The 71,476-nt window shown below is 42.2% G+C and overlaps 4 protein-coding genes and 1 long non-coding RNA gene across 7 annotated transcripts; 2 read left to right on the top strand and 3 right to left on the bottom strand.

Moving 5' to 3' along the window:
• Nucleotides 1–31,389: 31,389 nt before the first annotated feature.
• Nucleotides 31,390–43,200, bottom strand: LOC118395672 (hydroxysteroid 11-beta-dehydrogenase 1-like protein). The gene is made up of 6 exons (XM_035789544.2): nt 42,955–43,200; nt 33,991–34,121; nt 33,090–33,293; nt 32,802–32,895; nt 32,241–32,406; nt 31,390–32,077 (listed from the first exon to the last, which is right to left on the bottom strand). Exons 1-6 carry the CDS (start codon nt 43,040–43,042, stop codon nt 31,888–31,890), a joined length of 873 nt encoding a protein of 290 aa, XP_035645437.1. The 5' UTR covers nt 43,043–43,200; the 3' UTR covers nt 31,390–31,887.
• Nucleotides 43,201–43,973: 773 nt separating this feature from the next.
• On the top strand, nt 43,974–48,653 carry LOC118389505 (MICOS complex subunit MIC13-like). The gene is made up of 4 exons (XM_035779411.2): nt 43,974–44,141; nt 47,593–47,749; nt 47,865–47,916; nt 48,005–48,653. Exons 1-4 carry the CDS (start codon nt 44,113–44,115, stop codon nt 48,100–48,102), a joined length of 336 nt encoding a protein of 111 aa, XP_035635304.1. The 5' UTR covers nt 43,974–44,112; the 3' UTR covers nt 48,103–48,653.
• Nucleotides 48,654–50,726: 2,073 nt separating this feature from the next.
• LOC118389479 (spindlin-Z-like) lies at nt 50,727–55,060 on the bottom strand. Of its 2 annotated transcripts, none has more exons than XM_035779388.2 (5): nt 54,916–55,060; nt 54,172–54,213; nt 53,774–54,027; nt 53,374–53,607; nt 50,727–53,082 (listed from the first exon to the last, which is right to left on the bottom strand). In XM_035779388.2, exons 2-5 carry the CDS (start codon nt 54,189–54,191, stop codon nt 52,877–52,879), a joined length of 714 nt encoding a protein of 237 aa, XP_035635281.1. In that variant the 5' UTR covers nt 54,192–54,213; nt 54,916–55,060; the 3' UTR covers nt 50,727–52,876. The 2 variants fall into 2 exon arrangements, with proteins under 2 accessions (XP_035635281.1, XP_035635289.1); XM_035779396.2 differs by having other exon boundaries at nt 54,172–54,210; nt 54,916–55,053.
• LOC118389496 (uncharacterized) lies at nt 53,089–53,720 on the top strand. Its single transcript, XR_004826743.2, has 2 exons — nt 53,089–53,382; nt 53,546–53,720. It is a non-coding gene; the product is annotated as an uncharacterized LOC118389496 (long non-coding RNA).
• Nucleotides 55,061–56,203: 1,143 nt separating the features above from the next.
• LOC118389462 (complement factor D-like) lies at nt 56,204–60,765 on the bottom strand. 2 transcript variants are annotated; one of them, XM_052529601.1, is made up of 5 exons: nt 60,707–60,765; nt 60,273–60,435; nt 57,931–58,063; nt 56,718–56,972; nt 56,204–56,533 (listed from the first exon to the last, which is right to left on the bottom strand). In XM_052529601.1, the coding sequence occupies exons 1-5, from the start codon at nt 60,756–60,758 to the stop codon at nt 56,378–56,380; spliced, it is 759 nt and encodes a 252-aa protein (XP_052385561.1). In that variant the 5' UTR covers nt 60,759–60,765; the 3' UTR covers nt 56,204–56,377. The 2 variants fall into 2 exon arrangements, with proteins under 2 accessions (XP_052385561.1, XP_052385563.1); XM_052529603.1 differs by having other exon boundaries at nt 56,760–56,972.
• Nucleotides 60,766–71,476: the final 10,711 nt, after the last annotated feature.

The following is a 71,476-nucleotide window of genomic DNA, read 5'->3' as shown; positions in this document are numbered from 1 at the left end:
AAGAATTGAGTTATTTGTTACATTTGACTGTGTAAAACCTAGCAGAACTATTTATTTCTCTAACAGTGAGGCGGATATATAGCATTTTGCTAAATAAAACCATTAAGTGGCAGATTTAAAACAAATGATACGTCTGTCATTAAACAACCCCATGCCATGATTAGATAGTGAAAAAACACACCCATCTCTTTCATAATTTATTTAAACAACAAAAGATAATTGACCAACATTTCAGAAAATGGATATATAGAGTTTTGGAATGAAACTCTTAACTTCATTGTCTACCATTAGGCAATACAGGACAAAAACCTTTATCCACTTGTGCAAAACTCCTATCCTTCAACTCCAATAGCACATATAAAGTCAATCTTAGTAGACTTTGCTAAAAGACAGTCAGTAAATAGTAAAGAGCAGAGAAGCAGACAGGTCATAATCAATCACTCGCCAGACCAGGGAAGACTAGGGGAGGATGGCTTTGTTTTGCATTTCCCCAGTTCCTTTCTTCCTGGGTTTTTTCTTCCCTGACAGGAGGTGCCGTGAGCACGCTAGCAGTAGAAAGAAGAGCCACACATTCTTTCAGCACAGTTTCCCCCTTCACTCCTTTGTTCCACGTTTATGTTTGTTAAAGGATCTTTCCTCACCTTGAATTCCTGTTAAAAGACAACAAAATGAATTCCCCATACAAACCTGTGACTTAAAAGGAAACTTCACCTCTAGACACTATTTGTTTTTCCCAGTCTCCCTACATCATTCTGATTGATGAGAGGGTGTTTCAGATATAATTATGCACTATGGCTGCATTTTGCAATTTTCGCGCCGGGAGAGTTCAACCGATGACACCATTGGTTGATTGGGCCTGCTGTCTGATTTTAAAATGAATGGAGTCATGTTTTGTAGCAATTATTGTGGCCTTTGTGTTTCGCAGATTGCAAGATCGCAATAGCACGGAGCCATATTGCACTGTCTATCTGAGACTGCTAAATAATTAGCTACAGTGGCTGCTTCGGATGATTCCTCTTTCCAAGAAGAGCTGGACAACGACAACATTTTATGATATTTTTTTAAAACGTAGAAACATACATCCCTATTTATTTGAGCTGGAATAGACTGAAGAGGACTTAAGACAGCAAGAAAAATAATTTGCGAGACCAGCAAGCAGCGGCGTCAGCTTATACTAGCTGTACCAGGACTCAGAAGGGCAAATGACAAGCGTGTAAGTTGTTTTGCTGTTGGTAGCTAGCTAGAAATATAACCTCTCTTTTTATGCAAGGCAGTGTTCTTCAGTACAGTACAATTTGGCCATCAATTCCACCATAACGAGGCCTGCTAGTACCATTACTATCCAAGTTTAGCTAGCTGTTTCATAGACCTAAAATGTACTGTAGTCTAATGTTATAGCTACTGTAGGTAGCTAAGTAACCTAGCTATACTCAGTGTCTCTCATGAGGAGCAATACTGGTTTGATGATGATGGTGGACAGTAAAGGAATTACGTTGGTTTCATGTCTCATATTGCTCTAGTAACTATACCTGTGTGTTGTAGCTTGCTAGCTAACATGTGTCTGCGTAATGTCTCATATTCTGCACCATTAAGTAAGAATACAGATAGTCCACAACAATTTTCCATCTGATAGCATTTTCGTCTTTCTCTCACAGACAATACCGCTTGGATACAAGGAAGTTGAAGACTGTCAAGAGGAGAGATGTGAAAGGTCCCATAACTACAATCCAAAGTCACTCCGAACACCTCACTGCACCACCCAAACACACCATATTCAAGTATTCCCTTTAAAAAAACTGTAGTATTTATCATAAGCATTATTAGTATATTTTAATTCTATTGTATATATAGTGCATTCGGTAAAGTATTCAGACCCTTTGAATTTGTCCAATTTTCGTTATGTTACAGCCTTATTCTAAAATGTATTAAAAAAGTGTGTTCCCTCATCAATCTACACACAATACCCCATAATGACTAAGCAAAAACAGGTTTTTAGAAATGTTTGCGAATGTATATTAAAAAAATTATAAAAAAAAAAAAAGTATTTACACAAGTATTGAGACCTTTATTATGAGACTCGAAACTGAGCTCAGGTGGATCCTGTTCCCATTGATCATCCTTGAGTTGTTTCTACAACTTGATTGGAGTCAACCTGTAGTAAATTCATTTGATTGGACATGATTTAGAAAGGCACACCTGTCTATATAAGTCGCATAGTAGACAATGCATGTCAGAGCAGAAACCAAGCCATGAGGTCGAAGGATTTGTCCATAGAGTTCCAAAACAGGATTGTGTTGAGGCACAGATCTGGGGAAGGGTACCAAAAAATGTTTGCAGCATTGAAGGTCCCCAAGAACAAAGTGGCCTCCAACATTCTTAAATGGAAGAAGTTTGGAACCACCAAGACTCTTCCTAGAGCTGGCCGCCCGGCCAAACTGAGCAATTGGGGGAAAAGGGCCTTGGTCAGGGAGGTGACCAAGACCCCAATGGTCACTCTGACAGAGCTCCAGAGTTCCTCTGTGGAGAAGGGAGAACCTTCCAGAAGGACAACCATCTCTGCAGCACTCCACCAATCAGGCCTTTATGGTAGGGTGGCCAGACGGAAGCCACTCCTCAGTAAAAGGCACATGACAGCCTGCCTGTAGAATGCCAAAAGGCACATAAAGGACTCTCAGACAATGAAAAACAAGATTCTCTGGTCTTGGCCTGAATGCCAAGAGGCACGTCTGGAGGAAAGCTGGCACCATTCGTATGGTGAATCATGGTGGTGGCAGCATCATGCTGTTGGGGATGTTTTTCAGTGATTGGGAGACTAGTCAGGATCGAGGGAAAGATGAACGGAGCAAAGTACAGAGAGTTCCTTGATGAAAACCTGCTCCAGAGCGCTCAGGACCTCAGACTAGGGCGAAGGTTCACCTTCCAACAGGACAACGACCCTAAGCACACAGCCAAGGCAACGCAGGAGTGGCTTTGGGACAAGTCTTTGAATGTCCTTGAGTGGCCCAGCCAGAGCCCGGCCTTGAACCCGATCTAACATCTCTGGAGAGACCTGAAAATAGCTGGGCAGCGATGCTCCCCATCCAACCTGACAGAGCCTGAAAAAGAATGTATAAAAACCTGTTTTTGCTTTGTCATTATGGGGTATTGAGTGGAGATTAATGAGGGGGAAAAAATAATGAAATACATTTTAGAATAAGGATTTAACATGCACTACTGTTCAAAAGTTTGGGGTCACTTAGAAATGTCCTTGTTTTTGAAAGAAAGGCACATTTTTGTTGATTAAAATAACATCACATTGATCAGAAATACAGTGTAGACATTATTAATGTTGTAAATGACTATTGTAGCTGGAAACGGCAGATTCTTTAATGGAATATATATATGGGCGTACAGAGGCCCATTATCAGCAACCATCACTCCTGTGTTCCAATGGCACGTTGTGTTAGCTAATCCAAGTTTATCATTTTAGAAGGCTAATTGATCATTAGAAAACCCTTTTACAATTATGTTAGCACAGCTGAAAACTGTTGTCCTGGTTAAAGAAGCAATAAAACTGGCCTTCTTTAGACTAGTTGAGTATCTGGAGCATCAGCATTTGTGGGTTCGATTACAGGCTCAAAATGGCCAGAAATAAACTTTCTTCTGAAACTCATCAGTCTACTGTTGTTCTGCAAAATGAAGGCTATTCCATGAGAGAAATTGCCAAGAAACTGAAGATCTGGTACAATGCTGTAGTGTGTGTATATAAGTCAAGGGGTCTGAATACTTTCCGTATGCACTGTATGTCATACATTGCCATAACCTCTACGGGATGTCCACCCCCCTCAACATTTGGGGGAAAATTCAGAGGTGGAAACTTTGTGGGAATTAACAGGAATATATGGGAATTAACAGAAATACACACAAATTAATATTAATACCATTTAAATGTAGATATTTTTTTGCATTGGATATATTTACCATATCATATGGAGATAGGAACATAACCCTTTTACCTTATCATAAGTAGTGTCACACCCTGATCTGTTACACCTGTCCTCGTTATTGTCTCCACCCCCTCCTGGTGTCGCTTGTTTTCCCCAGTGTATTTATCCCTGTCTTTCCTGTCTCCTGTTTCCTGCCAGTTTGTCTTGTATGTTTCCAAGTAAACCTGCGTTTTTCCCGCTTTTTGCATTCTCCTTCTTCTAGTCCTCCCGCTTTTGACCCTTGCCTGTTTCTGGACTTTGTACCCGCCTGCATGACCATTCTGCCTCCCTTAACCACGAGCCTGCCTGCCACTCTGTACCTCCTGGACTCTGATCTGTTTTTCACCCTTTTGCCTGTCCACAATCATTATTTTGCCTAGCCCTTTGGATTAATAAACCTTTTAAGACTCCAACCATCTGCCTCCTGTGTCTGCATCTGGGTCTCGCCTTGTGCCTTGATAAGTAGACATAATTGCAAATGATTAAATTCTTACAATAGAAATAAAAAACAATTTAGTTACGGATTGAACTTTAATCAAATTAATTGACTCTTCTGTTGAACTCTGCATCCAGCAAATTAGTTGATAAAGCATGTCTGGTTGGAGGGGTGTATGCTGGGCAAAGAACATTCAGAAATTTCTTCCAATACACATTGCCTGTGAGCATCAGAGGTGAACCAGTTGCATACACAGCTCGAGGAAGACATTCATCAGCATTTCTCTGACTACGTTCCTCCATTGAGTCAAAAAACTTCTGATTCCAGCTGTTGCTACCTATAAGGTGTCTGATTCATAATTTTCACATCGACTGAGGTTGCTTGTTGTGAACGCTGAAGGAACTTTATGCACTTGGCCAGATGATTCTGCATCTTTGTTGCATTCTTCACACATGATTTGGCATGTACACAGCTTTTCCTTCTACATTAGCTGCAGTGAAAAGTCTCCACACATCAGATAGTGCCCGTGGCATTTTCTTGTAAAGATTAGAAAATATGAGTAACAAAAAAGTAATTCCATGTACAGATAAATAGTTAAGCAGTTAGATTAAACAATTATTTTGTAAGATTTTTTTTTAAATGCAACATGTTGTCACACCCTGACCTTAGAGATCCTGTTTATGTCTCTATTTTGGTTTGGTCAGGGTGTGAGTTGGGGTGGGTATTCTATATTCTATTCAATCAGGGACAGCTGTCTATCGTTGTCTCTGATTGAGAACCATACTGAGGTAGCCCTTTTTTCCACCTATCTTTGTGGGAAGTTGACTTTTGTTTATGGCACATAGCCTGTAGCTTCACGGTTTGTTTGGTAGAGTTTATTGTTTTGTTCGGCGTCTTTTCTAAATAAAAGAAGATGTACGCTCACCACGCTGGACCTTGGTCCACTTCCTTCAACAGCCGTGACTCATGTATGGAAACAGGTGAATTAACACTCCTCAGTTAGCAGTCTCAAGCAAGCTAAAACCCACATGGTAGCAAAAACTAACTAGCATAAATGGTTAAATTACAAATTATTTAAACACACTTTGCTGTAGGCTACTATTTACTAGTTATCAACAAATCAAGTATGTCAAATAAAATATATTCACCCCTATAATAGTATACTAACAGCCCCTCTCCCAATGCCAAGGGTGCAAGACTGCAAGGTTGTGGAAGGTATGAGGAGCACTTGTCTTGTAGACAGTTTAGTGCATTGGTGATTTTGTTTTCTCAAGAGAGTACTGTGCTTTCATAAATACCTTTGGCTGTCATGGCTTGTATCAACGTCAGGTGATGTTGAGCTTGGGCTGAAAGCTTTCATTCAATGGGTCTACAGGCTCTGTACTACTAAAGCTGGTGCCAATGTCATTGTCATCAGTTAGTTAGCTAACTTTAGCTTGCAAAGTTACAAATCAAATCGCCAGATTGCAGCTGGCTAATTACATTGATATTCTTTGGAATGTGTAGCCAGCCTATTATGAAAGCTAAGCTAGATAGATTTTGGTTTAGTTAAACAAATGTAGCTCTCTAGTTAGCTAGGTAACATTAGCTACTTTACCTCAGCTTGACTTCTTTTCTGCTGTGCTGATGTTGGCTTCCTCTTTGAAGTGACAAAAAACATCTATGGAATAGTATTACTTGAGACTTCAGTTCCATTCCAAAATCCTCCAGCTCAGTGGTTCCCAAACTTTTCATAGTCCCGTACCCCTTTAAAAATTCAACCTCCAGCTGCACACCCCCTCTAGCACCAGGGTCAGCGTACTCTCAAACTATACATTTATTAAACATAAGAATGAGTTTTTGTCACAACCCGACTTGTGGGAAGTGACAAAGAGCTCTTGTAGGACCAGGGCACAAATAATAATATAATAATAATAATTTTTCTCTTTATTTAACCATCTTACACATCAAACCGTATTTCTTAATTGAAAATGGTGAATAACTCACCACAGGTTAATGAGAAGGGTGTGCTTGAAAGGATGCACATAACTCTGCGATGTTGGGTTGTATTGGAGAGTCTGTCTTAAATCATTTTCCACACATAGTCTGTGCCTGTATTTAGTTTTCATGCTAGTGAGGGCCGAGAATCCACTCTCACATAGGTACGTGGTTGCAAAGGGCATCTGTCACGTTCTGACCTTAGTTCCTTTATTTTGTCTTTGTTTTAGTATGGTCAGGGCGTGAGTTGCGGTGGGCAGTCTATGTTTGTTTTTCTATGTTTGTTTTTGAGTTCGGCCTGGTATGGTTCTCAATCAGAGGCAGGTGTCGTTAGTTGTCTCTGATTGAGAATCATACTTAGGTAGCCTTTTCCACCTGTGTTGCGTGGGTGTTTATTTTCTGTTTTGTGTGTCATCACTAGACAGGACTGTTTCGTTTGTTCGTTCTTCCTAGTTGTTATTTTGTTTAGTGTTCAGTTTTGATTCTATTATTATTCAAAATCATGAACACTTACCACGCTGCACCTTGGTCCTCACCTTCTTCCACTGACAACGGCCGTTACAGCGTCTGTGTCTTAATAGTGCAGCCCAATCTGAGTGCAGCCCAATCCAGAAATCTGACAGTGGCTTCTGATTAAATGACATTTTCACAGAATATCTGAGGCTCGCTTGTTCAGATATCAGTAAGTGGACTGAAGGCAGGGCATGAAAGGGATAACGAATCCAGTTGTTTGTGTCATCCGTTTCAGGAAAGTACCTGCGTAATTGCGCACCCAACTCACTCAGGTGCTTCGCTATATCACATATGACATTGTCCGTAAGCTTGAGTTCATTTACACAAAAAATCATAAAATGATGGAAAGACCTGTGTGTTGTCCTTGTTAATGCAGACAGAGAAGAACTCCAACTTCTTAATTATAGCTTCAATTTTGTCCTGAACATTGAATATAGTTGTGGAGAGCCCCTGTAGATTCAGATCATTCAGGTAGGCCAGTCATGTGAGAAACTCGTCATCATGCAGGTGGTCAGACAAGTGAAAATTATGGTCAGTAAAAACTTTAAGCTCGTCTCTCAATTCCAAAAAACGTGTCAATACTTTGCCCCTTGATAACCAGTGTTGTAAAAGCGTTACATGGTCGCTGCCCATATCATTGCATAGTGCAGAAAATACACGAGAGTTCAGGGGCCTTGTTTTAACTTCTTGGATATAGGGGGCGCTCTTTTAATTTATGGATAAAAAAATGTTCCCGTTTTAAACAAGATATTTTGTCACGAAAAGATGCTCGACTATGCATATAATTGACAGCTTTGGAAGGAAAACACCCTGACGTTTCCAAAACTGCAAAGATATTGTCTGTGAGTGCCACAGAACTAATGCTACAGGCGAAATCAAGATGAAACTTCAAACAGGAAGTGAGCCAGATTTTTGAGGCGCTGTGTTCCAATGTCTCCTTATATGGCTGTGAATGCGCCAGAAACGAGCCTACACTTTCTGTTGTTTCCCCAAGGTGTCTGCAGCATTGTGACGTATTTGTAGGCATATCATTGGAAGATTGACCATAAGAGACTACATTTACCAGGTGTCCGCCTGGTGTCCTCCGTCGAAATTGGTGCATAATCTCCAGCTGCATGTATTTTTCCATGTGATTGAGAGGAGAAACCAAACTGCCACGAATGACTTATCATCGAATAGATATGTGAAAAACACCTTGAGGATTGATTCTAAACAATGTTTGCCATGTTTCTGTCAATATTATGGAGTTAATTTGATTTTCGTTTTTTTTTCTCAGCCAAACATGATGAACAAAACGGAGCGATTTCTCCTATACAAATAATATTTTTGGAAAAACTGAACATTTGCTAACATTTTAGTCTCCTCATTGAAAACATCCGAAGTTCTTCAAAGGTAAATGATTTTATTTGAATGCTTTTCTTGTTTTTGTGAAAATGTTGCCTGCTGAATGCTAGGCTTAATGCTATGCTAGCTATCAATACTCTTACACAAATGCTTGTTTTGCTATGGTTGAAAAGCATATTTTGAAAATCTGAGATGACAGTGTTGTTAACAAAAGGCTACGCTTGAGAGCCAATATATTTATTTAATTTCATTTGCGATTTTCATGAATAGTTAACTTTGCGTTATGGTAATGAGCTTGAGGCTATAATTACGATCCCGGATATGGGATTGCTCGTCGCAACAGGTTAACAGTTTCACTGTAGTGTCCAAAACGTCTTTCAAGCTGTCAGGCATTCCCTTGGCAGCAAGAGCCTCTCGGTGGATGCTGCAGTTTTCCCAAGTGGCCTCGGGAGCAACTGCTTGCACATGTGTTACCACTCCACTTGGTCTCCCTGTCATGGCTTTTGCGCCATCAGTACAGATACCAACATGAGCAGCAGGTACGTTTGGTTACAGACGGACCGTTAGTGGAATTCCTGTGAGAGAGTAATGGTTAATGTGATTGGATGTTAATTATTTGACTAGGCTACCTGTATTTGACATTGTGTTGTTATCTTCGCTGAACACTAGATGGTTTAATTTTATTTTTGGCTGTGAAACGAGGCTACTCAGGTGAGAGAAAAAACTCACCCAAATGTATAGCCCTGTTGGAAAATATAAATGGACTGTTTGAAAATGTGAATCACATTTTTATTTGGCGTACCCCCGACGGCATTGCACGTACCCCAGTTTGGGAATACCTGCACATACATTGTTATATTTCTCACATCAATTGGATACACCTCCTTGGATACTATGTCCTTGAATCACTATGAATTCACAGATATTGTGGTTTACTTGCAACTAGGAAAGTAGCTGGCCCAACTGTTTTGATAATAATTTTGCCAATGTCTGACATGACCCTAGATTGAAGCATCAGGGGAACAACGTTCCCCTCCATGTTGCATTTAAACAGTTTCTCCGATTTCAGTCATCATTTCAGCATGTCGAAAGATAATTTCTTGTAAAGTGAGAGTTCACAACAATTCATTGCTGGTAAAAAGTCTGGAAACCTTATGGAAGCTTCTTTAGCTTCTCCTGAATAAAATGAAAAGCCTCCTTGTAAAAATCCAGTAATCCTTACAGTTCTGCTTGACTACCTCAAGACCCCCCTTGGTCTTTGAGGGATTGGAGTCAAGCATTCCTAGCCCGGCTATCCCCTTTGGCAATCTTTTCTGAATTAAAATACACATTTGGCCCCCTATCCTTTCCCTGTGAGTTCTATTTGTCTTGTAATGGGGTTAAGAAAAGTAACCTTCCATTCTACCTCAGCTGGAGTTGGGGTCGAGCACGGGGTGGGGGCGGGGGAGGAGAGGTGTAGTCCATAGTTGAATCTGCAAGTCATTGTTACTGTAAAACAGCATGAGGGGAACGTCACAATGGAGCTTGCAGGGTTGAAGCTCCTCTCTTTCTCCTTTCTGTCTTTCTCTCTGGGTTTGTTCTTCACAGGGAGAGTATTTCCTCAGACTGACTAGCTCTTACCTCCCTCTGGCCCTCCCAGTGGAGCGATGGGGAAAGGCTATGAGGCTACCTGTTGCATGAAACAGTTGTACCATTATGTATGCTGCCACCCCCAGGGAAAGAGAGAAGCCTGGCTGCCGGTGAGGACTTGGCCCTGGAGCCAAACGCACATCTGGTGTAAGTTGAGTCCACTTTTAAAAGTGCAGATGCTTTTGGATTGCCTTTCAAAAACTTCTCTCCATCTTACGAAAAATGGAACCGAGGGGAGATTTATTTTCCCTTCTCGCATTTATTCTGCTTGTTCAGTTCCTCAAAGAGTTTCTGACACAGAGGACATGTACTATGCTTAGCTTAAGCTATGCATGCAAATTCAGATTCAACTTCTCTTAAAGCTTTTCTATTTCAAAGAGTCTGGCTTTCAAGACTACTCTTACCCAGAGACCCATGAGAGTTAGTGTCCTGCCCAGTGTTTTCTCTGCCTCCCCACAGAAGCAGCATGCACCTTGCCTCTGCTGTATCCTCGATACAGACCCCACTGTGCAGAGTTCTCTCCCCATTTTGGCTGTATCTGTCTTGGGCTGAGGTGAGGGGAGCGTGGGCTAGGGCCCAGGGGCTTGAGGTTGTGGCCTGGGCCTGTTGACATTGGCTGTGCTCTCTCATGGGCCGTCTGCTGTGCTGGCCAGTGTCTGGATGTGTTCAGTTCCTCACCCACTCCCTAGGTCCACTGCCTGCCACACTATCACGCCACATGGACCTGCTGGCAGCCTGCGCCCACTAACCAATGACTCACCGGACTGGGCTGCACCTCTCTAGACAGACAGCCAGCCAACCAGCTGGCCAGAGCCTGGGCTGTGGAACATTTAGACACATATAGGAGCCCTATAGTTCTCCTCTGCCCAGGCATTAAAGGTATATTTCACTTTAAACTATATTTTGGTATTTTTTTCATTAGTCCACTGTTGGTACAGTCCAGAAATGTTTTGCATGTCAGCAGTGAAGTTTTCAAAATATTGGATTGTGTCACCGGCCACATAATCATGATGATGCGTTTTTGACGGAAATTTCCCTTTAACACCTTCCTCACTAAATGATACCTAGATCATGGTCCCCTAGAATGTTTTGTTTCTTCATTTTAATATCCTAGAAATAATGCATAGATGCATTTACTTGACTGTAAGTCTTTGTTTACCCATAACATTCCCACTTCAAATAAACTGCAATTACCAAACACCTGAAACAAAAACCCTTCTTTAGCTTTGTTGTAATGCTAACAAGCTGGTGATTTAGTGTTTGGTTACCTAATACCGCACACCAACAGCGATAAAAACAGAACTTTCAGCCCTTTCTCTGAACCAACTGGTCAGATAATTTGGTCGGATAAAGCTCAAAGCCACAGGTCAGAGGTCAAGCTGGGTCAGAGTTAGGTTGGCATCGTTCAAAGGAAAGCTATACTCTTTATGATAGTCCCTCCATTAAAGAAATAACAACAGTACTTAATACATCTTATCTCTGTTCTGTTATGTGGCATTATAGGACAAGTCATTGTCGGACGGAATTATTTCTGAAGTCTGGTTTATTATGTATTGTCTGCTGTCATGATGGTAGTCAGTTATACTCCAACCTCACATATACTCTTTCTTGATTATAATCTTAGGACACAATCCAAGTTTATGACACAATCCGTCTCTTTCATAAGGAAATAAACTACATATTTTTGCAATGCCTTGTTTCCATTTGAAAACAATCAGTGGTCATCAACAGTCTCCAGGTTTCCAGGCAACCCTTTGCAGCGAGACGTCCAGCAGAGCAGTGCTAGAGGTTGAGATACAGTAGGTACCGTATGATGGACACTGACCTGATCCCATCTCAGCACTGATGGATAAACAAGGTTTCTGGTGCCTGACACAGCCTCTGTCTGAGGATGATGGTGATGATGAGAGGTTTTTACGTCCAGAGCCCCGGAGAGCCATCGAGGCGAGACTACTCTCTCTGCTCCCCCACTGGCCAGTCCTAGAATGAAGGCCCTGTCTGGAATGCAATCTGTTGGCCATCTGTAGGCCTCCATCGGTCTGTTTGATATTCAAACAAACACCTGTCAAAAGTCAATGTCTCATCTCACATGGAACTCTTGGAAAATGGCAAATCTCGACTTCTTCCTCACACAGAAAAAAAAGATCCTCAAGCTGGATCTTATTCCAACCATCTGCGAGTTTGTTAAATATAGATTGTTATGGAAGGTTTGAAGAGCAAGTTCTTGTTTCCACTAAAATGTCAAAAGATAATAGTCTATTCAAGGTGGTACATTCTGGAAGAAAGATGTTTGTATAATAGAATCATTACTTATTTCATGAGCTTCACTTTTTCACCATTGGTTATAGTATTATGGACTGATCTGTGAATAAGCAGTCACAACTGCAAGAAGCTAAGAGCTTAGGAGGATGTTCTGGGATGAAGAAACAGGGAATCTTTAGTAACCCCTCTCTCAATGTATCTCTCTCCCTCTACCGTCTCTGATCCCTCTATCCCTCCCCTCCTTTCTCTTTCTCTTCCCTCTCTCTCTATCTCTCTCTCTATCTCTCTCTCTCTACCCTCTGATCCCTCTATCCCTCCCCTCCTTTCTCTTTCTCTTCCTCTCTCTCTATCTCTCTCTCTCTCTACCCTCTGATCCCTCTATCCCTCCCCTACTTTCTCTTTCTCTTCCCTCTCTCCCTCTCTCTCTCTCTCTCTCTCTCTACCCTCTGATCCCTATATCCCTCCTTTCTCTTTCTCTTTCTCTTCCTTCCTTCCTTCCTTCCTTCCTTCCTTCCTTCCTTCCTTCCTTCCTTCCTTCCTTCCTTCCTTCCTTCCTTCCTTCCTTCCTTCCTTCCTTCCTTCCTTCCTTCTCTTCTCTCTCTCTCTCTCTCTCTCTCTCTCTCTCTCTCTCTCTCTCTCTCTCTCTCTCTCTCTCTCTCTCTCTCTCTCTCTCTCTCTCTCTCTCTCTACCCTCTGATCCCTCTATCCCTCCCCTATTTTCTCTTCCTCTTCCCCCCTCTCTCTCTACCCCATCTAGCTGATCCCTCTTTCCATGTTGGTCTCTCCCCAGCTCTCTCCCTCTCTCCTTGTTTGGCTATTTGGAGATGAAGGGATGAATAGGACAGTATAGTGAGCTTGTATTGGCTACTGTCCAGCCTCCACATCTGCCCCACTGACTCCAATTTGTAAGTCGCTCTGGATAAGAGCGTCTGCTAAATGACTTAAATGTAAATGTTAAATGTTCTGATGCTCTCTCTGTCCCATACAGTATTTGTTCAGTGGCTGGTCCTTCTCTGGTTCTCATTTCTCAGAGCAGTGATGGTGATGGATCTTGCAGAGATCTGGTTTATGGGTGAGTAATATGAAGACATGAATCTATCACATTGAGCGATTAGATGAATCAAGCATCAGTCATTAAAGGTCTATCCGGGCCAATGTAAATGGAAGGTGTACCCATTCCCCTTGGGATGGGTTGAATTAAGTTGCTGCTCAAGATTATGGTGCATATCTGTGGTAGATCATCAGTCCTGGAATGGTTCTTAACACTTCAGTAATCGTTCTTCTTAGTAGTATCTTCTATCCCTAATAGCTTTTCAATCATTTAGATTTCTGACCGTTTCCCCTATTTTATAATCATTAATTGAATGATTATTTAATGATATATATACAAGCAACAATGTCATGGCCACATGCTTTCCAAATGTCAGTGACTTTGACCCAGTAGACTATTTGTGAGGGCCATAAACTTTTAGGGCTTTGTGGCCCTCCCCTTGTCCCTTTGGTCTTTGATAGAAGTACTACCTTTGAGGAGTGAACCCTGATGCATTTCCAGAGAGAATCTAAGTCAAAACTCTTCACCCACACAGACACTGGTATGTTTACAGTACAAAGACATTGTAAAGTTATCACACCTTATTATGATTACCCCTAAACTCAAAGCTGTCTGGCGTGTGAATCGGGCTGAAACTCACTCCATACATTCTTGTCAAAACAATTCCACTCTTTTGCCATGATGCAGAAACATGGAACGGCTGCATACCTGCATTTGACCACAAAGAAAATGCTTCATGACTGTGGCACATGGGATGAAGCATTGCCCGTGTTGAGAAAAGCATGTCTTTACACGCCTTAGTTACCTAACAGTGAGATGATGCCTATAGTACAGAACATGCACGTGTCTACCAGTGGAGGCTGGTGACTTGAAAATGGAGGAGGATGGGAGACCCACAGTATAGGCGCGGAACGCACGGAGACAACAAAGCATGTTTCAAAAATCATCATATTTTAATGGGAATGAGAGGGCTACTTACACCGTGTTGGGAAGGGATTACAGCAGGGATTGAATGAGGGTATGAGGCATGAGTTGAGGTGTTCAAAGGTTTGACTTCAGGACAGGGGTTGAGGTGTTGGAGAAGAGCTCAACTCTTCCACTGAGGGCAGGACAGCATATGACTGGGAAGACAACGACAAAATAACACAATACGCTACACAGTTAGACAAAAGAGCTAAGAGTGAGTTAGTCCGAGCAAGGAGTAAAATCACTGATGTGTAGTAATGTGATTGTAATTGTGTGTGTGATTGACTACATACAGTAATATGAGAGTTTATAGGGGTACTCACAGCGCTTGGAGAAGAAACAATTAATGTGCCAGTGGATGAGTGGGGCACATGAGACGTGGCTTCAGTTCATGTCAGGTGAGAGTTGACAATGGTACTAGAGTGGAGTGGTCATCACCTCTTAATTGGGGGACAGGAGGGGACTGTAAATACAAATAGCAGATACATTCCATTACAGCACAGCCATCATATTTTAGGGCAACGAGTTTCTCCATGTTGTTAAACTCAGACACCTTAGAATTCACAAAGTCAAACACAGACTGTGCATCTCACCCACTTGCCATAAAAAAAAAGTAGCCCAAGAAAAGTTCCTGAATAAAGCCCTGATCATCCACATAGCTGACGATAACTGATAACTGCTAGCAGGCTGGTGGCACCATAGGTCCCATTTTTTTGTTTTTCCCCTATCTGTTAATTGACCTAACCAGGAAAACTCTGGACCCTGTAAGGTATAACCGTGATTAATCAGTTGTAAAAAAATATTTAATATGGGCTATGATGGGACCAGTTTATAAGGTCACATTGTTTAAAAAGAACTCCTGGCCCTGGGGGGATGAAGACCCTGTCAAACTGCAGCAACCTTATACTTGTTCATATGAATTATATTTAGACTAGATTACGAGGGGAATTTCCTCCACCCAGACACAAAGGCAACAACTGATAGACAATAGCACTCACAGGGCTGAGCTTGCTTTATGCATGTTTGTATCATGCAGGCCCATGCAACTGTAGGCCTAACAAAACATGAACTCACATCTTCAGAACTATTATGTTGATTGATTAATTCCAGTTAATAATTTTGGATAGAGAAAATAAAGGCAGCCTAGCCAGCCCATGTTCAAATATTAACCCAATATGATCACATTCACATTTTCTCCTGACAAACAAATGAACTATAAATACAGATGAAGTCAGAAGTTTACAAGCACTTAGGTTGGAGTCATTAAAACTAGTTTTCCAACCACTCCACAAGTTTCTTGTTAACAAACTATAGTTTTGGCAAGTTGGTTAGGACATATAGTCCTTTTTTAAATAATTGTTTACAGACAGATTATTTCACTTATAATTCACTGTATCACAATTCCAGTGGGTCAGAAGTGTACATACACTAAGTTGACTGTGCCTTTAAACAGCTTGGAAAATTCCAGAAAATTATGGCTTGAGAAGCTTCTGATAGGCTAATTGACATCATTTGAGTCAATTGGAGGTGTACCTGTGGATGTATTTCAAGGTCTACCTTCAAACTCAGTGCCTCTTTGCTTGACATTATGGTAAAGTCAAAATAAATCAACCAAGACCTCAGAATTGTTTTTTTACACCTCCACAAGTCTGGTTCATCATTGGGAGAAATTTCCAAACACCTGAAGGTACCACGTTCATCTGTACAAACAATAGTATGCAGGTATAAACACCAATGGACCACGCAGCCATCATACTGCTCAGGAAGGAGACACGTTTGTCTCCTAGAGATGAACGTACTTTGGTGCAAAAAGTGCAAATCAATCCCAGAACAACAGCAAAGGACCGTGTGAAGATGCTGGAGGAAACAGGTACAAAAGTATCTATATCCACAGTAAAACGAGCCCTATATCGACATAACCTGAAAGACCACTCAGCAAGGAAGAAGCCACTGCTCCAAAACCGCCATAAAAAAGCCAGACTACAGTTTGCAACTGCACATGGGACAAAGATCGTACTTTTTGGAAAAATGTCTTCTGGTCTGATGAAACAAAAATAGAACTGTTTGGCCATAATGACCATCATGTTTGGAGGAAAAAGGGGGAGGCTTGCAAGCTGAAGAACAAAGTCAAGGTATTGGAGTGGCCATCACAAAGCCCTGACCCCAATCCTATAGAAGATTTGTGGGCAGAACTGAAAAGCGTGTGCGAGCAAGGAGACCTACAAACCTGACTCCGTTACACCAGCTCTGTCAGGAGGAATGGGCCAAATTTCAACCAACTTATTGTGGGAAGCTTGTAGAAGGCTACCCAATACGTTTGACCCAAGTTAAACAATTTAAAGGCAATGCTACCAAATACTAATTGAGTGTATGTAAACTTCTGACCAACTGGGAATGTGATCAAAGAAATAAAATCGGAAATAAATCATTCTCTCTACTATTATTCTGACATTTCACATTCTTAAAATAAAGTGGTGATCCTAACTGATCTAAGACAGGGAATTTGTCCTAGGATTAAATGTCAGGAATTGTGAAAAATTGATTTTAAATTCATTTGGCTAAGGTGTATGTAAACTTCCGACTTCAACTGTACATAACGCTACAAATTAGTTCACACTAACCAGATGGACAGGACGCATAGGTTGCATGAAGATTCTCTTATTAGTAGACTACAGTTGATCAGACTGAAAAAATGGTCTCGTTTTCATCCCATACAGCATGTCCAATCTCTAATGTTTAGGTGTAGCCTAGGCTGCTGCAACATTTCAAATCAAATTCTAATTTGATTTGTCACATGCGCCGATTACAACAGGTGTAGATTTTACAGTGAAATGCTTATGAGTTTTTGCTTGTGTCTGTCTGTGTGATTTGTTTTGTTATCACCTTTGCCAAATAAAAACAGAAGGAAAGTGGGAAGCCTACTTGAGCGCGTCAACCCTTCTCTTTAATCTCACTTTTAACGGATGATGTGATGGAAGACATCAAATCCTTCTGAATGAATTTCGACATCCCAGAAAAGGCCGTCAAAGTTCCATATGTTCAGCAAGTAAAGCATTGTAATGTGCAATTACCTCTGCAAGCTCCTTGTAGTTGCTCTTGTTAGTGGAACTTTCCCTCTCGTTGTATCCTCTAAAAGCCAATTCTTGCATGCCGGAAAATGCAGTGGTGTTGATAAGCAGCTTGATGACATCCCTGTTACGTTTGAATACGTAGACCTTCGTCCATTAAATGATCGATGCAGCTTTTCCCAGAAGCTAGAATCTGATGTGGGAATTTGTGTTTCTTGCTTTTGTGATGCTGTTTAGCTGAATGATCAATGTTCTTCAGGTCACTGTACCCCTCTTTCGCCCAAGGCTCAGACTTTCCAAAAAGCAGGCAAGGCCAGCAATGCAGGCAGCTTCATGAAAGACTCTCTGTTTAACTAGCTATACTTTTGATGTCAATTGATATGGAACCCCCTCACTTTTTCATCCTTCTTCGTGAAATTAATCTCAGGCAGAGATCAACCCTCGTTTTTTCCCCCGCACCTTTTCCATGTACCCCAGGGAATGAAAGGGGTTCTTCAACAAAAATCCACAACATTTTCAGTAGCGTTGGCCTTTCTGCCATTCTGGCAGAGAAACTGCATGCTAGCGCTGGTAGCTAGCTAGTTACTTCTACTTGCTACTAAATTTAAATAAATTGCACTAACTGGACACAAAAATAAAGTTATTAAACCAAGTAAAAAATGTATAATCTATCTCCTTCATCTCCTGTAATTTGAAGAAACTAATTTGAATTGCTTCTACACCTGCATTGCTTGCTGTTTGGGGTTTTAGGCTGGGTTTCTGTACAGCACTTTGAGATATCAGCTGATGTACGAAGGGCTATATAAATAAATTTGATTTGATTTGAATTGAATAATATCCTAAAAATGCTCAACTATCACTTTTCACTGTCAATCTCTATCCAATAATGTCACTAACTCACCAACCTTCTCAACACATAGAACCTCCCATAATGCTCTGCAGCACAACCCCAACACAACACACTAGGTTCATTCTCTGAACCTAATCCTATGATTGTATGGACAACACGTCCGTTCATAATGCAAAAGCTTTGATTGGTTGGAGGTCATCCTCCGGAAGTGGTCATAATTACCGTTAAGGTCTATGGAAGGGGGTGAGGCCTACGGGCCTCCTAGGTTTTGTATTGAAGTCAATGTAGCCAGATGAAAACATAAGCTGGCTGTCCTCTGGCTATACCATGGTACTACCCCAGAGAGTGCTGTTTAAGTTGCTATAGACCTTCGTTGCAAAACCAGTGTGTTTTAATCAATTATTTAATGACATATGAATATATTTAGTATAGTTTAATCTAAGAAGGATAACTTTTTTTTATGTTTCACTTTTTTTAATGACATTTCACTGAGGAGGATGGTCCTCCCCTTCCTCCTCTGAGGAGCCTCCACTGGTGTCTACAGTACAGGACGTGTCTACAGTACAGGACATGAGAGCCAGTTTATGGTTGAATCCGCTATGTGTCTGTCCAGATGATGTTGGTCTTTCTCTTTGTTCTGACTAGGGGGACCGGGAGAGGTGCTGGAAGATGGTCATGTAGCAGCAGATAACTGACATAGCAATCAGGGCAGAGAGCATGGACGGGACAATTCACCCAGCTCCTGGGTTTGTGTGATTCTTCAAATTGGGGGAGAGGATTGGTAAAAAGGAAAAATGGGTTGACAATTAGGGACAACTAATCACTAGTGTTTAGCCAAGCGCATCCTCCCTCGCCAGTGCCAGTGCTTGCACTGCACTTGAACCTGCGCTGAATGCCAACGGCCAGATAATTATAAACCCGCAGGCCTCTTCACAGCAGAGAGAGGAATGGAGCTGGCCCTGAACTCCTGACCTTCTTCACACATGAAGCGTCTGTTGTGGGCTCAGGGAGGTGCAAGATGGGTCACAGCAAGCCATGGGGTAGCAGGGAGAGGGGGGTGAGGCAGGCAGAGGCAGAGAGGGGGGTGGTGAGGCAGGCAGAGAGAGGGGGTGGGTGAGGCAGGCAGAGAGAGGGGGGTGGGTGAGGCAGGCAGAGAGAGGGGGTGGGTGAGGGAGGCAGAGAGAGGGGGGTGAGGTAGGGAGAGAGAGGGGGTGGGTGAGGCAGGCAGAGAGAGGGGGGGTGGGTGAGGCAGGCAGAGAGAGGGGGGTGGGTGAGGCAGGCAGAGAGAGGGGGGGTGGGTGAGGCAGGCAGAGAGAGGGGGGTGGGTGAGGCAGGCAGAGAGAGGCAGGCAGGGGGGTGGGTGAGGCAGGCAGAGAAAGGGGGTGGGTGAGGCAGGCAGAGAGAGGGGGTGGGTGAGGCAGGCAGAGAGAGGGGTGGGGTGAGGCAGGCAGAGAGAGGGGGTGGGTGAGGCAGGCAGAGAGAGGGGGGTGGGTGAGGCAGGCAGAGATAGGGGGTGGGTGAGGCAGGCAGAGAGGGGGTGGGTGAGGCAGGCAGAGAGAGGGGGATGGGTGAGGCAGGCAGGCAGGCAGAGAGGGGGGATGGGTGAGGCAGGCAGAGAGAGGGGGTGGGTGAGGCAAGCAGAGAGAGGGGGGTGAGGCAGGCAGAGAGAGGGGGGTGGGTGAGACAGGCAGGCAGAGAGAGGGGGTGAGGCAGGCAGAGAGAGGGGGTGGGTGAGGCAGGCAGAGAGAGGGGTGGGTGAGGCAGGCAGAGAGAGGGGGTGGGTGAGGCAGGCAGAGAGAGGGGGTGGGGTGAGGCAAGCAGAGAGAGGGGGGTGGGTGAGGCAGGCAGAGAGAGGGGGGTGGGTGAGGCAGGCAGAGAGAGGGGGTGAGGCAGGTAGAGAGAGGGGGTGGGTGAGGCAGGCAGAGAGAGGGGGTGGGTGAGGCAAGCAGAGAGAGGGGGTGAGGCAGGCAGAGAGGGGGGGTGGGTGAGGCAGGCAGGCAGAGAGGGGGGTGGGTGAGGCAGGCAGGCAGAGAGAGGGGGGTGGGTGAGGCAGGCAGGCAGAGAGAGGGGGGGTGGGTGAGGCAGGCAGGCAGAGAGGGGGGGTGGGCAGGCAGAGGCAGGCAGGCAGAGAGGGGTGGGTGAGGCAGGTGGGTGAGAGAGAGGGGGGGTGGGTGAGGCAGGCAGAGAGAGGGGGGTGAGGCAGGCAGAGAGAGGGGGTGGGTGAGGCAGGCAGAGAGAGGGGGTGGGTGAGGCAGGCAGAGAGAGGGGGGTGAGGCAGGTAGAGAAAGGGGGGTGGGTGAAGCAGGCAGAGAGAGGGGGTGGGGGTGAGGCAGGTAGAGAGAGGGGGGTGGGTGAGGCAGGCAGAGAGAGGGGGGGGTGAGACAGGCAGAGAGAGGGGGGTGAGGCAGGCAGAGAGGGGGGGGGGGTGAGGCAGGCAGAGAGAGGGGGGAGGCAGGCAGAGAGAGGGGGGTAGAGAGAGGGGTGAGGCAGGCAGAGAGAGGGGGGGGGGGGGTGAGGCAGGTAGAGAGGGGGGTGGGTGAGGCAGGCAGAGAGAGGGGGTGGGTGAGGCAGGCAGAGAGAGGGGGGTGGGTGAGGGGTGAGGCAGAGAGGGGGGGTGGGTGAGGCAGGCAGAGAGAGGGGGTGGGTGAGGCAGGCAGAGGGTGAGGCAGGCAGAGAGAGGGGGTGAGGCAGGCAGAGAGGGGGGGTGAGGCAGGGTGAGGCAGGCAGAGAGAGGGGGGGTGAGGCAGGCAGAGAGGGGGGGGTGGGTGAGGCAGGCAGAGAGAGAGGGGGGCAGGCAGAGGGTGAGGCAGGCAGGCAGGCAGGCAGAGAAAGGGGGTGGGTGAGGCAGGCAGGCAGGCAGAGAGAGGGGGTGGGTGAGGCAGGCAGGCAGAGAAAGGGGGATGGGTGAGGCAGGCAGGCAGAGAAAGGGGGGGTTGGTGAGGTTGGGGATGAGGGGATAGTCGGGCACAGCGGAGAGTCACTTTGTTGGCATTCATTGGTGAGCTCTCTCATCCAATCAGAAGAGAAGACAAACCACTGAGGCCATTTCACAAAGCACAGTGGAAACCCAAAGAGAAAAATACCCTTTGTTATGTCTGTTTGGTTGTCTCCTTTATTTATCTGCACTAATGTAGTGGAAAATGTAATCTGACAAAATTGTTAACTAAATGAAAAGTCTGTATACCCTTTGATACATTATAATAGACTTTTACGATTTTCTTAGCTGTCAATATGTGTGTCCGCAATTATCAAAGGATCAACATCTATAAAGATACTGTGATGCATTACACCGACAGACAGACAAACAAATACCAAATGAAAAGAAGGAGGGGATTACAATTTAGAGCTATCATCCTCCCTCTGTCCTCTGAAGTCTGTAAAATCCCCATGGACCTCCACTGCTATCTGGGCTCATGTTCTCCTCATGCAGATCTCTCTGTGCAATTTGCCAATTTCCCATGATTGAATGTAATTGAGACCAGATAACCCTCTCCTCCACCGCCTTTGATCACTTTTGACCTAGCTTAGGCTCAACATTGACAGTGAATCATTTCTTGGGTGGCTTGTGATTGCACAGAGAAGACAAGGAGCTGCATTGCCATGGAGTTGAAAGTTGAGTTGAAACATTAAATGGACTGTCAGCCTTCGATTGGTTTGTGGTTATTTCAACTTTAATATAGGCTTTAATGTACTTTTCCACCTCTCAACCTAACAGAGTTGAAAGTGTGTCTGTGTGTTTGTGTGTGCATGCATGTGTGTGTGTGTGTGTGTGTGTGTGTGTGTGTGTGTGTGTGTGTGTGTGTGTGTGTGTGTGTGTGTGTGTGTGTGTGTGTGTGTGTGTGTGTGTGTGTGTGTGTGTGTGTGTGTGTGTGTGTGTGTGTGTGTACTGTATACATGTGGTGAGGCTTGTTTATGCGTGTGTGCGTGCATATTATGAGCAAGGCTCTTGAGGGAATGGAACAAGATGTGAAAGAGATTCCCAAAATTCGATTCAGGGATTTGTAAATCCTGTGCAAATTACTGTTGCTTCGTTCTTTTTTCTATTCTCTTTGAAACTCGTCTTCTGAGGCAATCGCTCCCAGATGTGCAATATTAGATGTAATCACTTCCATTTCCCTGCTCTCTACCTTGGGCTGCGAGGTGACACGGTGTCTCCATCTGACAGCTCTTCACCATAGCCAATTATCTTAGCCTCATCAATCATCAAACTACACAACGCTCCACTTCTCCACTCTTACTCGACAACTTGTGAGAAATCATCACATTTGACAAACTCAAAGGCCGGACAGATCAGGTTACAGTATTTAGCCTTTTCTGGTCATTTGCATTACACGCCCTTGCAGTGAGGAAAAGACCATCAAATTCTCCAATGTGCAGTTCGCACAATTCATTGACTTGAGAATTGTATGACCTTTGACCTGTTGATATTACCAACGGTACAGTACATCCAATCTAAACAAAACTGACAGGATTTAATCTAGCCCTGTATCTTCCAGCTGCATAACTTTTATGATGTTGATTCAATATGACTGATTCTGATTGTCCACTGCAAACCTCCAGTAGCCGCCAATAGCCCAGCTAAATGGTACGAATGGTAAAAACGTGTAGGCCTATTGGTGAACCTGTCTCTCATGGGAGGATTTGTGGAGATAACCCCTGGGAGGAGGAGTAGGAGAAAGAGGGAGGAAGGAGAGGGCGAGAAGGGGAGGAGGTTATTTTAAGCAATCAGGGATTCTGAGAGACCCTCCCTCCATCCCCCACCCCTTCCCGCCATGGACAGAGACAGGACAAGCCTTCTCTGGCTGACCTCTGTTTCACCCGTACCTCAACACCGTCCCAAACCAGTGGTGAGTTACAGCTCAGGGATCCTGTGAGCTGCCGAGTCTCCCTTTAATAAGGGCCAGGCCCGGGCCCTATGGCTGCTCTGCCGAGGTCACCCCGGCTCCAGACACGCACCGATCACATCACCCTACCCTCTGCACCGCTCCGAAGCCTGGGGTAATTCCTATCGGCCTGGTGGGAGAGAGAGAGAGAGAAGAGACAAGAGAGAGAGACCCATGCAGTTTGGCTGGAGTGATTCATCTCACTAGGGTCCATTTCGGGGATTTTTGACGTTCATCTTATTCCAGGCACGTGCACCTCCTCGCTTTCTCACGACCCCAAGTTGACGGAGCCACATCACTGACCTTGTGGTGTACTTTTTTCTTGTCCTGAGCATAAATGACAGTTTCTGTGATTCAGATGTTGCAGAAATGGGCCTGAGTGCTGCAGAGTGCTGCAGAGTGTTGCAGAGTGTTGCAGAAATGGGCCTGAGTGCTCCTTGAAAGCATGACAACACAATGGGAAAGAGCAGCACCTGTTTGCAAATACATCATTAGATATGGAATGCTCTGCTTTACCTTGAAATCAGAAAGTGTGTGTTTTCTTTGACATTCGGATATGGAAATGTCCTATATAGTATTTTCCCTTCTTCTTTTGTAGTGCTCATTTTCTATAATGGAGTCCACACAGAGTCACATGTCTCCCACCATCCCTGATCCCTCATTCCAGTGAGTCTGCAGAGCATTGAGACCCCTGGGAAGGGATGTGGCCTGAGCCTGGGCCTGTGTGATGGAACCAGTAGAATCATGTCAGAGCATGTCACGTCTACCCTCCACCTCGTATTTAAAGGTAAATAAAGGGAACCAAGACTGGTTCTCTACCATCATCTCATTATTTTTCCACAAAGTGGACACAATGTCAGTATGGCAGGGTTTCCTCCATCTTAAAACAAGCTTAAATGTATTTGTACTGTATGCTAACGATATACCATTTTGCTTTCTAAGGTAAAGGTACGTTAAAATCCATGACCATCTCCCCAAATAATCCATGCCATTTCATCCATATTCCATAACCAAGCACGTTAAAGACTGGAGTCGTCTTTTTTGAGGGCGTTCGGGAAACCTAAGTCTCTAGCAGCTATAAATTGTGTCGAGGCAGGCAAGCCAGTGCAGGGCTGGGGAATGGAGAGAGTGAGGAGGGACAGGCAGAAGCTCTCTCTCCTTATAGAGTCTGAGGGTCTCCATTTCTCCCTGGGTTTAACCCCTCTGACCCCTCCTCATTCGCCTCTTTTATTGGCTGATTTATGGCTGTACGGGGGAAGAAAAACACTGGTGCCACGGCCATCCCTTTAATAAATGACCCAAGCATCTATCTTCATCTCAGAAGAGAACCCAGGTTCCACCGGGGAGGAAGGTATGTGGTGACTGCGGGAGAGTGTGCATTTGGGAGTGTGTTAGTGGCCTATTGTAGCCTTTGTGTTGGCTGCTGTGTGTAAATTGGGCTCTTGTGCGTGTTGTTGTTTTGCATACAATATGTGTAAGTGTGATTGATGGAGAAAGAGAGAGAGAGAGAACATTTGAGTCTGCATTTCTTGGACCAATAGGTCTATAATTGTGCTCGCACGTAAATTGATGACACTTGTAAACTCAGAAGCAGATTCATGACCCAGTTATTAACACAACATTTTAAACAATTCTGCTGCGGTTATGGATATCATAGAATGGACAATGGTATTTTCAGATGGTAATAGAGAGGAACATCTAATTGCAGGTTTAAAACTTCATCCACAGGTTGCTCCGTGTATGTGTGTGTGCCTGTGTGTATGCATGTGTACACATGCAGTGCACGTGCATGAATATGTGCCTGATGCCTGTTTGTGTGTTTACAGCATGGTGAGAAAGCCCTGGCACATGAATAATAGCCCGTGTTGCAACACAGGCAGACGGGCCAGAGGAAGACTTTTCCCCCTCTCTTCTCGTTGTTTCTCTCCCCTCCCTCCCTCCCTCCCTCACCCAACCCCTGCCCCTCTTCTCTCCCCAAATGAAATTCTTTGGAAAGTCATTTTATATCACCCTTTGAACGTGCATTGAACTGTAACAGCACCCCATTGGAAACAAAATAAAAGGATAGGAGAGGGAGGGAGAGGGGGGATGGGGCAAGGAGGAGAATTATAATTCTTTGCAGGCCTTTGGTATTAACCCAAACACCATAGCTGTCAGTGGCTCAGAGAGGGAGGTGCGAGGGGCAAACATTCAGTATTAATTGGCACTTTGTAAGCGCTGAGCCTTCCTTTTGTGGGGGAAGTGGATGAGAGAGAGAGTGACCGAGGGAGAGAGAGAGAGAGTGACCGATGGGGGGGGTTGAGAGAGAGAGAGAGACAGAGAGAGGGACAGAGAGAGAGAGAGAGAGAGAGGGACAGAGAGAGAGAGAGAGAGAGAGAGCTCTTGTTGTTGTAAGTTTGTTGGGCCATGCTGAGGGTGTTTACGGTTCACTTCTTATCCTTTGTTAATTGGTCTTTCTCTCCCCCTATGAAAAAAGAAGAATTCATCTGACCCCCACCCAACCACCCATTCTCCCTCAGCCTCTCTCTATCGCTCTCTCCCTCTACAGTAGCCATGCAGATCAGTTAAAGAAGGAGTAACGACCAACGAGAGTACATCCACATGAATGTTCGCAGAACATAATTAAGCTCCAATGTAGGACCAAAACGGTTTGATTGCACATTCTGTTATAACACGTCATTGGAACGATGCCTTTGTTGAGGAGCCTGAAAACATTCCAAAGTCGTCTAAATTGGAACACATGACATCCAACCACACCATTTTAATTGGGAGGCCAGTCAGAAAATAATCGCTCAATGTATTTTTCACACAGAGTGAAGTGTAAAGCATGACTGAGTACAGGGTGGAAATTAAGATAAGAATGATGGGGGAAAGATAGAAGAAATAGACTTCCCCCCCAACAGTTCCAAACATGTGTTAAACAACCATCCCCAATCAGGAGCTTCTTCGACCTCATCTTAAACCCCGTTAATGGAGCCGATAGAGAAGAATGGGCCAAAGCAACTCTCTCTCTCTCTCCTCCCTTCCTCCCTTTCTCCCTTCTCACTGCATCCTCCCTTGTGTTTGGGGCTAGCTCATACAATTAGAGAGGGAGCTGAAGAGAAAGGAAGGGACCTGTCTTTGGGCGAGAGACAGGGGGACAAGGGTTGGCCTGCTTCACAGCACCTCTGGCCCCTCTTTCTCCCAGTGAGTGATGTAAACAATAATAGTGCCAGGACTGAAAGGACACAGGTGTCAACCATTGTGCTGCTCTGAATGGGGCTGGGGGAGGTCAGGGGGGCACATCGCCGGCTCAGCCACACTGTTTTTATTCACCATCGTCTCTTTCATATTGTCTCCTTTCTCTCATCCTCCCTTTGTTATTACTAAGGAAAACTGTTCGCCAAATACTTTTAGCTGTTTGCACAGGCTTCATGTTGGAAAGGCTTAACATTTCTGAGCATGACTGGTTCACCACAACACAAAGGTCTGGTTTGGTGTGGTCTCTAACATGTTTTAAGATTTTATTAATCTTTTTGTTTTCTTTGATCATATCTTAAAGACAGAAGACAAAAAATGAAAATATAAAACGTCATTTTTTTCACTAATTTATACAACATCAACTAACACTTCAATGTAGTCTGTATTTATACATAACAAGTAGTGTACATACCATAGTCAAACGTTTTCTCATTACACCTGCAAAGCGGAGTTATTTCCCAAACCTAGACCAAACACATGCTTCCTGAGGGGAAAGTACATTCTCACAGTATGAACTGACTGAATCCACACTGAAGGCAACATATAAAACCTATCAAATGTGTCTAAGGCTGACGCTGCAAGCAGAGACCACCCCCAGCCTACAACAGCTACAGTACCTCACCATAAGCATATTAGACCCACGTGCAGAGGTTAGATATGTGGGAGAAAACAGGACCTCCACCAGAGATAGAGGAGATGCTTCGCTGTACATCAGCATTTTCTAGTGATTTACACATCGTCATCCTCCCTTCCTTCCCCAACAGAGAGGAGATTCATGAGTCCTACTCTCACCAGTGGGCCACCCATTCTCCAGGCTATGGATGATAAATGCCACACACACACTTTTGCTTGCTTGCTTGCTTGCGCGCGCACACACACACACACACACACACACACACACACACACACACACACACACACACACACACACACACACACACACACACACACACACACACACACACACACACACACACACACACACACACACACACACACACACACACACACACACAAACACATTGACTAAACATCCAAAGCCATTCTTCCCATGTTGCTCACAGGAGCTAGTGATGGCGACTGGATGAAGATTTGTGGACTGGTGTGCTTTGTGCTCAAACTCCCAGGGCCAGGCAATACCATAAATTGAGATCAGCAGCTGATGGCTGTGGTGCTCCACACTGTTTTAATGGATTATGATTATGGCATGACATTTCTGCTATCTCGACAGCCTGGTGGCACAAATCCCCAAATGCAAACACATGTTCTCTGACGTGTTGATTTTAACTACAGAGTAGAAACATTTCCTTAATGATGTTTTCTGTCATTTGCCTTGCTGGGCCACACATTCTCCACAAATATCTCATTTCCATGACATTACAGCAGGGTACAAATCACGAGACAGCACAAATACCCTACATGAAATCTAGAATCAAATCACATTTTGTAGATGATAGTAATGCATGAAATCTAGAATTAAATCACATTTTGTAGATGATAGTAATGCATGAAATCTAGAATCAAATCACATTTTGTAGATGATAGTAATGCATGAAATCTAGAATAAAATCACATTTTGTAGATGATAGTAATGCATGAAATCTAGAATTAAATCACATTTTGTAGATGATAGTAATGCATGAAATCTAGAATCAAATCACATTTTGTAGATGATAGTAATGCATGAAATCTAGAATCAAATCACATTTTGTAGATGATAGTAATGCATGAAATCTAGAATCAAATCACATTTTGTAGATGATAGTAATGCATGAAATCTAGAATCAAATCACATTTTGTAGATGATAGTAATGCATGAAATCTAGAATTAAATCACATTTTGTAGATGATAGTAATGCATGAAATCTAGAATCAAATCACATTTTGTAGATGATAGTAATGCATGAAATCTAGAATCAAATCACATTTTGTAGATGATAGTAATGCATGAAATCTAGAATCAAATCACATTTTGTAGATGATAGTAATGCATGAAATTGGAATGTATTCTGCAGTTCCTGGCCATGAGAAACATATTAGGTGAATAATAGGTTGCTTAAAGCGAGCGTGATGTTAGTGTCCATTGGCCATTATTTCATCAGATTACTACGGTGACTTGAAGGAAAATTCCACCCAAAAACTACATTTTGGTATTTGTTTCATTAATCCATTGTTGATATAGTTCCAAAATGTTTTGCATGTCAACGATAAAGTTGTCAAGATATATAACTGTCCAAATACCAAAATACAGCTGCTATGATGCAAAAAAAAGTACCCACGGTACACAGTCAATAACAATGCCCTACTGTAGTCTCTAACAACACATCATGGTAGGATCCTGTCTGAGAACCTGGCTGGACTGGGTGTGTCTTCAGTGCATGTCTCTTTGGTGTGTGTGTGTGTGTGTGTGTGTGTGTGTGTGTGTGTGTGTGTGTGTGTGTGTGTGTGTGTGTGTGTGTGTGTGTGTGTGTGTGTGTGTGTGTGTGTGTGTGTGTGTGTGTGTGTGTGTGTGTGTGTGTGTGTGTGTGTGTGTGTCCATGCGTGGGCTCCATGCTTGGTGGAGATGCTAGACGAGGGTGAGGGGATTTATTACCAAACATTAGGAGCACTAATCTGTTGCAGGTGTTACTGGCTGCTATCCCAGGCGGTGCCTGCTCTCTTCCCCAAGAGGCCCCAACATGTGTGTGTGTGATTCTGTTAAGTTCAACATTCTTTAGAAGGACCATGCTATCTTCTCACAATATCAAATGGAACCTCAGAGAATGACTTGATTTCTAAGTGGACCAATATGGTTCAATACAATACTGATTTAAGATGTGATCGAACATGTCAAGACAGAGGTGGTCACTTCTAATCAATCAGCCAACTCAAAGGAATATCATAGACAGGTTGGACAGACTGGGTTCGAATCCTAGGGCTGCTGCACGCCATAATACTGTGTTAGCTGAGCTGAGCTGACCTGAAGCCCAAGCATTAGGAGCTAATGCAAGACTACAGGTCTCATGCAAGGTTACTTTGCATGCAAGCAAGGTTCACTGAACCACCTCCATTACACAGGGAAATAGTACATCATGATTATGTCATCTACCGGCCCCACCATGTTTCAACCTTCACTTCAACACCCCAAGGTTACATGGAGCTCCCTAGTCTCTTGTAGGGATGGCGCCCGAGGTGCAGTATTTAAATACAGTGGACCACCAAGATGGATTACACTGAGCTGGTAAAAGGCCTGAAGGGCCGCTGGGCTGATGAACAATGACACCAGGACACAACAGGGACCTCCCCCTCCCGGCAGAATGCCACACAGCCTACTGTGACAAGCTAGGACATGGAGTGGTGGGGTAGTAGCTGGGAGGTGGGTGGGTGGTAGTTGTGGCGGGTGTCCGCTATGATTTACAATTAAAATATACTAAAGACGAAAAAAGTAAGCGAAACTACACCCTAGAGAACACTAGGCACATTGAGTACACTAGAGTCCAGCCCAATCATACATCTATGGGAAAGCGAGCATTAAAATAAGGATTAAACAATACCGTACTACTGAAGTATGGATTCATGCACATTACAGTACACTACAGTGATTTTATTCCATTGAGGGTATATCATGGTAGGGGGATTTGGGAAAGGCCATACGAGCGGAGATAGTACAGGTGCATCAGTGTCAAGACCAAGAGAGTAAAAAACAGCTTCTATTACCAGGCCATCAGACTGTTGAACAGCCATCACTAGCTGTATACCATGTGACCATTCAGAGAGGCACACACACACACACACACACACACACACACACACACACACACACACACACACACACACACACACACACACACACACACACACACACACACACACACACACACACACACACACACACACATACACACACATACACACATACACACACGTACACACACGTACACACACGTACACACACGTACACACACGTACACACACACACACACTCTCTCTCTCTCTCTCTCTCTCTCTCTCTCTCTCTCTTCCTTCTCTCCTCTCCTTCTCTCTCTCTCCCTCTCTCCCTCTCTACCCTCTCTACCCTCTGATCCCTCTATCCCTTCCTTCCTTCCTTCCTTCCTTCCTTCCTTCCTTCCTTCCTTCCTTCCTTCCTTCCTCTCTCTCTCTCTCTCTCTCTCTCTCTCTCTCTCTCTCTCTCTCTCTCTCTCTCTCTCTCTCTCTCTCTCTCTCTCTCTCTCTCTAAGCCAATGCTGCTGTTCCATGTTGTACAGACATTAAACCACTGGACACTTCCCGTTTCACACAGAGTATTTAAATACTCTTACCGACATACAGTAGCTCACTATAATAGATCTACTGCTGTACATATCATTCTTAGTATTTCTTGTGTAAATTCTGTCAGTGTATATTTGTATTTTGGTTACTCTTACAGTGCTATTTGGGTTGTTAATTGGATTCATCCCAAAGTTCTTGATGTCTTGTTTTTGTAATTTTACATTTGAATTATTTGTGTACTTGTTTGACATTTTACTGCATTGTTAGGACCTAGTGACATAAGCATTTGCACCCACTATACCATCTGCTAAACCAATAAACTTTGATTTGAGGTTAAAAAAAAATCATGCCAGATTTACTATGAGCATGTTTGAACCTAAAATGCCTCAAGTCTGGGTTCTGCTTCATTTCTTAGCAGCCACTGCCCTCAAGTGGTTGACATGGGGATTGTTCATTGAGGTAATAGAAAAGCTATCCTGGTGGAACCAGTCTGATCATGCTGTGACTCATAGAAACTAAATGTGGGTGCAGCAGTCAGTCTGCTTGATCAGGCTATAAAAAGGTACTTCACACTACCTGACATGAACCTTCCTCTCCCCTTATTGATTACCAGTGTTGGGGAAGCTACTCTGAAAATATAGCTTACGAAGGAAGCTACCAATTACTTCACAATAGAAGAAGTTAAGGTACACTAAAGCTAAGCTTAAGAAAATCTAGTTTATTGAACTGAAGTTACTTTGAAAAAGTAGATCACTACATCCAAACTACTTTGCGATAAATTATCATATGTACATCTGAAATGTCCTAGACTACAAATTGCAAGAACAGATCACTCTGGAGTCAGATGTTAAGAATTGATAATATAGCCTATTAAACACAAAAAGTGAGAATTAGGCACACAAAAAGGGTTTCAAGTGAGAATTGGGCAGGTATGATGCTGAGAAAGAATTCTTGCTTAATTCACCCATATTTTATTTATTTTTGCAAAAACAGTAGTGTGTAGTTAGCAACATCGCTACATGGCAGAAAAGTAATTTACTACTAAAAGCACTACCAAGATTTGAATTGAGTTAAACTACCACCAATCTACTGCAAAATGTAATTAAAGAACTAGTTGAACTACATGTATGTAGTTCACTACTCCCCAGTACTGTTGATTACATGTGGATATCATTCAAAAGCAATGAGAGAGGGGATGGACAAAGTTCAAATTGTAACATAAACATGCAGAAATGTACCACAGAAAAGCAACCAATTATACAAAGAAGAAGACCAACAAGTAACACAGTTTTACATGAAAATCTTCCAATATACAGAACTGTTTATCATTTAAAGAACTGTGTTTAAATTATCAATGTCAGAGAAGTTGGCTGTAACAGCATTTTTTTTAAATCAACAAATAAGTGTAAACCAAATTGGGAAAAATGCAAAAGCGATATTATCGTAATGTATATTTCAAGCAAATGGTTCATATTTATACATGTTACGTAAAGACATGTCCCTGAAGTAGGGGAACCAGTCTCTGATGAGACAGCAATAGTACCAGAACCAGGGATAGTAAGACTCTGTCTGTTGCGTGGCTCCAGAAGTGATGATGTGCAGAGCCGCCTCACTGGCCGGCCAGGCTTGGATGTTGGTGATGCCCCTGTAATACAAACAAAGGTGACTATTTGAAATGTGTCCAAGGAAACTTGTATTTGCATGTAACAACCATCAGGTCAATCATTAAATCATTGACTGTATTCCAGGCTTAAGTTTACATACTGTAATATTAAACCTGACTGAACTTGGTATCAAAAATAGCTCACCTGACTTTCTCCATAGCCGAGTCTGTATCGATCAGGCCCAGGATGCAGATGGTGATGGACACGTTGCTCCTCTGCATGGAAAGCTCATGCTGCAACGTCCCAAAGAAGCCGTTCAGGGCAAACTTGGTGGACGTGTACGGAGCCACAAACGGACTGCTAATTTTTCCTGAAGGACCAAAACACTAGCCAATCATAGGTTCAGGGTCACTTAATGGTGCATTTCCATATAGGATTTACCCCAGTGTTTAACCCAAAAGCATCAGACTTTTCTGTTTCCATCTACACGGGGCCGGCACCCGTGTCTCACTGGGTCATGTGTCCGGTGGATCTGCTCTCACTTGGGGCCAAAGCCAGGCCACCGGTACTTTTCAGCTGGCATTTACATAGCAATGGCTAAATTTGGACATCAACCCCTTCTCATAAAGCAAATGTTTCGATGATGCAGAGATAGTTGATTCTGCTCCTCACTAACATAAGGGTGTATACACTAGTATAACACTGGTGTTACAGTGGAAAAGCAGCATTAGAACACTTTGCGTAGAGAGAAGAGCTCTCATTTACCTAACAAGGAGGTGACGACCACAATGGAACCCTGACTCTGCTCAAGGGTAGGCAGAACTGTCTTTGCCATCTGCAGATAGCTGAGGAAATTCACCTGTGAAAAAGAAATGAAGCAGGAAGATTATAGTTAGTCCCGTGTGGCTCAATTGGTAGAGCATGACGCATGCAACGCCAGGGTCGTGGGGTTGATTCAGTATGAAAACGTATGCACTCACCACTGTAAGGTGCTCTGGATACGAGCATAGTGGTATATGTGATATAGCAGTACTTGTGATTAAGTTACCCCACCTGCATTAACCATCTAGTGTGTTCCACATCTCTATCCCACATGGCGAATGGGCTGGGTCCTATGTGGTTCAGCACCAGGTAGTCCAGTCCTCCCAGCTTGTCCACAGCAAACCTCACCACTCTCTCTGGGTCAGACAGATTGGCCATGTCTGCTGCTATGTATAGAGCTTTCTGGGCCCCCAACAACTGGCATTTCTCTGCTACCTGCAATACAAGTGAGTGTTTGCATAAGGGTAACATAATCATGAAAAACATTAAGTAATCATGTTTTATTAACGTACTGTATGTACAGAATACACATGGTATACCGTCCAATGAAATAATAAAAGATAAGAATACAAACAAAGTAAACGGCTCAGTAGAATAGAATAAATAGTTTAGCAGAAGTATAATATAGGAAGTCAACATTTATAGTCCAATATTTACACGTATCAGAGAAGGGGGGGAATAGTGTAGCATTAGCAATAGTAAATAAGAGTCTGGGAGCAGCAGTTGTGATGTGTGTATAGCATGAACATGTATGATAGTGTGTGTATGTCTGTGTGGATGTGTGCGTGAATGAGTGCATGTTTGCTAAGGAGTGGAGAGTCAGTGCAGGTGGTCAGTCCATTTCAAGTGTTCAGCCTCCTGATGGCTTGTAGATACAAACTGTTTCTGAGCCTGGTGGTAACAGACCTCATGCTCCTATACGGTCTACCCAACGGTAACAGAATGAACAGCTTGTGGCTGAGGTGTGTGGGGTCCATGATGAGGATGCAAGACTTCCCCAGGCACCTTTTCGAGTATATGTACTGGTCCGTCTTCACCACCCACTGGAGGGCATTGTCATAGAGTTAAGTGGGAGAACTAATGGCTAGAGACACAGACATTGACGAAAACACCTAATTGAAGTGTTACTGACCTGCTGTAGAACCTTTTCCCTCCTGGCTGTAATAACCACCTGGGCACCAAAGCCGGCGAGGTGATATGCCATTTGTTCACCTATTCCCGTACTGGCACCAGTCACCAGGACCCGGGCACCCTTTAACGACTCTGAAAACCAGCCATTTTGAAAGTCATTACAGTAAGTCATTACATCTTACATTATAGTTTGTCTAAATGCAATTCAAAAGGGAAAAACAAAGACAAGGGGAAAGAATGGGGACTGTTTAATGTCGACGTAAGGCCGTTCAAGAAAAGATGCAACTGATGTGGTGTAAAGTATGTGCTGAATCCTAGACCTGATGGACACTTTTCTGGCATCCAACTATCATGCTGATATGGATCTTCATGTCTGTCTAGGACTTAATGTCTAACAATGAACAATGTGGAATCTTTGCAGGCACGTGCAGAGATAGGAGTCAACCTGTGCCCAGCACATGCCCCTTTGCCCTCCCACTTGCCAAATGCCGTTTTGGTTGGTGGTATAATATATACAGTGCATTCGGAAAGAATTCAAACCCTTCACTTTTCCAACTTTTGTTACATTACAGCCTTATTCTAAAGTGTATTCAATCGTTTTTCCCTCATCAATCTACACACAATACCCCATTAAGACAAAGCAAAAACATGTTCTAGATTTTTTGTTCCAAAAATTATAAAAATACATTAAATATTACATTTACATTATTTACATAAGTATCCAGACCCTTTACTCAGTACTTTGTTGAAGCACCTTTGGCAGCGATTACAGCCTCAAGTCCTCTTGGGGTATGATGCTACAAGCTTGGCACACCTGTATTTGGGGAGTTTCTCCCATTCTTCTCTGCAGATCCTATCAATCTCTGTCAGGTTGGATGGGGAGCGCCGCTGCACAGCTATTTTTCAAATCAAATACCATTTTATTGGTCACATACACGCATTTAGCAGATGTTATTGCGGGTGTAGCGCAATGCTTGTGTTTCTACTGTAGCTCAAACAGTGCAGTAATATCTAACAAGTAATATTTAACAACTTCACAACAATACACATAATACACACAAATATAAGTGAAATAATTGAATTATGAACAAATAAATATTTGGATGAGCAATGTCAGAGAGGCATAGACTAAGTTACAGTAGAATAGAATAGAATACAGTATATACAGTGGGGCAAAAAAAGTATTTAGTCACCCACCAATTTTGCAAGTTCTCCCACTTAAAAAGATGAGAGAGGCCTGTAATTTTCATCATAGGTACACTTCAACTATGACAGACAAAATGAGAAAAGAAATCCAGAAAATCACATTGTAGGGTTTTTAATGAATTTATTTGCAAATTATGGTGGAAAATAAGCATAGAATTCGTTTAGCTTATCTGGTAGGCTCGTGTCAATGGGCAGCTCTCGGCTGTGCTTCACTTTGTAGTCTGTAATGGTTTACAACCCCTGCCACATCCGACGAGCATCAGAACCGGTTTAGTATGATTCGATCCCGGTCCTTTATTGACGCTTTGCCTGTTTGATGGTTCGTCGGAGGGTATAGCGGGATGTCTTATAAGCTTCCGGGTTAGAATTCTACTACTTGAAAGCGGCAGCTCTAGCCTTTAGCTTTAGTTGCCTGTGATCCATGGCTTCTGGTTGGGGTATGTACGTACGACCACCGTGGGGATGATGTCATCGATGCAGTTATTGATGAAGCCAATGACTGATGTGGTGTACTCCTCAATTCCATCGGAGGAATCCCGGAACATATTCCAGTCAGTGCTAGTCTGTGCTTCCCTTCGCTTGTGAAATTCAGTGCACAACAGCATTGTCATTTCCTGTCACAACTTGTGGACTTGTTTAAGTGTTGCCAACGTTACTTTGCTACCTGCCAACTTTACAGTTTTTACTTTTTAATTACTGTTTTATATTTAAATGTTTCCCCTTGGACGCTTTATCTGGGCATGGCTCTTCAGGACCTCCACCAGCCAAGGCTAAGTAGTAACATTAACATTGTGCCTTCTAATTGCAGTCGCTGCACTCATAATATACAGGAGAACGATCGCCTGATGGTGAGGATAGCCGTGCTGCAAGCCCAGCTTCAGACGCAATCGTTAGGCAATTACAGTGAGCGAAAAATGTATTTGATCCCCTGCGTATATTGTACGTTTGCCCACTAACAAAGAAATCATCATTCTATAATTTGAATGGTAGGTTTATTTGAAGAGGTGAGAGACAGAATAACAACAAACAAAAAAACAGAAAAGCATGTCAAAAATGTTATAAATTGATTTGCATTTTAATGAAGGAAAAACATGCAATGAAACATGACTTAGTACTTGGTGGTAAAACCCTTGTTGGCAATCACAGAGGTCAGACGTTTCTTGTAGTTGGCCACCAGGTCTGCACACATCTCAGGAGGGATTTTGTCCCACTCCTCTTAGCAGATCTTCTCCAACGTCATTAAGGTTTCTAGGCTGATGTTTGGCAACTCGAACCTTCAGCTCCCTCCACAGATGTTATATGGGATTAAGGCCTGGAGTCTGGCTAGGCCACTTTACTGAACCACTCCTTTGCCTTGGCTGTGTTTAAGATAAAGCATAGCAGTGTAGAGTGTGAACAGACAACACAGAGTTACACATGGAGTAAACAATTAACAAGTCAATAACACAGTAGAAAAAAAGAGAGTCTATATACATTGTGTGCAAAAGGCATGAGGAGGTAGGCGAATAATTACAATTTTGCAGATTAACACTGGAGTGATAAATGATCAGATGGTCATGTACAGGTAGAGATATTGGTGTGCAAAAGAGCAGAAAAGTAAATAAATATAAACAGTATGGGGATGAGGTAGGTAAAATTGGGTGGGCTATTTACCAATAGACTATGTACAGCTGCAGAGATCGGTTAGCTGCTCAGATAGCAGATGTTTGAAGTTGGTGAGGGAGATAAAAGTCTCCAATTTCAGCGATTTTTGCAATTCATTCCAGTCACAGGCAGCAGAGAACTGGAACGAAAGGCGGCCAAATGAGGTGTTGGCTTTAGGGATGATCAGTGAGATACACCTGCTGGAGCGCGTGCTACGGGTGGGTGTTGCCATCATGACCAGTGAACTGAGATAAGGTGGAGCTTTACCTAGCATGGACTTGTAGATGACCTGGAGCCAGTGGGTCTGGCGACGAATATGTAGCGAGGGCCAGCCGACTAGAGCATACAGGTCGCAGTGGTGGGTGGTATAAGGTGCTTTAGTAACAAAACGGATGGCACTGTGATAAACTGCATCCAGTTTGCTGAGTAGAGTATTGGAAGCTATTTTGTAGATGACATCGCCGAAGTCGAGGATCGGTAGGATAGTCAGTTTTACTAGGGTAAGTTTGGCGGCGTGAGTGAAGGAGGCTTTTTTTGCGGAATAGAAAGCCAACACTAGATTTGATTTTAGATTGGAGATGTTTGATATGAGTCTGGAAGGAGAGTTTACAGTCTAGCCAGACACCTAGGTACTTATAGATGTCCACATATTCTAGGTCGGAACCATCCAGGGTGGTGATGCTAGTCGGACGTGCGGGTGCAGGCAGCGAACGGTTGAAAAGCATGTATTTGGTTTTACTAGCGTTTAAGAGCAGTTGGAGGCCACGGAAGGAGTGTTGTATGGCGTTGAAGCTCGTTTGGAGGTTAGATAGCACAGTGTCCAAGGAAGGGCCAGAAGTATACAGAATGGTGTTGTCTGCGTAGAGGTGGATCAGGGAATCGCCCGCAGCAAGTGTGTGTTTTGGGTCATTGTCATGCTGGAATACCCATCCACGACCCATTTTTAATGCCTGGCTGAGGGAAGGAGGTTCTCACCCAAGATTTGAAGGTACATGGCCCCGTCCATCGTCCCTTTGATGCGGTGAAGTTGTCCTGTCCCCTTAGCAGAAAAACACCCCCAAAGCATAATGTTTCCACCTCCATGTTTGACAGTGGGGATGGTGTTCTTGGGGTCATAGGCAGCAGTCCTCCTCCAAACACGGCGAGTTGAGTTGATGCCAAAGAGCTCCATTTTGGTCTCATCTGACCACAACACTTTCACCCAGTTGTCCTCTGAATCATTCAGATGTTCATTGGCAAACTTCAGATGGGCATGTATATGTGCTTTCTTGAGCAGGGGGACCTTGTAGACGCTGCAGGATTTCAGTCCTTCAAGGCGCAGTGTGTTACCAATTGTTTTCTTGGTGACTATGGTCCCAGCTGCCTTGAGATCATTGACAAGATCCTCCCGTGTAGTTCTGGGCTGATTCCTCACTGTTCTCATGATCATAACAACTCCACGAGGTGAGATCTTTGCATGAAGCCGCAGGCCGAGGGAGATTGACAGTTATTTTGTGTTTCTTCCATTTGCGAATAATCGCACCAACTGTTGTCACCTTCTCACCAAGCTGCTTGGCAATGGTCTTGTAGCCCATTCCAGCCTTGTGTAGGTCTACAATCTTGTCACTGACATCCTTGGAGAGCTCTTTGGTCTTGGCCATGGTGGAGAGTTTGGAATCTGATTGATTGCTTCTGTGGGCAGATTTCTTTTATACAGGTAACAAACTGAGATTAGGAGCACTCCCTTTAAGAGTGTGCTCCTAATCTCAGCTCGTTATCTGTACAAAAGACACCTGGGAGCCAGAAATCTTTCTGATTGAGAGGGGGTCAAATACTTATTTCCCTCATTAAAATGCTAATCTATTTATAACATTTATGATTTTTTTGTTGTTATTCTGTCTCTCACTGTTCAAATAAAAATACCATTAAAATTATAGACTGATAATTTCTTTGTCAGTGGGCAAAAGTACAAAATCAGCAGGGGATACTTTTTTCCCTCACTGTAAGTGTAGGAAAGGATGAAACAGCATCTTTGCCACCAACAAGTACAGATTAGAGGTCGACCGATTTTTTTAAATTTTTTTTACACCTTTATTTAATATTTAATTAACTATGCAAGTCAGTTAAGAACACATTCTTATTTTCAATGACTAGTTTATCTAGCGTGTCCTGCGTTGCATACAATCGATGCAGTGCACATTCACGAAAAAGGACTGTCGTTGCTCCAAAGTGTACCTAACCATAAACACCAATGCCTTTCTTAAAATCAATACACAGAAGTATGTATTTTTAAACCTGCATATTTAGCTAAAATAAATCCAGGTTAGCAGGCAATATTAACAAGCTGAAATTGTGTCACTTCTCTTGCGTTCATTGCACGCAGAGTCAGGGTATATGCAACAGTTTGGGCTGCCTGGCTCATAGCGAACTAATTTGCCAGAATTTTATGACATAACATTGAAGGTTGTGCAATGTAACAGGAATATTTAGACTGATGAATGCCACCCAACCGGAACGGTTTCATATTTCACTGAAAGAATAAACGTCTTGTTTTCGAGATGATAGTTTCCGGATTTGACCATATTAATGACCTAAGGCTCGCATTTCTGTGTGTTATTATGTTATAATAAAGTCTATGATTTGATAGAGCATTCTGACTGAGCGATGGTAAGCACCAGCAGGCTCATAAGCATTCATTCAAACAGCACTTTCATGTGTTTTGCCAGCAGCTCTGCTGTTTATGACTTCAAGCCTATCAACTCCCGAGATTAGGCTGGTGTAACGATGTGATGTGAAATGGTTAGCTAGTTTGCGGGGTGTGCGCTAATAGCGTTTCGAACCTTACTTGCTCTGAGACTTGGAGTAGTTGTTCCCCTTGCTCTACATGGGTATCGCTGCTTTGAGGGTGGCTGTTGTCGTTGTGTTCCTGGTTCGAGCCCAGGTAGCGGCAAGGAGAGGGATGGAAGCTATACTGTTACACTGGCAATACTAAAGTGCCTATAAGAACATCCAATAGTCAAAGGTATATGAAATACAAATGGTATAGAGAGAAATAGTCCTATATTTCCTATAATAACTACAACCTAAAACGTCTTACCTGAGAATATTGAAGACTCATTGTAAAAGGAACCACCAGCTTTCATATGTTCTCATGTTCTGAGCAAGGAACTTAAACGTTAGCTTTCTTACACTTTGTTTTTGCATTATTTTTCATTATTTATTTGAGGCTAAATTGATTTTATTGATTTATTATATTAAGTTAAGATAAGTGTTCATTCAGTATTGTTGTAATTGTCATTATTACAAATAGATTTTAGAAATCGTCCGATTAATCTGTATCGGCTTTTTTTGTCCTCCAATAATCGGTATCGGGACTCAAGGCTGTAATCGCTGCCGAAGGTGGTTCTGAATAAAGGGTAAAGGGTCTGAATAATTATGTAAATGTCATCTATAATTGATTAATTTATCTAAAAAGCTGTTGTTGCTTTGTCATTATAGGGTACTGTGTGTAGATTGATCAGGGAAACAACAAGTGTAATACATTTTAGAATTAGGCTGTAAAGTAACAAAATGTTGAAAAAGTCAAGGGGTCTGAATAATTCATGTTATAAAGTAATTTTTTATGACCTTTTTTCAGTTGGAGCACTTTCCCCCTGAAAGGTATGTGCACGACCCTGGATCTACATGAGTAGAAACAGTGGGAACATTCATTATGGGCCACAGAGAATTAGTACTTTAAAAACGTATGAATCAAGTTGATTGTTCGATTGTAGTTTGCTGCTTTCTGGTTATGAAACAAACCCAAGGCTAATTTGTGGTGAGAAACAATTTTACTGCTCATGAAAAGGAAAAGGACGTCACGCTGCTTGCTTGGCGCTGATGTTTCACAACATCCAGAGAGGAAGAAGAGAGAGGCCCATCCTTCCAGCAGATGGTGTTTTTCCGCCCACCATGAAAGGAGTTTTTGTATGGAGGTCAATGAGAGTGTCGAACTTGGTCAACAACAAAAAATGTATTGCTTATTTGCTACTTGAGGTTTATTTAATTGAATAGAAGTTTCATAATGCATCGGTTGTTACTATTATAAGTTGGACACGTGCCATCCCCGCAACTTTGAGAAAAAACACTTTTATGTTGGAGTTGTCTCAAGATGGCTATACATATTCACGGAATGACGCTAGTGGCATAGCATCTCTCCATTGAATACAGGCGATTGATGTCAACAACCCTAATTGAAAATTCCAAAAATTATTAAAATAATGAGATGGCTCCATCAATCTAAAGAAAGGAGAAGCGGGAGCTAGAGAGCCCACCGTGCTGCTTTGTGGACAACTCCCATTGTTAGGACGAAGTGACAAGTATCTTGTCACTATATCCATAATCTTTGACTATAGTGATAGCCTACTCTAGCCTGATGATCAACTACTACGGGTTCCACCCTAATCCAGTTATGAGTGGAACGACGTAGTAGGCTGTAGTTCATTCCAATTTCACACGGTTGCCTCTTCTGAATCATTTTCAGGCACATGGTCACTAAATTACTGTATGTGTAATTTATTGTACTCTATTGCACTCAATAACCCTGAAAGTTCCATTGGAAAAGTGTTTGGGAATTCATTCACATAAGGTTGGTTATCAATGACTGCATGCATTACTCATCACTTATAACCTGTCTTGACAGGGAAGATCAACCTGGTTTCACATTCTTTACATTACACCAGTATTTGGATTTAAACATGTAAGTAATGTGCAGTAGCGGTGCGTGGGTAAAATCACTGCGGAAGCCAAGCCAATTAAAACCTATTCAGAAGGGGTGTGAATACCCATTGACTTTTACCACATTTTGTTACGTTACAGCCTTATTCTAAAATAGCTTAAATAATGTTCAGCGACGATCCCCATTCAACCTGAATGAACTTGAGAGGATCTGCAAAGAATGGAAGAAAGTCCCCAAATACAGGTGAGCTAAGCTTGAAGCGTCATACCCAAGAAGACTCGAGGATGTAATCGCTGCCAAAGCTGCTTCAACAAAGTACTGAGTAAAGGGTAATGTAAATGTGATATTTCCGTTTATTTTATACATTTGAAAACTTCTAAAAACCTGTTTTTGCTTTGTCATTATGGGTTATTGTGTGTAGATTGACGAGGGAAAACAATTTAATCAATTTTAGCTTCCCTTGGCACCCATGAATACACACCACTGGTAATGAGGGGAATTTCCAATGTACTTATAAAAAAGCTTCTCGCAAATGATATACAATTTAATCAAAACTTTGCAGCAAGGCATTTCAAAACCAAAGTCATATTATCTCAAATGTATTAGATTCACTTTGAAACAGTGGTACTTGATGAACTGAATCATCATTCAATCCAATTTGATCATGTGAGGATATCATATGATTTAATAACAGATGGTCCTCTTATTATTATAAGGTCACTATCACAAGAGACTCACCATCTGGCAATTGATAAATTAGACACACAATTAAGGGCTGTCACAGTATCTATTTTACAAACCAAAGTGTGATTTCATTCAGTTTTGACAAATACAATACTGTACTTGTGGTGATGTGTGGCTTACACACGTTAGATGTTATTACCATTTCAACCTTTCCCTGTTCGAGGTCTAGCCCTGAACCCAACTATATCAGTTTGATTGTTTAGTTTTGTTGCCAATTAACACTTCTCTAGTAGCCTTCATCTACCAGAATGTTTTTAGATTTGTTTTCTATAATTAATGTGCTGGTATTTTTTTGTCTCAAAGACACAAGCCTGGTTCCATCTGTACTCATCTGACAAATTAATAAAACAGTATACTGCCTTTATGTGCAATTTTTGTGAAACTGAATTATTATGAGTATTTGAGGTTTCATAAATCAAATAGCATATCATGTGTCTGTAATGTGTGACAACTGTCTGAAGTGCAACAACTACCCTCTGAGGTTATACTGGTTCAGGGCCTGTCATTTTAATGTTGTATTTAATTTAACCTTTATTTAACTAGGCAAGTCAGTTAAGAACAAATTCTTATTTTACAATGACGGCCTACCTACAAATTATGTGATCATAAAATAGCCTGTAGCCAACAAAAGGTTGCACAGACCAGTCAAGGATTGTGAAGCAGTACACATCTTACCTGGGTCAAAAGTGGGTCCACTCCATTGGAAAGCAACAAAAGCTGCACCTATAACACCAACTATTAAGAGTTTAGTAAGAACCTTCATCTTGCGACTGCTATAACCAACTCAATGGTTTCATGCAACTACTATTTATTGTGAGCCAAACAACTTAACAATACGTTTTTAAAAATCCCCTCGTTAGATATTTAGATGTATACTCTCAGGCTTCTCTGCACTTCAGAAACTTCACAGGACAAGCAATAACAATTCATAGACACATTTTTGTTGGTGAAAAAAACATCCTTTATAAGAGGCTTATCTCATTTAACTTGAAGCAGGCGGAGTCTTTTGTACTTGAGACAGCCTACCATTGTGCCCCAAATCCAAGTATCATAAAACCAATCCTCATACTGTATCCTTTTTTTTAGGGCGAGGTATTATTATTGGATTTGGATTCATGCAGCCTGCGAAATGATAAGTGAAATCAAGTAGGTTTCACCATTGACACAATCTGTCATTTCCATCATAAAGTGCAATAAAATTATAACATTCTGATTATTATTTAATATCAATCAATAAAATGTATTTATAAAGCCCTTTTTACATCAGTAGATGTATACAGAAACCCAGCCTAAAAACCCAAACAGCAAGGTATGCAGATGGGCCTATTGTTATCACTTTCATTATCACTGTCATAAATATGTTTCTGATTTTTAGTGTGCCTGGATTCTTTTTATGCATGCACTATGCATTTGTTTTCTTGTGTTCTGAAATGGACAAAACAAAAATTCCTCATCCCCCTTCCCTCCCCTCCTCATGATCAGCAGCAGCCGGTCCGCAGCCGCATCAAATAGCATCAAATTTATTCAATCCATTATTCGTTTATTGTACTCAGTCGAAATCCAGAAAAAAATATTTTATTTGTAGGATAAATATAAATCTCTTTGGAAAATTACAGTCTCTAAATATATTTATTTGGATGGATATCTTTGCGAATCAGCTACTCTCGCAATGTAAAAAAAAAAAAAAAAAACTTTATTGACTCACAGCTATGTCACAGGGTTTGCCCTTCAATGTAGTCGGTTACTATTCGTGGTCGAGCTCATTTATTTCATGCTTGCAACTAAATAAACGTTCATTTAAAAAAAAAAATACATTGATTTACCCGTGACACTATGGCTGGCAAGATTTTACCTGTTCTAAAGTAAGTTTTCCATTTCATACTCACGATAAACATTAGTATAGCTAACGTTAGCTAGCAAGTAATATGGCAAGCTTGAAGCAGGTTGAAATTTAGCTAGCTACAGATTTGCCTTGAACTTGGCTAGCTAGTTGTTGGCTAGCTAGTTATAGTTACTCTGTTGTCGTGAACTAGCTAGCGAAACAACACACAACCTACTAACGGCGACTAACACCATTCCGTACACATTTGTGCAAACGAGGCTGCAATGAAAACTAATGGGACTGAGTTGACGTCAAAATCTGGGATGTGAACCACGTTTCTTGTCAAGCGTTGATTGACATGGTAATAAAACAATCCTGTAGTTTAGCGTCCACTTCAATTGACCACTTCCGTATTGAGAGCGTCACTGGTACTTCCTTTTTGAGTATTTCCTTGTAAGCAGGAATAAAGAGGATAAAGTTATTGTCAGATTTGCCAAATGGAGGGCGAGGGGGAGCTTTGTATGCCTTCTCCCATTTGCTTCGCCCACAACTGCCTCGTGAACTACAAACCCGACACTGTTTTACCGTTTAGAAACATCAGTCATCTCTTGCGATAAGGCTTTCGAAAAAAAACATGTGTCCCTTATCTTTCATCAGTGAGAATCCTTCAAATGCAAAAATTAGCTTTGCACAGATCCATAAAGCTATAAATGTCTTGTTTTGAGATGTTGACTGATTTCATGGCGATGCAAAAAATTTGCTAGCTAGCTAACCAACAACTGTAACAATGTATTTGAGGCAACAAGTGCTCATTGTGCAAATGTAATTGTTTTCAATAAACATATATAGTTTACATGTTGTCAACAATCTAAGCCAACCGCATCTGTTTTGCCCCATAGTTGTGTACGCATCGCTTTTATTGCTAAACAACCAACCCTTCCATCTGACGAAACTACACTTCCAGAGTTATTCTTACATACAGATGTTCGGAGCATGCTAGACAGCTAATTAGCACAGGTGGTAGGTAGCCTCTGGTCTTCGGTCTGTTTTCCATAAACAAGCCCTAACATGGAGATACAGTGCATTTGGAAAGTATTCAGACCCCTTTCCTTTTTCCATATTGTGTTACATTACAGCCTTATTCTAAAATTGATGAAATTATTTTTTCCCCAATCAATCTACACAAAATACCACATAATGACAAAGTCAAAACAATAATTTTTGATATTTTTGTACATTTATAAAAAAATTAAAATGATCCCTATGCGACTTGAAATTGAGCTCCGGTGCATCCTGTCTCCATTGATCATCCTTGAGATGGTTCTACAACTTGATTGGGGTCCACCTGTGGTAAATTCAATTGATTGGACATGATTTGGAAGGGCACACACCTGTCTATATAAGGTCCCACAGTTGACAGTGCGTGTCAGGAACCACCAAGACTCTTCCTAGTGCTGGCTGCCCAGACAAACTGAGCAATGGGGGGAGAAGGGCCTTGGTCAGGAAGGTGACCAATAACCAGATGGTCACTGACAGAGCTCCTCTGTGGAGATTAGAGAACCTTCCAGCAGGACAACCATCTCTGCAGCATTCCACCAATCAGGCTTTATGGTAGAGTGGCCAGACGAAAGCCACTCCTCGGTAAAAGGCACATGACAGCCCGCTTGGAGTTTGCCAAAAGGCACCTAAAGGACTCTCAGACCATGTGAAACAAGATTCTCTGGTCAGATGAAACCAAGATTTAACTTTTTGGCCTGAATGCTGAGCGCCGTGTCTGGAGGAAACCTACCACCATCCCTATGGTAAAGCATGGTGGTGGCAGCATCATGCTGTGGGGATGTTTTTCAGTGGCAAAAACTGGGAGACTAGTCAGGATCGAGGTAAAGATGAAAGGAGCAAAGTAAAGTCTCCAAATACAGGTGTGCCAAGCTTGTAGCATCATACCCAAGAAGACTTGAGGCTATAATCGCTGACAAATGTGCTTCAACAAAGTACTGAGTAAATGGTCTGAATCGTTATGTTTCTAAAAATCTGTTTTTGCATTGTCATTATGGGGTATTGTGTGTAGATTTGATGAGGGGAAAAAATGTATGTAATCCATTTTAGAATAAGGCTGTATAACGTAACAAAATGTGGAAAAAGTCTAGGGGTCTGAATACTTTCCGAATGCACTGTATGGCCATGTGGGAACACACACCCTAATTCTATCAAGGTGTTTATCAATTTAATTTATATATTTTTTGCTTATATGAACAAACCGGCCTTATGCTTACAAAACCATACCGCAAGCGATTAATTTTAATGTTCAGACCGTAAATGTGCAGCTGTATGCAAGCGGGTTGGATCTGCTGGCCATCTAGCTAGTTACATGTAACCAAAGAAGGTACAGTATGAAACTGCTGCTCCAATAGATATCACAGATCACGCTCGGAGGCGACATTGGCTAGATAAGCTCATGCACAGAAACACGTCATCGGCTGTAATGGTCGTCTGTTCATGCCATCAAATCAAATGTTATTTGTCACATGCGCCGAATACAGCAGGTTACCGTGAAATGCTTACTTGCAACCCCTTAACCAACAATGCAGTTCAAGAAATGGAGTTCAGAAAATATTTACTAACTTAACTAAAGTTGAGAAAAAAATAGTCCTCAAAAAGGGAATGCGAAGAGTGTGCAGAGTTGTTAAGGCAAAGCGTGGCTACTTTGAAGAATCTCAAATATAAAATATATTTTGATTTGTTTAACACTTTTTCTTGTTCACTGCATGATTTCATATGTGTTGTCTTCACTATTATTCTACAATGTAGACAATAGTAAAAATAAAGAAAAACCCTTGAATGAGTAGGTGTGTGCAAACTTTTAGTTGGTACTGTACACTGAACAAAAATATAAACGCAATATGTAAAGTGTTGTTCCCGTGTTTCATGAGCTGAAATAAAAGATCCCAGAAATTCTCTCAAATTTTGTGCACAAATTTGTTTACATCCCTGTAAGTGAGCAATTGAACCTTTTGTCAAGATAGTCCATCCACCTGACAGGGGTGCCATATCAAGAAGCTGATTAAACTGCATGATCATTATACAGGTGCACCTTGTGCCTGGGATAATAAAGGTCACTGTAAAATGTGCATCTGCTTGGTCTGTTTCGTAAGCATTCACAGAAGTCTTGCGATGTTGCGCCTCTGGGTTTAGATGTAATGTTACCTAACTAACAACACTAACTGCAGCTTGTTTGCTAGCTAGCTCAATAAGCTACACCCGATTGACAGCCAAATAAACCTAACGTTAATGCATAACTTATTCTCCATGATGTTGCTATTACATTTACATTTAAGTCATTTAGCAGACGCTCTTATCCAGAGCTATGAATTGACTATGTGCATATGGGTAGTCAGGTGTAGCTTAACTGTATTTCTGTCATCTAAAACGAGGCACTTCTTACCATCCACAAAGTTGTTTCATCCCAGTGTCCCTATCTTTTTCTCTTACAGGTTGGTGACTAAGGTGACCATTGCAGGAGGTGCTTTGTATGTTGCCTATGATTCTGGACTATTAGGGGGAAGTGAGCAGGGCTCCGAGGTCCTAGGAAAAGCTAAAGCTGCCATTCCCCCTGCAGTGGATGAGTGGGTGAAGTACTTTGGCTTTGAGGTAAATATGCCATTATTGTACTGATTTAGCTGGTTCTGACCGACAGAACAATGCATTATGGCGTATGAGGTAAGTGAGAATGTGAGGGAGGTAAAATGTACACTGTTTCTTTTAGCTTCCAGCTTTCCCTAAAATCGGATTTGCCCCTGTTGAAGCGTGGAACTCGGGTAAGAAATGGTTGACCGCTAATTCATAAAGGACTTCCAAGTCTAAAATTGAGCTATTTTAAAGAGCTTTTGTCTTATTGCGTTCCAGGGGTGCACTCCTCCATATCTGCTCTCTCATCGGGCCCTACAGCAGTGGGTGACTACACCAACCAAGGCTTGCAGTACCTGAAAGACCTTGCCAAATGAGTGACATCATGCAACAAGCAGACATTTAAGAACCAAATCCTCTGGAGTAACGCGACTGGTGCAAATACATACAGCCCTCCTGTAAAAGTCACTTGCTTGCTTTGAATGCAAAAAAATGCAGTGGTACAGTAACATTTGCAGAATTAGGTTCGGCCAATTATACTTTTTTTGTTTAGTCTAGTTGCTGATAATGCCAGGACTCAATATTTGCATTTTGTTGTGTTGACAGCAATTTGTCAACACAAGCAGATAACAATCTTCTTTTACCCTACTTTTTGAGTCAAATGATGACAGAACTTGGGTACCACAGAAAGACCTGCACCCAAGAGAGAAATCTAAGTATATCCTGATGGACATGTTTAGTGCGTATACACATTGTTAATTTTGCGATTTTTATTTAAGACCGATTATATATTGTTCTGGCTTTGACCCAACCTATCCCATCATGATCCAACACATATTGTATACAGAAAGAATGTCTTGTGTGTGTGTATATAGATATTTAACCATTTTCTGAGTCTATAATAAACCTAAACATGTCAGTTGTGAGACATTTGGTGTGATGCGTTGTCTGTTGAACTGAATATGTTTAGGTTAGGGTTCTCCAACCCTGTTCCTGGATCTCTGTCCTGGAACGCTACCCCAGTTGTACCTAACCTGATGCAGCTGATCAACCAGCTAATTTAGAATCAGGTGCTCTATATTAGAGTTGGCGTTAAAACCTACAGGACAGTAGCTCTCCAAGAACAGGGTTTTAGGTATACTGTAAGACAGAGTTTCCTAATTCCGGTCCTCGAGTACTGCCCAACAGCACACATTTTTGTTGTAGCCCCGGTTAAAAACACCTGATTCAAATTGTCAAGGGCTTGGTGATTAGTTGACAAGTAGAATCAGGTGTGCTTGTCTGGGGCCACAACGAAAATATGTACTTTTGGGGGTACTTGGGTGTAAGGTCATGTCTGTATTGTGTGATACAATTTGTACATGAAGTCCTAAAACTTAAAGGGTGTGTTGGTAAAGGTTCCGTCAAATTTAAATGAACTGTAAATCATACTGTACCTCCTACAGTGGGGCAAAAAAGTATTTAGTCAGCCACCAAGTGTGCAAGTTCTCCCACTTAAAAAGATGAGAGGCCTGTAATTTTCATCATAGGTACACATCAACTATGACAGACTGAGAGAAAAAAAATCCAGAAAATCACATTGTAGGACTTTTAATCAATTTATTTGCAAATTATGGTGGAAAATAAGTATTTGGTCACCTACAAACAAGCAAGATGTCTTGCTTTCACAGACCTGTAACTTCTTTAAGAGGCTCCTCTGTCCTCCACCTGTATTAATGGCACCTGTTTGAACTTGTTATCAGTATAAAAGATACCTGTCCACAACCTCAAACAGTCATACTCCAAACTCCACTATGGCCAAGACCAAAGAGCTGTCGAAAGGACACCAGAAACAAAATTGTAGAGCTGCACCAGGCTGGGAAGACTGAATCTGCAATAGGTAAGCAGCTTGGTTTGAAGAAATCAACTGTGGGAGCAATTATTAGGAAATGGAAGACATACAAGACCACTGATAATCTCCCTCGATCTGGGGCTCCACGCAAGATCTTAGCCCGTGGGGTCAAAATGATCACAAGAACGGTGAGCAAAAATCCCAGAACCACACGGGGGGACCTAGTGAATGACCTGCAGAAAGCTGGGGCCAAAGTAACAAAGCCTACCATCAATAACACTACGCCGCCAGGGACTCAAATCCTGCAGTGCCAGACGTGTCCCCCAGCTTAAGCCAGTACATGTCCAGGCCCGTCTGAAGTTTGCTAGAGAGCATTTGGATGATCCAGAAGAAGATTGGGAGAATGTCATATGGTCAGATGAAACCAAAATATAACTTTTTGGTAAAAACTAAACTCGTCGTGTTTGGAGGACAAAGAATGCTGAGTTGCATCCAAAGATCACCATACATACTGTCAAGCATGGGGGTGGAAACATCATGCTTTGTGGCTGCTTTTCTGCAAAGGGACCAGGACGACTGATCCGTGTAAAGGAAAGAATGAATGGGGCCATGTATCGTGAGATTTTGAGTGAAAACCTCCTTCCATCAGCAAGGGCGTTGAAGGAGTGGCTGCGTAAGAAGCATTAAGGTCCTGGAGTGGCCTAGCCAGTCTCCAGATCTCAAGCCCATAGAAAATCCTTGGAGGGAGTTGAAAGTCCGTGTTGCCCAGCAACAGACCCAAAACATCACTGCTCTAGAGGAGATCTGCATGGAGGAATGGGCCAAAATACCAGCAACAGGGTGTGAAAACCTTGTGAAGACTTACAGAAAACGTTTGACCTCTGTCATTGCCAACAAAGGGTATATAACAAAGTATTGAGATAAACTTTTGGTATTGACCAAATACTTATTTTCCACCATAATTTGCAAATACATTCATTAAAAATCCTACAATGTGGTTTTCTGGATTTGTTTTCTCATTTTGTCTGTCATAGTTGAAGTGTACCTATGATGAAAATTACAGGCCTCTCATCTTTTTAAGTGGGAGAACTTGCACAATTGGTGGCTGACTAAATACTTTTTTGCCCCACTGTATATTGAATAGATGAAAAATGGCAGAGGAAAGGGATGTGCAAAAAAAACTAACTTTATTACTCATGATGAAAATAATTACACAAATGGGTTGGTAATTGCTACAATTCCAGACCTGGGAGGAATGAAAGATGGAGGATAACAGAAGAGTGTACAATATTTTGGAGTTTCATTTTACTGTACATAGAAACACCACAGCACAACTGGTGGTGATACAAGTAGCAAAGAAGCACTGACAATGTTTTTTTTACAGTCACATTTTCTACATAAACATTTTCGTAAAATTAGTCTGCAAAGACTCCCACAAGATTTTTTTTTACCTCTGCAACTGTCAAAATAACCAATATGCTTGAATGCACTCAAGGCTGCATTCAAGTGATGCATGCAAATCTGACAATCGATAGAATTAACCTTATTTACACCATGGACCAATGCACTGTATGCCCTGGAGTGAGACTAAGGACAGGAGACTAAATTTAAATACTTCTAGCCAAAACATTTGCGTTTTGGACTTACTTAGGTTTGTACATTATGTACTGTAGCTCCCAAGTCTTTAAAATAAGATTAAAAAGTGAAGCCAGCCTGGCTGCAGGCTTTTTGAATGCAGTCTTTGCAGCATTCCTCTGAGAATTCTAGATGGTCTTTAAAGCTGGTATTTCAATGGGATATCTACAATATAACAGGAGTAATCACAACAGCATACATTTACAATACACTACACAAAAGTTAGATTAAATACTGTATGCGTGTTATAACTTTTCTTTTCTCCATGCGTTTTTACCATTATGATATACCGATGCTGCAATATGCCACTTGTTCTTGCACAAAAAAAGTATCTTGACAGAAAAAGACAATGTGCTAAATCTTTAGCATATTTATGTGAGTAATTTAAAGTGCACCCTACAATATCAACATTTGAATGAGACTAATCAACGGTCATGGATGTTCGATTGGAGGAAATAGTCTTATACTGCATTAACTGCCAAACATTGCACATATCCTCTTATACAAACAGACAATAGCAAAAACCTGGTACGCAGCATTTGACACTTTTTCATTAAAGCATTTTTTACTTTGACTAATACTGACCAAATAGTGGCCTTAACAGTAAATGGAATAACATTGTGAGCGGTTAGCAAATATATACAGTATGGCGACATGATCAGCCTGAAGGCACTTTATGTTTGTTTTCTATTCAAGATCAGAATGTAGTGTAAAGCACTGCCTCTATTCCACTCGAGCTAATCATAGTCTGATGATGTTGGGATTCTGAACCTGGTCAGGTATTGTTAAGGCCTTTTCCCAATCTCTACAAATTAATCAGGTTTGTCTGGTCAGGAAAAACTTGCCCGAACTTTATGAAGACCTGTATTCCTTGTTTCTAACAAGTCTTGATTCAGCATTATGAATAATTTGTTTGACGTTCAAACTAGTAATTGAACCATCAGTACTCCTAGGCCAGTGCAACCCAGTACTATGAAGCCAATGATAGCATTGTGGGTTCATCAAGGAATGATTGTCTATGAACTGACTGACACATAAATCAAACATAGTTGCCTATTAATAAAGGCAGTATTTAAAAACAAAAAAATGATACGTTCAGGGGCATCACAGCTTATTGCATTTCTCCTTCAAAGGCTTCACTGAACACTACAGCTCAAACTAGTCTCTACAAATATTCACCTATACATCATGCTTGCTGTTTGGTCATTCAAGGACCACATATGAATGGCTATCGGGGCCAGATTTAACTATTTGTTTTATAATATATAATTCAGTTCAGCTTTGAATAAAGATAATTGAGCATCAGGATGTGGGAGACAATTCAAACGCGGTCGTTATTGCACTTTACAGTAAGTCTGTCATTGTAGGGCAAGGTGCACTCCTGGACTGTCCGAGATGTGAATCTACTGTGCAGCACAACAACCAAATGGGGTAACTGAAGAAGTGAGGAGGTTTAAATAGGTCCTTCCAAGTGTACATGTTCCCACTCTCCTCCTAGTGGCCTACAATAGCATTGCTACAGTTCTGCTGTGCATACCATAGAACTAGTTTTAAATGTGGAATAAAAGATTGCACTTCCTGAATAATAAAGCGTAACTGTTATACCGTCCAGGGCCTTAAGAGAGATGGAGAGAGAGTGAGGAGGATACGTGAAAAGTAAGCAATGGAGTGAGCAATCAAGTGTCCTAGGTGGTCTTGACCAGGTCATAGACATGGATGTGAAAGTCATCGTCGTATTTGATGTAGTATACGGAAGGCTTGGCAGGGACTTGATAGATCACCAGGCCTGTTCGCTTCACACCTTTGTCAGTAACATACTCAACCTGCTTCCCCACTAAGCTCTCAGTCTCCTCGCCGGGCTTTCGGTCGGCCGGAAGCAAGTGCTTATTTTCTACAGAGAAAAACAATGAATAACATCAATGCTAGGGGTCTGTTCTTCAAATCTACTTTGGGGCATTATCAAAAGATGCTATCTTAACCAACATGATTATATGTATTCAAATATAGAAATATTTGTCAAATATTGTCCGCAACACTCCTAAAGCCACCATCATCTTATTATTAGTGTGTAAAGACCAAACAATTTCTACTCTATAATCACCCTCCTGTTTTCTTTAGGGAGAAGTATCTGAACACTCTGCTGCAGGTGGAGATGATGCTGAAGCAGAGAAATGGTCGGTACCTGCTTCAGGTAAGATCCTGAGATCTCCATCTGCGTAGTCGTCCCACAACTGGTACATGTAGAGCACGGGGTCCTTCTCATAGGTGATGTAATACCAGTTAGTCATGATGGGAGCCCTGGAGAGGACCATGCCTCGCCACTCATTCTTCTCTCCATCCTCCTTCTCAAATAGGTGTTCCACCGCTTTGCCTACCAACTCCTCCGCCCCGTGAGGAACCTTGATCTTGTTGTTGACTGTGGAAGCAGATAAATGTCATCAAGGCAGAGACCAACATCACATAGCCACTGTGTCCCTACTGTCTGATCATGCAGTATCAGATATACAATAAAAACATGTTTTTGCATTACTCTGGGAAGATGTGACGCCTGAACTAAAAAAGGAACCCATCACATCACTCACCAACTTTCTCTGTCAGGACCTGTAGATTAGACACCCTTTCGTCCTTGAATAGCTCGATGCCGTAGACACAGTCAAACCCATCGTACTTGACCATAAATAGTGAGGGGTTGACACTGAGACGGTCCAAGACGGTGCCTTTCCATTTGCTCTGGTTGCCCTTCTCCCTCCAATTGTGCTGTATTCTTACTCCCAGGAGACTGTTGGGGTCAGGGGTCATCACTGTGGAATCACTCAGCTCCCCGCTACTCCGCTTTCTGGGGGATAGTTAAGCAAATCATATTTGTTTGGAAGTGTAGCCTACCTATGTGCAGCTTTCTCTGACCGTCTGGAAAGAGGAAAATCTCCAAGTGTTAATGTTATGATAACATAATTATAGAAAACGACATATTTACACATACCTGCCCCTTTTCTTGGACATCCCTCCAAAAATTCAAATACTGCTGAAGGAACAAACAGACAACGATGCTCAGAAATTCTGTGAGAGAAACAGCCATTTTCTTTAAAATAATACTAGTCTGGAAAGATACTGAGCTGTAAAGTAGTGGTTGAGACAGACAAAGAAAGCAGCCAATAGCTTAGCATGTCTGAATAACTTCCTGGTCATTTCCTTGTATGCAATGCATCGATGGAGGTCACTGCAATCAATGCAGAATGCACTTATTTTTTAAAGGAACAAAACTGCCGCAGTTATATATCTTTACTCAAAATGTCAATCGATAGTAATTCATTATGTCACTATTTGAACTAACACAATCGTTATTCATGAACAACAAACTCATAGATTGCAAGTTGGCTATGAGAGATCAAGAGATGTGCTATTCAACTTCAAGAAAATACGTCAGCCTCCACTGTATCAGACAAACATGCAGAAATGATTGCAGCCTATTTGAATTCATCGCAACGATTGTATCAAAAATGAATCGCCAATGTTTTAAGATCTAACATATCGCATACACTGCTGATGAGACATGGATAATACGCGCCACAGGCACAGTTTGATCGTAATATGTTATCAAAAATCATTGTCTTTATGCCAACTCTACAATACTGTTGTTCGGCACAAATGTAAATGTGGGTCCATGACCCCGATAAATAAGCTATACACCGATGGCCTATATTCTCTGTCGAAAATATAAAATTACCTGTACACGAATTTCATCCCAAAAATATTCAATTCTTCCTGCAGAGAAATGCACACTGCCGCCCATGCAAACCTCGCGAAACCTATGGAAAATGGGAGGATACTTCCATGGGAGAAAAAACTACAGCCCCCATAGAACATTGAGGAGGTATGAAAGTAGAGAGGGAGGTGAACGTGAGAGCAATGAACAATGGGAATTGTTGTCATTGTGGTGGTGACCTCAGGTTTCGTTTTGGTAAACTGTCGAAGACCCTGTTGGTTTAACAAAAAAGGTATGGTTTAACAAATGGTAGGCTACTTGGGTGAAAACTCTGGTTGAGACAGTTGCACATCAATTATTATGAGTGACATATGACACCTGAAAGTTGTAGAGGTATGTTGCAGGTAGACCTATGCTGTAGGACTGCTGTGTAAAAAAAATAAATAATAAAGTTCAGGTCCTTGAATGCTTATACTGTGGTGTGTAGGGCACTGATCTCTGTGGTGTGTAGGGTAGTGATCTCTGTGGTGTGTAGGGCACTGATCTCTGTGGTGTGTGGGGTAGTGATCTCTGTGGTGTGTAGGGTACTGATCTCTGTGGTGTGTAGGGTACTGATCTCTGTGGTGTGTGGGGTAGTGATCTCTGTGGTGTGTAGGGTACTGATCTCTGTGGTGTGTAGGGCACTGATCTCTGTGGTGTGTAGGGCACTGATCTCTGTGGTGTGTGGGGTAGTGATCTCTGTGTTGTGTAGGGTAGTGATATCTGTGGTGTGTGGGGTAGTGATCTCTGTGGTGTGTGGGGTAGTGATCTCTGTGGTGTGTAGGGCACTGATCTCTGTGGTGTGTAGGGTACTGATCTCTGTGGTGTGTGGGGTAGTGATCTCTGTGGTGTGTAGGGCACTGATCTCTGTGGTGTGTAGGGCACTGATCTCTGTGGTGTGTAGGGTAGTGATCTCTGTGGTGTGTGGGGTAGTGATCTCTGTGGTGTGTAGGGCACTGATCTCTGTGGTGTGTAGGGTACTGATCTCTGTGGTGTGTGGGGTAGTGATCTCTGTGGTGTGTAGGGCACTGATCTCTGTGGTGTGTAGGGCACTGATCTCTGTGGTGTGTAGGGTAGTGATCTCTGTGGTGTGTGGGGTACTGATCTCTGTGGTGTGTAGGGCACTGATCAAAACTTACCAAATTAACAAAATTAGTGGAGGTTGTTTTTAGTCTTTGAACACCAAGGAAAGAAATTATAAGTATATGGACCAATGTTTTTTACTGAATTGTTTAGGGAACTCAAGTACTCCAAAGTGAGACACACAAGCTGAAATTAGTGCCGTTTAATAAGAATAGCAACAAGGGAACACGCAATCAGAGAAAAGTGTTATCTTTAGCACTTCAACAAAGACTTTGGGCAACCCTGCTCTAAATGAAATCCTAATAAGTCATATAGTGAGATTTTGTGTAAGCACACACTGGCGGCTTACGTGCCAAAAACCTTAAGGGTTTCTCGCTAACTCCCTCTGAATCCATCGGCTGTACGAAGTCACTCGTGTGTACACATCAGGGGTACTAGGGTTGGCACACATCTCCCCTGAGAAAGAGACGATGCCCGCTGACATCCCGTTGCACACCAACGGACCTCCTGAATCCCCCTGCAGTAGCAAACAATGCATTTGAATTAATTCTCCTTTGTGATACAGAAAAACGGAGGAGTCATGTATCATAGTTTGTGCCTTGACCAAGAGAAACTCTAATCTAGTTATAGACAATAATAGCCTGTCCTGACCAGGAAAAACTAATTGCAGAGAGTTATAGCCTGTAACAGTGCAGTCATACATAGCAGAAGCCTTGGAAAGCTCTGGGGCCTGTTGCGCACACCGTGTGCCTGGAGATGTTGACGCCACTCCACCGGCGGCCACACTCTCTGGGTGATATGATGGTGGCGTTGACCTCCTGCAGCTTGTCTGGTGGGGTGCTGTTATCATCTATGTCCCCCCAGCCAGCCGTGGTGCACAGGCTTCCCTCAGCCATCGAACCATTCATCAGCGGGATCAGCTGCACTGCTCTGTTCAGGGTGGCCCTCCCTCTCAACTAAGAAAGATCACAGAGATAGCACACTCTATACAAAATATGTATGTATTCATCTATGTTGTAAATATTCACTCATAGGCCAGTTTATTAGGTACACCACACCGTTCACGAAAAAAGGATCGCTCCTACAGACAGTGAGTCACGTGGCCATGGCTTGCTATATAAAGCAGGCAGAAATGCATTGAGACATACAGTTACTGTTCAATGGAATGTTAGATTGGGCAAAACGAGTGACCTAAGTGACTGAGTGTGGTATGATCGTCTGTGCCAGGCACGCCGGATCCAGCATCTCAGAAATGTCCGGCCTCCTTTGCTTTTCACACACAACAGTGTCTAGGGTTTACAGAGAATGGTGTGACAAACAAAAAACATCCAGTCAGCGGCAGCCCTGTGGGCGAAAACAGCTCTTTGATGAGAGAGGTCGAAGGAGACAGGCAAGAATCCTGCAAGTCAACAGTGGTGTGCAGAACGGCATCTCAGAGTGCACAACTTGTAGATCCTTGTCACTGCTATTGCAGCAGACGACCACACCAGGTTTCACTCCTGTCAGATAAAAACAAGTGGGCATGCGATCACCAACACTTGACGATTGAGGAGTGGAAAAGCATTGACTGGTCCGACGTGTCCTGGTTCCTGTTGCATCAAGTTGATGGCAGAGTCAGGATTTGGCATAAGCACCATGAGTCCATGGACCCATCCTGCTTGGTGTCAATAGTACAGGCTGGTGGCTGTGGTGTACTGGTATGGGAATGTTTTCCTGGTACACGTAGGTATCTTGATACCAACTGAGCAACGATTGAACACTATGCCCCGAATAATTCAGGCTGTTATACACTGAGTGTATATAGGCTATGATTATATACATTATTTTGTATGTATTTTTCATGAATTTTAAACCTACAATGAAGTTAGTATCACTATGGAGATTATTGTAGGCTATGTCCTGGTTATCACTCACCTTGAGAAGCATGATGTCATTCTCCAGGTTGTCCCCAAACCTGGGGTGTGGAATGTATTTAATTACATTGAATTTTTGTTGTGAATTTTCATCCTCTGACAAGTCGTGAGCCCCAAGAACCACCCTGTAACGCCTGAAAATCAGTACATGAAAGAATTTACTTGTGTATTTACCTTGACAGACTGGTGTAATAACATTGAAATACATGTTGGATTGATCCTACAGCATTGTTAGACTCAACAACCCTGACGCAACTATCAGCAGTCAAAAATGAGAAATTGGCACAAAATAAATATTAGACAATGTTAATAAAGCATTGGCTCAGAGAAAAGCACCAGGTATGGATTGCTTTCTATTAGAATTGTTCATAACACACTGGGACAATGTAGTGCCCCTATATAATCAAATTAAACACGTCACTCAATTCAGTGCTTTCTAGTTCCATGTATCTAACAATTATCTCAGTTATATTAAAACCAGGAAAATCTGGAGTGTCCCTTGCATATTGATTACAGACCCATACATTTAATAACATTTAGTGACAATAATAACACAAGTCATAAAAATGGCAAAAGTCTTACCAGACTTGATACATATTAATCAAACAAGGTTTATTAAAAATAAACACAAACATGTTTCGGTATACAATACGCTAAAAAACAAGATGTAGATTTATCAATAATGGCTGTTGATACCTGAAAAGGCTTTTGGCTGTCTTGAATGGCCATTTCTATGAAAAACTTTGGAAGCCTTCAACTTTTCAGTTGAAATAATAAACGTCATAAATATATTATATAAATATCCTAATGCTAAAATATACACAAATTATACATTATCTGATGATTTTGCTTTAGAAAGGGGCACAAGACAGGGATGGTTCCCAAAGTTGTAATATTTATTTTCAGTAATACCAATTACCCCCCCAAAGACATATATTTAAAAATAAAAAGTGTACTCCGTCATAATTCACTTCATGGAAAAATAAAACTCTAACTAAAAAGGAAAGTTTTACATCTTCCTAAGTCGGAGGGTGGTTTTAACCTTCCAGACTTTGAATTGTTTCAACTCTCTACCCAAGGCGTTTTCTTGCGACATAATTAAATGCACTAAAGAGTAACAATGGGTACATATTGAAGATGTGTATGCTCATCCCCAGAATGTTTTCACGTGTCTATTTTCAAAGGATAAAGCAAAGAACATTAACAACTTCATAGTTAAGAATACTATAACAACATTGAAGAACATGAAACGGATTCTACAAGAACCAATATCACCCCCTAAAAACAATGGAGCAATCCTTGGATAGCATTTCAGAATTCACCGATTAAATTGGCCCACGTGGAAAACTAAAGGTATAGAAACCGTAAATGATGTGGTAATAGGAAATACAATTATTTCCATGACAGAATTAAAAGCATTTGGGACTGACTAATGTAGACATTTTCAAATACATGCAGCTTAAAAGTTTTATATCACAAAATGTCCACCTGAAAGCGTTTGGACATCAGAGCAATGTTGAGGGAATCATATTTGAGTCAGAAAAAGATACTTGTATGATAGATAATATGTACAAAACCTTGCAGAGAGCCCATTTAACTGGCAATCGCTTAGAAAAAATATGAACTATTGGAACCAAGACTTAAAAATAACTGATATTGGCACCAGATGGAGGAGGGACTGTTGGAACATAACGAACTAAAATTACAGTTAACAAAAATGTACTCTTAATCCAGTATAAACTAATGTAGAGAATGTATTATACAAGAGACAAAATTCACAAATTACAGCACAATGGCAGAGTCATGTCTTAATGACTCAATCATTATTGCCTTCTGGGAATGCTATAAAGTCCAAAAGTTATGGGCTGAGTTAGAAAACTATCTGTCAGACGTTTTACAATGTAAATGTACTTTTAATCCGTCTATTGGCATATTTCAAGACATATAGTATATCCTCGAGGGTGCGATGAGATACCCAATGGTTTGGACAGTATTATTTGTGTCACTTATATTTGAATAAGCTATTACTTAAATACTGGACGTCAAATGATACTCCAACGTCAAGAGAATGGAAGAATCACATGCTTTATTTAAATATGAATCAAATCTGGCTACAGACAGAAACAACATAACATAATCTGAAGTCATATGAGCCAGAGTCTTGCAAGCGTTGGAAACAACATTGGGTGTGGATACAGTGGGTCAATCTGAGCAAGTGTGGTGTCATTCACGTTTGTTGAAATGTATGTCATTGTTAAGTTGTCTATTGTTTTTGTGTATGTATGCTTTTTGGTTATTGTAAAAAAAAAAAAAAAAAAAGTCAAATATAAAAAAACTTCTCACCCGTCACAGTGAGCAGCAGTGAGGACAAAATCTTCTCTCACCAGAACTCCTCCACAGGAATGTTGACCTCGGGACTGTAAGGAAGCCATGTATGGACGAGAGTTGCGAGCTGCCTCTCTTCCACCAACAATACCCACCTTTGGCACCTTGTGCTCTTCAGTGCCTTTGAACAGAAAGTAGAGAATACTTGTTGTATAGCTGTTGTCTATAGCTTTGCATTGCTACTGTATCTGCACAGTTTACAACAAATTATTTGTCAGTATTCATTAATGCCATATATAATATGAACTGCCTTTAGAGCTGTATGCAGAAGCATTAACATTTGTCAAATATACTTTTCGTAACTAGTACTATACTTCAATATTAGTCTGCATGGTGTAGTCAGTTCGGTGCTAATGGAAGTTACTGTGTTATAGAATTTAAACATGCCTTACCATTCACGGCAACGATCAGCACTATGTGAAGAACCACTGAGCGGATTGCCATAGTGCATATGGACAAATGGCATGGTGCACCTCTCGGGTATATAAAGGTGTGTGTGGTGGGGGGGGGTTATTTCTCAATCTTTTGCTGATTTCCAAATTCCGGACAGTACGGGGTCTTTGTTTCCCCATTGCCACACACAGACTGTGTCCCAATATTACTCTGTGGCTGGTTTCAAGGGTTCCTTGATGGTGCATTCTGAGGAAAGATGGCTGTGATATTATGAAATCATGTCAGTTAAAGTTGATGTAATTTATTAATGCTTTCAAGATGGCGTAGCAGTTGGACATGTGTTTGTCTTGTCCCGTGTAAATAGTCGGTTTCTTTGTTTTTTTCTTATATATTTTAATCTCATCTATGAACTAAATATACTTTCCTGCAACCCGCCTCACCCAATATGGTACGGATCTACTATTTTTATACTTTATAACTGGAACCCCCATCAGAAGATAGCCAGCCTACTAGCAACTAGCTAGTAGTCAGTTAGCCACTGCTAGTCAGTTAGCCACTAAGCTCGGACACCAGCCAGCTTCAGCTTGGTCAATACCTGCCAGTCTGCACAGTGCGATATCAACCCAGAGAATATCGGACTGCTTTTCTCTACCACATCACCGGATGGATTCCTGCCGCTAGCTCTGGACCATTACACCTGATCATTGCAGCTAGCTAGCTACAACTGAGTGGCTATGGCTGGCTAACGCCTCTGTCCCGAAGCAAGCACCAGTTAGCCTTGAGCTAGCCTCGAGCTAGGCCCATCTGCCGGCTAGCCAAAGAGGTATATGTTACAGAAATTAAATTCCTATATGTTTTAATACCCAATTAATCTTAAACACTCTGTCAATTCCTAAAAATGTGTAAGACTCTTATTTGCATGAAATGGACAGAGACCAGTCTCAAAATCTATCAGCAGCGTTTATTCTCGAGAGTACTGAACATGATACAGTTTGCCACAGATTATAAACTGAAAATGACATCATTAGTTTTCGTAACACCCCGTCTCATCTACCAGCAGTACAATGACTGTATAGTTCTCAAGCATTCCCACATCGTCTCTCCCTACTAAGACAATTTACGACGCAAGCCAAGGTCTGCCTATGTAGATATGCATTCTAGCCAGTCTGGCTATAAGTTCATTAATTTCTACCAAGGAACAGACAGTCATTGTTCTACTTCTTGATTATATTTACACACATTATATTCAGTACTAGAGTTAAAAGAAAATTCATACATTTATACAGTAACATAATAGTATTCTGATTAGTCAGTCCTGATTGAAATGTATACATAATTAGTCATTATTGATTAAAAAATCCCTTAACAGTATACCAGCTAAATCTTGGGCTACAATACCCCTTGGCCTGGACCCTTTATTTCCGACACGCAGCCCCGTCGATTCATCACAACTGGTCTGCCGACGTAATTGTCCAAGGTGGTTTCAACAGGCTTTTCCGTTGCGATGTCGCCGAAGACCCATCTGCTAGCCCCGTCCTCTAGCTTTCTGAATCGTCGTGTCTCCCTCTCGCCTAGCATAGTAGCGACTACCGAACGGCTCCCTGACTCACCTATTGCTGCTCATTGGACCCTATGATCACTTGGCTACACATGCCTCTCCCTAATATCAATATGCCTTGTCTACTGCTGTTTCTGTTAGTTATTATTGTTTTATTTCACTGTAGAGCCCCCAACCCTGCTCAACATGCCTTAGCTCTTTTGTCCCACCCCCCACACATGCGGAGACCTCACCTGGCTTAACTGGTGCCTCCAGAGATACAACTTCTGTCATTGTCACTCAATGCCTAGGTTTACCTCCACTCTACTCACATCCTAGCATACCCTTGTCTGTACATTATGCCCTGAATCTAATCTACCACGCCCAGAAATCTGTTCATTTTATTCTCTGTTCCCAACGCACTAGACGACCAGTTCTTATAGCTTTTAGCCGTACCCTTATCCTACTCCTCCTCTGTTCCTTTGGTGATGTAGAGGTTAACCCAGGCCATGTAGCCCCCAGCAATACACCTATTCCCCAGGTGCTCTCATTTGTTGACTTCTGTAACTGTAAAAGACTTGGTTTCATGCATGTTAACATCAGAAGCCTCCTCCCTAAGTTTGTTTTATTCACTGCTTTAGCACACTCCGCCAACCCTGATGTCCTAGCCGTGTCTGTATCCTGGCTTAGGAAATCCACCAAAAATTCTGAATTTTCCATCCCCAACTACAACACTTTTAAAAATCCACCTTTCCAGAAATAAGTCTCTCACCGTTGCTGCTTGTTATAGACCCCCCTCAGTCCCCAGCTGTGCCCTGGACACCATATGTGAATTGATTGCCCCACATCTATCTTAAGAGTTCATACTGTTAGGTGACCTAAACTGGGATATGCTTAACACCCTGGCCATCCTACAATCTAAGCTAGATGCCCTCAATCTCACACAAATTATCAAGGAACCTACCAGGTACAACCCTAAATCCGTAAGCATGGGCACCCTCATAGAAATCATCCCGACCAACTTTCCCTCTAAATACACCTCTGCTGTCTTCAACCAGGATCTCAGCGATCACTGCCTCATTGCCTGCGTCCATAATGGGTCCGTGGTCAAACGACCACCCCTCATCACTGTCAAACGCTCCGTAAAACACTTCAGCGAGCAGGCCTTTCTAAACGACCTGGCCCAGGTATCCTGGAAGGATATTGACCTCATCCCGTCAGTAGAGGATGCCTGGTAGCTCTTTAAAAGTGCTTTCCTCACCATCTTAAATAAGCATGCCCCATTCAAAAAATGTAGAACTAAGAACAGATATAGCCCTTGGTTCACCCCAGACTTGACTGCCCTTGACCAGCACAAAAATATCCTGTTCACCAACTACTTCTCAGATAGAGTTCAGTGTGTCAAATCGGAGGGCCTGTTGTCCAGACCTCTGGCAGTCTCTATGGGGGTGCCACAGGGTTCAATTCTCAGGTTGACTCTTTTCTCTGTATACAGTGCCTTGCGAAAGTATTCGATCCCCTTGAACTTTGCGACCTTTTGCCACATTTCAGGCTTCAAACATAAAGATATAAAACTGTATTTTTTTGTGAAGAATCAACAACAAGTGGGACACAATCATGAAGTGGAACGACATTTATTAGATATTTCCAACTTTTTTAACAAGTCAAAAACTGAAAAATTGGGCGTGCAAAATTATTCAGCCCCTTTACTTTCAGTGCAGCAAACTCTCTCCAGAAGTTCAGTGAGGATCTCTGAATGATCCAATGTTGACCTAAATGACTAATGATGATAAATACAATCCACCTGTATGTAATCAAGTCTCCGTATAAATGTACCTGCACTGTGATAGTCTCAGAGGTCCGTTAAAAGCGCAGAGAGTATCATGAAGAACAAGGAACACACCAGGCAGGTCCGAGATATTGTTGTGAAGAAGCTTAAAGCCGGATTTGGATACAAAAAGATTTCCCAAGCTTTAAACATCCCAAGGAGCACTGTGCAAGCGATAATATTGAAATGGAAGGTGTATCAGACAACTGCAAATCTACCAAAACCTGGCCGTCCCTCTAAACTTTCAGCTCATACAAGGAGAAGACTGATCAGAGATGCAGCCAAGAGGCCCATGATCACTCTGGATGCAGAGATCTACAGCTGAGGTGGGAGACTCTGTCCATAGGACAACAATCAGTCGTATATTGCAGAAATCTGGCCTTTATGGAAGAGTGGCAAGAAGAAAGCCATTTCTTAAAGATATCTATAAAAAGTGTTGTTTAAAGTTTGCCACAAGCCACATGGGAGACACACCAAACATGTGGAAGAAGGTGCTCTGGTCAGATGAAACCAAAATTGAACTTTTTGGCAACAATGCTAAACGTTATGTTTGGCGTAAAAGCAACACAGCTCATCACCCTGAACACACCATCCCCACTGTCAAACATGGTGGTGGCAGCATCATGGTTTGGGCCTGCTTTTTTTCAGCGGGGACAGGGAAGATGGTTAAAATTGATGGGAAGATGGATGGAGCCAAATACAGGACCATTCTGGAAGAAAACCTGATGGAGTCTGCAAAAGACCTGAGACTGGGACGGAGATTTGTCTTCCAACAAGACAATGATCCAAAACATAAAGCAAAATCTACAGTGGAATGGTTCAAAAATAAACATATCCAGGTGTTAGAATGGCCAAGTCAAAGTCCAGACCTGAATCCAATTGAGAATCTGTGGAAAGAACTGAAAACTGCTGTTCACAAATGCTCTCCATCCAACCTCACTGAACTCGAGCTGTTTTGCAAGGAGGAATGGGAAAATTTTCAGTCTCTCGATGTGCAAAACTGATAGAGACATACCCCAAGCGACTTACAGCTGTAATCGCAGGAAAAAGGTGGCGCTACAAAGTATTAACTTAAGGGGGCTGAATAATATTGCACGCCCAATTTTTCAGTTTTTGATTTGTTAAAAAGGTTTGAAATATCCAATAAATGTCGTTCCACTTCATGATTGTGTCCCACTTGTTGTTGATTCTTCACAAAAAATACAGTTTTATATCTTTATGTTTGAAGCCTGAAATGTGGCAAAAGGTCGCAAAGTTCAAGGGGGCCGAATACTTTCGCAAGGCACTGTATATCAATGATGTCGCTCTTGCTGCTGGTGATTCTCTGTTACACTTCTACGCAGACGACACCATTCGGTATACTTCTGGCCCTTCTTTGGACACTGTGTTAACAAACCTCCAAACAAGCTTCAATGCCATACTACACTCCTTCCGTGGCCTCCAACTGCTCTTAAATGCAAGTAAAACTAAATGCATGCTCTTCAACCAATTGCTGCCCGCACCCGGCCGCCCGACTAGCATCACTACTCTGGACGGTTCTGACTTAGAATATGTGGACAACTACAAATACCTAGGTGTCTGATTAGACTGTAAACTCTCCTTCCAGACTCACATTAAGCATCTCCAATCCAAATACTTATATCTCCCTCTCTAACTTTAAGCATCAGCTGTCAGAGTATTTTACCGATCACTGTATCTGTACACAGCCAATCTGTAAAAAGCACACCCAACTACCTCATCCCCATATTGTATGTTTTTTGTTGCTTTTTTGCACCCCAGTATCTCTACTTGCACATCAAAATTGTAATTATTGTAAATTGTCATTATTTTGCCACTATGGCCTATTTATTGCCTTACGTCCCTAATCTTACTACATTTGCACACACTGTATTTTGTGTTATTGACTGTACGTTTGTTTATCCCATGTGTAACTCTGTGTTGTTGTTTGTGTCCCACTGCTTTGCTTTGTCTTGGCCAGGTCGCAGTTGTAAATGAGTACTTGTTCTCAACTGGCCTACCTGTTTCAATAAAGGTGAAATATATATATATATTTTTTTAAATGATACTCAAACATGCAGAAACATTATTTTAGAAAGCAAATTGCAAAGGCTCCATGTTGTGGTATTGCTGCGGGCACTTGTGCAATGAGAAGCTACCACTTGCCGTTGTTGGCATTGTTGGGACATTGTGGTGTTTACCAGGATTTTCTTATGTAAACCTTTCCCAGCATTCGCTGGTTTGAATAGCCTGCAAAACTGTTTAGGTACAACAAACATTACATTCTATCTGATGTGTGTGCAATTCTTTATATTGATCACAAGAGACATTTCACTCCGATCTGTTAGGCACACATTTATTTCCCTTAGACGACAGTACATACATGGTAATTGGTATGCATTTAACATAGACACCCAATGTAAGAAAAACATCAGGAGTACGAGTAGGTATTAATGTACAAATAATTGGACTGCAATCAAAACTAGCATATTAGCACGTTCATTTTGTAGGATAAATCCTAACATGTTTTCTTGTTGATTACCTTCTTTATCCAGAGTAAGAACTTGGAAATCTGACTATAGACATCGGGGATGTACAGAGAGTCACAGTTTCCATCCGAGTTGACGGAGATGACACCCACAGCCTTTCCATTGAACACCAAAGGACCACTCGAATCCCCCTGTGGTTACATACCAGTCAAAATTGTCCCATTTCGGTGCATGTATGATGTAGGCTACACATGTATGAACATCACATTGTCTTCCTACAATTTTCAAAGTCAATATTATATTTCTTTGGAGTTAAACATCACTGGCAAGCCGTTCTTGGTCAGGTATTCACCTGTACAGATGACCTTGGGAGGAAGTTTACGCCACTCCTTCTGGCAGACATTCAGGACAATGGTAGACATGTCCACCACTTGAAGGTCATCAACAAGGCACTTGGTGTTGGGTTTGATGACTTGGTCCTTGAATTTTCCCTGTTTTCACAGCTTTATTTTATTTAGCCTTCTTAGACAGCTTGAAACACATGTGTAGGCCAAAACGTGGGAATCTGTAGTATTAGCAATTACTGATGAATGCATATGACCTATTAGGATGTACACTTAGTAATAGTGTAAATAATAATATAAAGACAAATTCTATTGATACAAATATGTCACTATAGGCCTACCTTCAGAATCATGATGTGATTACCAGTGTCAACATCTTCATAGTTGGTTGCATTTGTTTTCCACATTGTATCTGACAGAGATGGTACTGCAGGGTATTCTTCTGTGCTGTTTTTTCTCCCATTGATGAGATAGTAAAAGTGGCCACAATGAACTAAACGGTAATGTAATAGGCATTTGTTCAGATCTCATTGATGCCCATCAAGTTCAGGAGAGAGAATTACCCAGGTAGGTCAGGGGTACAGTAAGTAGTTTGTTTGTGGTGTGCATTGTGCTTGGAGAGCTTGTCAGGAATACCTGATTCACCCTTGGCCCCTTTGTATACACAAGATGGTCGATCTGAGGACAGCTGTGGTTACACTTCTATGATGACTATCTATGATGTTTCCATCGATCCTTGTATGGTTTTCCTGTAAAGCCAAGGTACGTGTTTTCTGCATTTACCATAACTCTGTCGGCCCTTCTGCATAGGAATAGGTGGAGGGTTATCATGGGGACCTTATATGTGACACACTGATTGTTGCCAATCCTCCTTGTTGTCGTGTTGATGACCTTATACTGTTTGTATATGATTGGCTGGTGGTAATTTAGAGCGTATGAATACTCATAGTTGCATGCATTGCTGCATTTACCTCATATAGGTCAAATCAACTTCCTCTCCCTCATGCAAGAGCTGTGTCTTCTCCTGGTTGATGCTCTCCTGTGTTACCATGCCAACTATGAACAACCTTTGGTTTACAAAGGCTGACGACATTCTTGATGCTTTGAAAGACACAGTGACAGTCATAAGACCTTGCCACTCTCAGTGGTCCTGCACTAGAGGAAGAGGGGAGGGGGCATATCTTCTTACAATGAAAAATTAGTTGAGATAGGCCTGCACAGTGCACCTATTCAGAACAGTATGTAAACTAGGAAAGGGCCATACCTTTCTAGTCACTGTAGAAACAACAGTAAATCACATTTTAAAATTTAATAGTTTAAGAGGAAGTTGTGTTGTGCTCATTGAAATGTAACCTTTTTTTGGGGTGTATATGTACTTTACTATTTATATTTTTGACAAGTTTCACTTCATTCCTAAAGAAAATGTACTTTTTACTCCATACATTTTCCCTGACTCCCCCAAGTACTTGTAACATTTCGAATGCTTAGCAGGACAGGAAAATGGTCCAATTCACACACTTATCAAGAGAACATCCCTGGTCTTCCCGACTGCCTCTGATCTGGCACTAAACACAAATGCTTCGTTTGGCACTAAAGTAATACTGCAAAAAATGTGGCAAAGCAATTCACTTTTTGTCCTGAATACTAAATCCTAGAGGAAAACCTGGTTCAGTCAGCTTTCCACCAGACACTGGGAAAATAATTCATCCTTCAGGTGGAATATAACCTAAAACACAAGGCCAAATCTACACTGGAGTTACCAAGAAGACAGTGAATGTGTCCGTCCGAGTTGCAGTTTTGACTTAAATCTACTTTAAAATCTTAGCAAGACCTGAAAATGGTTGTCAAGCAATGTTCAACAACCAATTTGACAGAGCTTGAAGAATTTTGGAAAAAAGAATGGGCAAATGTTGCACAGTGTCACGCCCTGGTCGAAGTATTTTGTGTTTTTCTTCATGTATTTGGTCAGGCCAGGGTGTGACATGGGTTTTTGTATGTGGTGTGTAGCTTAGTGGGGTTGTAGCTTAGTGGGGTGTTCTAGGAAAGTCTATGGCTGTCTGAAGTGGTTCTCAATCAGAGGCAGGTGGTTATCGTTGTCTCTGATAGGGAACCATATTTAGGCAGCCATATTCTTTGGTTGTATTGTGGGTGATTGTCCTTAGTGTCCAGATGGCCTTGTTATGTGTTAGTTGACACAAGTATAGGCTGTTTTTGTTTCGTTTATTGTTTTGTAGTGTTTTTTGTATTGATTCGTGTTACGCTTATTTGATTAAAAATGGATCGCGCTATACACGCTGCAGTTTGGTCCGACTCTCCTTCACCACATGAAAACCGTGACACACAGTCCAAGTGTGGAAGCCTCTTAGAGACTCAGAAAAACTCACAGCTGTAATTGTTGCCAAAGGTGCTTCTACAAAGTATTGACTCAGGGGTGTGAATACTTATGTAAATTATATATTTTCTGCATTTCATTTTCAATACATTTGTACACATTTCTAAAACATGTTTTCCCTTTGGGACTATGGGATATTGTGTGTAGATGGGTGAGAAAATATTCAATCCATTTTGAAGTCAGGCTGTAACAACAAAATGTGGAATAAGTCAAGGGGTATGAATACTTTCTGAAGACAGACACCACAGTGATCATGTCCTCCCTCTGGTCTGAAAACAGAAGCTGTGTTGTGGTTTCAAAGCATTGTGACAGCTTCATGAAACGAGTTACTCTGTATTCTTGACCACACGTTTCCATGTGTGGTGGTGTTTGGTGATGACAGCTGAAGATGCGAGAAGAGCTCGCTGTCTGAAGAGGTATACTCAAAATCAAACGTGTATTGGTTATGTACGCAGTTTAGCAGATGTTAGCGCATGCAGCAAAATGCTTATGTTACTAGCTCCTAACAATGCAATAAAATGTCAAACAAGTACACAAATTGAATAAAATAAAAACACAACAAATCAATAAATGTCAGAATTAATCCAATTAACACCCCAAATAGCACTAACAGTAATCCAAATGACTTGAGGCTGTTACTGAAAATCAACTAAAATACAAACATACACGTGCATGCATATACACTAATCCTACTCGAGCACACACACACACACACACACACACACACACACACACACACACACAAACACACACACACACGGTACAGAGCTCATTGAAGAATGGACATCCTTTATTGTTTGATACAATGATATATAATTGTCACTCAGTTAATGTCTCATTCCTTAATACTTAATGATAGACTTGATCCAGGAAAGATACTTGGATATTTTGGTGTAGACGTTTGGCTTCTGTGGTTCATTGCAGTTTCCTTGCTGGTTGAATGACAACACCTACTGCTGTCCCCTTACACACCAGAGGACCTCCTGAATCTCCCTGCAATGAGTTGAAATAAGGTCATTAAAATAAATTACTCTACATCTGCAAAGAAAGTCACTATAATTAGAATGAAAGATATTCTATGACCGTACCTTGCAAACACCTTTGTAATCAGCAGGTGTACCACCTGGCACATATCATAGGGTAAAACTGGCACCACAACCCTGTCGAAGGTCTCTGGCAGGAACTTCTGTCTACATCACTGACATTCACCTCCCAAAGGTGTGGGTTTGCAGAGCACCCTATTTTGGTGGCATTCAACGTACCACGGTACAGAAGGATTTGGCCTTGATGTCCTGGTCTTTATTAGGGAAAGGGATCTGCTGCACAGCTTCACTCTTCAGGGTAGTTTTAACAAGCTACATTTGGAGCACATGACTATACAGTAGTTGATTCTCTAATAAGCTACATGATATTATACACATCTTCAAAAGGTTCATACATGACTGTATGCAAAGCATACAGGACTAAGATTGAATCATACTACACCGGCTACGACGCTGGTCGGATATGGCAGGACTTGCAAACTATTACGAACTACAATGGGAAGCACAGCGGCGAGCTGGACAGTGACACGGGCCTACCAGACGCCGAAACATGCATGAGAGATTCAGCTGTTCCGGATGACTGATCACGCGCGATGTAGCCGATGTGCATAAGACCTTTAAAACAGGTTAACATCCACAAGGCCGCAGGGCCAGACGGATTACCAGGATGTGTACAGCGAGCATGCGCTGATCAACTGGCAAGTGTCTTCACTGACATTTGTAACATGACCAAATCTGTAATACCAACATGTTTCTAGCAGACCACCATAATCCCTGTGCCCAAGAACACTAAGGTAACTTGCCTAAATGACTACTGACCCATAGCACTCACGTCTGAAGCCATGAAGACTTTGAAAGGCTGGTCATGGCTCACATCAACACCATTATCCCAGAAACCCTAGACCCACTCCAATTCGCATACTGCCCCAACAGATCCCCAGATGATGCAATCTATTGCACTCAACACTGCCCTTTGCCACCTGGACAAAAGGAACACCTATGTGAGAATGCTATTCATTGACGACAGCGCAGCATTCAACACCATAGTGCCCACACAGCACATCACTAAGCTAAGGACCCTGGGACTAAACACCTCCTTATGCAACTGGATCCTGGACTTCCTGACGGGCCGCCCCCCC

This window comes from Oncorhynchus keta, chromosome 1 (assembly GCF_023373465.1).
Source record: "Oncorhynchus keta strain PuntledgeMale-10-30-2019 chromosome 1, Oket_V2, whole genome shotgun sequence".
Classification (NCBI taxonomy): Eukaryota; Metazoa; Chordata; class Actinopteri; order Salmoniformes; family Salmonidae; genus Oncorhynchus; species Oncorhynchus keta.
This window is presented reverse-complemented; position numbering and strand designations above follow the sequence as displayed.

Coding starts and splice junctions, on each gene's coding strand:
- LOC118389505 (XM_035779411.2), top strand. CDS start 44,113: ATGGCTGGCAAGATTTTACCTGTTCTAAA. Junction 47,750..47,864: donor TGAAGTACTTTGGCTTTGAG/GTAAATATGCCA, acceptor TGTTTCTTTTAG/CTTCCAGCTTTCCCTAAAAT. Junction 47,917..48,004: donor TGTTGAAGCGTGGAACTCGG/GTAAGAAATGGT, acceptor ATTGCGTTCCAG/GGGTGCACTCCTCCATATCT.
- LOC118395672 (XM_035789544.2), bottom strand. CDS start 43,042: ATGAAGGTTCTTACTAAACTCTTAATAGTTGGTGTTATAGGTGCAGCT. Junction 34,122..42,954: donor TGGACCCACTTTTGACCCAG/GTAAGATGTGTA, acceptor GCTGGTTTTCAG/AGTCGTTAAAGGGTGCCCGG. Junction 33,294..33,990: donor GGGAAAAGGTTCTACAGCAG/GTCAGTAACACT, acceptor CTTGTATTGCAG/GTAGCAGAGAAATGCCAGTT.
- LOC118389479 (XM_035779388.2), bottom strand. CDS start 54,191: ATGTCCAAGAAAAGGGGCAG. Junction 54,028..54,171: donor ATGTCCAAGAAAAGGGGCAG/GTATGTGTAAAT, acceptor ACTATCCCCCAG/AAAGCGGAGTAGCGGGGAGC. Junction 53,083..53,373: donor CAGGATCTTACCTGAAGCAG/GTACCGACCATT, acceptor TTTTCTCTGTAG/AAAATAAGCACTTGCTTCCG.
- LOC118389462 (XM_052529601.1), bottom strand. CDS start 60,758: ATGGCAATCCGCTCAGTGGTTCTTCACATAGTGCTGATCGTTGCCGTG. Junction 58,064..60,272: donor ACTGCTGCTCACTGTGACGG/GTGAGAAGTTTT, acceptor ACTGATTTTCAG/GCGTTACAGGGTGGTTCTTG. Junction 56,973..57,930: donor ATGACATCATGCTTCTCAAG/GTGAGTGATAAC, acceptor GATCTTTCTTAG/TTGAGAGGGAGGGCCACCCT.